The following is a 60,948-nucleotide window of genomic DNA, read 5'->3' on the forward strand; positions in this document are numbered from 1 at the left end:
GTAAACAATCTCCACACACATTCCACACATGAGCACAACACAGGAGAAACAAATGAGATAAAGATTGCTTTCCTTTTCTCTGAGGCTTCTCAGCTTCCCAGGAGAAAAATCCCGGGCAAAGGAATTTTTTCAGAGAATGTGAATGCCACAGTACAGAGAGGCCAAAAGAATAATTACATATGCTTTGCCTCTTTAGGAATTCAAGCTTTAAAAGTGCAATATAAATACACAATGATGATGATCATTACCTTTTGGATGTCCACAGCAGTACTTTATTGCATGTCAGAGACCTTTCAGTGTTGCTGGAAAAGACTTCTGCTTCCCCCAACATCTGTAGTGCTTGATTTCTGCCTGTTTGCTGCAGGGGCAACAAGTCTGCAAACTCCAGACTCTGCAGAGGATGTGCCAGGCCTCCATGGCACTTGTTAAGATGTCCAATGGCACTGCTTCACAGATTCTTTACAGGCTGAGATGAGGAATGCCATATCAACCCTAAATCACATGAGACAGGCTGAGAAAAGAAGGGAAAAAAGCATGATCTCCAGAACATTTCATACATTTTAAAACATGTACAGAATACACTGACATAACTATTTGTGTTGGGTTTGTGTGATGAGGTTTAGGGAGTGTGGGGGCTCACAATGACAGCAGTAACACCTCTGGGATAACAGACTTAAAAGGGGGGAAAAACGACAGCAGCCAGAAGAGACGAGTGAAAATATGAGAGAACAGTAACTCTGCAGACACCAAGGTCAGTGAGTGGCAGGAGGAGGTGCTCCAGGTGCTGGAGCAGTGATTCCCCTGCAGCCCATGGTGCAGCCCATGGTGAGGCAGCTGTGCCCCTGTAGTCTGTGCTTGACCCTTTGGCAAAGCAGAGATCCACCTGCAGCCCACACTGGATCTCCCAGCAGAGCAGGTGGATGCTCGAAGGAGTCACCCTTTGGGAAGACCAGACTGGAGCAGGCTCCTGACAGGACCTGTGGCCCTGTGAAGGCAGGAGCACACATAGGAGCAGGTTTCCTGGCAGGACTTTTGACCCCATTAGGGATCAACACAGCAGCAGCCTGTTCCTGAAGGACTGCACCTTGTGGAAGGAACCCACACTGGAGCAGTTGTTCTGGCAACAACTCACATTTTAGTATAGATTTTTGCATTTCACACATAACTGCTTCTCTAACACCTAGTAAGGAACTTGGGAAAATTAGATTTAATAAGCATTATATTTTACAGTGGACCTTATACTTTTTATCCATTTTTGCATTAGAAACATACACGATGCAAATATGTTAAGCTAATGTAGTGTAGCTTATTGTTTTCTCCAGCTTGAAAACAGATATTGGCATTTATTAACCACTTTAGGGTGATTATTTTTTTGGGGTCACTGATCTTTAAGCTTTTCCTTTTAGGCCTACCATAGCAATATAGCTTAGAGAAGATTTTAAACACGCTAAGTGGAGCTAAATATATACATTATTTTGGTTAAACTTCTCAGTTAGCTTTAGAAGTGAAATGAAACAGATCTCTCTTCCATTTTTCAACTGTTCATGATTCTGAAAAAGCATTTGTATTCAAAACCTCTACAGATGACAACAGCATTCAATACTGGGAATCCATACTGAGATACAGAGAATGGGATTTATATTTCAAAAGACCAAATGGACTTTCTATTACCTTCAGTGTTCCAGGTGAACGGCTGGAAAAGCATCTGGCAAATCTCTGCCAGACTCTTAAGCTGACACAAGGTTGAAGGTCTGGCACCAGCATTTGTGCCAAGTTTCATACTAACAGAAATATGGCCAGGTATTAAAGATGACTTTTATGATGCATTTGGTAACCAACATCAAAATATTTCCAACGTTATCCTAACCAAGATTTTTATATCATTTATTCTGAAAAAGGAAAGAGAGTGTAATCTAGAGAACTACTACCAGTATTTGTGGGATTGCTACAAAAAGTGGATATATAGGACCTAATTTTAAATAGCTTCCCCTATTCTGCTCTGCTTGGTTCTGGAAAGATGCTTTATAACACAGCTTTGTTGACGAGCCATAGGTCAGTACATAAAAATGGCAACACTTCCAAACAATTTGTTACAAATCCATCCAAATTTGGACCTCCTTGGACTTAAGATTCTGACCACATAAATTGGCATTACTGTATTTCCTTACCATACACAGTTATATATAAGAGGATTATATATAACAGGAATTAACAGGAGTTATATATAACTCAGACTTATATATAACAGGATGGTATAGTTTTCGTGCTTATGAAAGCCTCACTGGCAAAAGCTTTAGTAAGGTGTTTATTGAAAATATTTTTAAAATTTATATTCAGTTTTACTATAAAAAATGCTTCAAAAGCATACTGCAGGAGACACCTGACCTAACTTACAACAAGTCAATAACAAATTTTTGCACTGAATCCTAATTCCATTCAGTAATCTAAAATATTAACGTGACACACTAAAACTTAAGAGTCAAGAAGAGAAATCAAATACTGCAGACCATGCCTATTAAGAAGTTCAAAGACAGCAAAAGACCCAGCTCTAGCAGGATCTCTAGGCAAAAAGAAAGGTTGCTATAACACTTGGCAACATGGGAAACATTTGGTGCATTATTATTTCACCATCTTTAAATATACACACACAGTTTAAAGGAGTGCAGTGTAAAATTATGCTCTATAGTTTCCTATAAGGCCTGGTTGATATTACATAAAACAAACAGTGTGGAAACCAAACTAGATCCTATGATTTAAAATATTCTTTCCATGTTATTTATTACACTGAATCAGTTTATATATATATATACCATATATACATATTATTAATCTCTGGATTGTTTTGAGTTAGCACATTATTCCTTAAATTCTATTCCCTTTCTTTCATTTTGTTTATGGGCTGCAATAAATTCTTACTGTTTCTCTTTCTTCATTTTACAAGGTAAAAACTGTTCTTAATGCCTCATCTTATGGGTATAAAAATGGAAGTTGATGGAGCACACTGTTATGATTTATACAACTTCACCCAGAACTGCCTGTGTATTTAATCCCATAGTGAGACTATAACGTCTGTATAGCTACCATTTATTTCTGAATAATATTATTTAATACTCAAAATCCATAACTTGGCGGGGGAGGGGGGAGAAAGCATTACAAGAGAGAAAACCAAGAAAGGCTAGAAACAGATTAATTATCAATGTACAATAGCCAAGCTATCTGAAGTCTGACTTTAGATCTGAGCATACATTGCACAGTGGTTTTGTCTTGGTGCTTTTCCTCTCCAGAGAACAAAGCCTGAGAGAACAAAGATGATCCTGTAACTAGTCACTAGCTTGCATGCAAACATTTCTCCTTTAAGATTTCAAATACTGGATTGTCAGTGGGGGAAATCTCCATTTTCTGGTAAATTTTCTGGTTAGTAACATAGTGAGAAAGCACCAAGATACTTCAATTCAAGTAGGAAACTGCTAAGCTTTTAATCAAAGCACTCAGTATACAATTTATAGTAACTATGTTGTTGCTTCAATAAAATGACTTCACCTCTCCATTGAAGATGAGACTGCAAAATTACTAATAAACTTCTCTCAGCAGAAGGAATACACATCATCATCATCATCATCACGATTAGCCTGGGAATGAGAAATTACAGGAAAAAATAAAAGAGAAGCAAAAAGTCTAGGTTTCAGCTGGAACACAATTGGTGTAGGCAAACAATTGATGAATGCAATTACTATGATGTTCTTATGAGAGAAGTTATCAAATGAAATATCAAGATGACATAGAGAAAGTGAAATACATATAATACGGTCCATGCACTTCCAAGACTCAAGCAACACACTATACAAATGAAAATTCACAACACATTTCTTCTTTCGTTTTAGTTGCTTCATTTTCTATGCATTTCCCTGCAAAACAAAACTCCATTGACCTGTACCTGTCACTTCAAAAATATGAATGAAGAGAGAGAAATCTCTCTTACTGGCATCAGTCCACATGCATTCAATGACTACCTTAGACAGAAGCAGTTGGAAGACACCACTGGAAAACACACCAACACCCTACTCAGTGTAAGTCTATTCAGACCCAAATGCTGAAAGCAGTGGCTAGTTGAAGGTGGCTAGTCTCCTTGGGTGAAGATTTCACAACCTCTACAGGCAATCTGTTAGAGCATTTGACCACTCAGGGCAAAGGTTTTCCCCTTGCACCGGGATGGGCTTCCAATGTTCCACTGCTCTAACTTCTGGTCACAGGCTCCTGTCCTCCCACTGTGCTGCTCTGAGAAGAGCCTAGCTCTGTCTTCCCAACACTCTCCTGTTGAGGAGGCATATAGAGCATTAGCCTTCTCTACTCAGGACAGAAAAAACACATCTCCCCTTGCACATCATGTCCTGTAGCCCCTTAAATATCAAAATGGCTCTCTGATGCTCTTGCTCCACTATGTCAGTATCTCTTCTGTGCTGGGGAGCCCAAAACCAGACACAGCTAGAGATGTGGTCCCACAAGTGCTAGATAGAGGGAAAGAACCATCATTTCTCTTCTGCTGATGGCTACTTTCCTCCTAGCACAGCCCATGATGCGGCTGCCCTTCATTGCCAGAAGTGCAGATCACTGGTGACTGAGTGCAGCTCACTGCCCACAGGGACCTCGAGTTCTTTACTACCAGGCTGCTTCCCAGCCAGCCAGTGCTGCCCTGTGCTGTTCCATGGGTTTATTCCATCCTGGCACTTGGTATTCTCCTTTGGTAATTTTCCTGAGGTCCCTGACAGCCCATTTCTGGAGCCTGACAAAGGTCCTTTAAACAGCAGCCCTGCACCTCAATGTAGCGAACACCCTTCCCAATTCATATATCTGCAAACCAGCACTTGATCCAGTCATCCCAGCTGTTGCTAAGAACAAGCATGGTTGGAACCAATCCCTGAGGCAAGCAACTCATACCTCGCTGCCAGGTGAGCTTTTGTATTACAGTTCAATGGTTGAGCTAATTTTCTACCCATCATACTGTCTATTTATTCAGCTCACCAGTTTGCCTGTAGGAGCACTATTTACATTCTTAAAAGCCTTGTAATACAACATCCATTACTCTTAATGGCTTACCTGGTAATCTCATCACAGACTAGAAGGTAGATGATCCTCCTAGACCACATGGCATAGAGGAAATATAGGTAAAGAAAGCTCATCAGAGATGAGAGGTGGCCAGAGAACATAAGAAGCAGTTCCATAGCAACTGTTTCTGACTGGCGCAAACTCAAAAATCCAGAAATCTGGGAAGCCAGAACCAGTTAGTTGCCTGCTGGCCTTGCATTTTCTTCTGAAATTTTGTTGGGAAACTTTTCTTTCCCCAAGGTTTCTGTTCACTGTAAACATGATGCCCTCTAAAATTCAAAAGAAGGAGTTGGGATTTTCTTTTTCTCTGTCAGTTGTAGCAAGTTCTCATGCAAACGCATCAACACTGGAAGCTCAGAAGTCCAAGATTTTGAGTATATGTCCTTCTCACTCATTGCCTGAAATTAACAGATTTCTTCACTAAAATACACAAAGCTTGTTAAAAAATTTGCCATGCTAAGCCACACATGGATTTTTCTTTACAATGTCATATGAAAAGCGTTCCAAGCCAAAAATGTTTCTCTGTCATCATGTGAGTCATCATAGCACTGACTTACATTCACATCTCCTGATGAGCTTCCCAGTTTTGCTTTCAGTTGCACTGCTACAGAATGAAGTATTCATAAAAAGAGGAGAGGAAAGCTGCACTAGGATTTCACTGTACACAGGTGATGCTGCTGAAAATATACTAATGCTGACTGTTTATGAAGATTTTTAAAGCAAAAATAAATTAGTGAGGCAATAGGAGAGGCAAGTGGCTTTTGAAACCCATCCATATGCACTTCATGTAATGCTAAGTTTTGTAAAACACTATGCAAGGATGTACCATATGCCAAATTGCAGAACAGGCTCTGACACTACCAGTTTCATACATTTAATAACAAGTGTTTAAACTTCAACCATTTCTAGTGACTGTGACAAGATGCTTGAATATCAGACCGTCTCCTCTGTTTTCCACAGCCAGCCATCTTAAGATGAGAGTGGCCATAATACTTTAAATTTATGTGCTGATTATTTTTCTTTAAGCAGTGTTAGCAGCAGCAGTCCCAATATTGTGCTGAATAAGCAGTTTTCTTTTTAGCATTAATTTTCAGGTTTCTAAGAATATGTAATACCCAAAGCTACTTAGTATACTTCGAAGAGGCAGGAGGGAAGCAAAAACACCTCTTAATAAGCTCAGGACTTTCTGGAATTGTTAGTTTCACAAAAGCTAAAGAAAACTAAATTTGTACAAAACAAGGAAACTTGTTTATTTCCATCTAATGGCAAAATTAAAATAAAACATAACATTTCTAGTAGTTGCAGTTATGGTCCATAGGGACTATGAATCATTCCAATTATTTTATTTGAGGAATAAATTGTTTCAAGTAACAATCAAATGCAGCGTTGAGGAAATGCTCCTATTCATCTACACAGTTTTTAACTGAAAGAGGAATGTGGTATTGAGGATATATTCCTAATTATTCTAGACAGTTCTAGATCACAATCTCTTCTTGAAGCTTTGATGTCTATCAATTGCTGCTTAGAATGACAGGAGAGAGGTTATTAGATTTTACTAGTATTTATTCTTCTGTTGGTTTGTTTTTTTTCTTAATAAAAGAATGGGAAGAAAACAAAAATATAAGCATTATTTTGTTTGGGGAGAAATTTAAAAGGAAAAAAACCCCAACAACCCAAAGTCTAATGCGGTTTATATGTTCAAGAATAAAAGTTGTCAGTAAAAATGCCAACAGTATGTAAAATGGAGACAAGTCATGGTCGTTGTGGGAAACTGTAAATTTGAATCCTTCACTTTGTGTATTCCAAAGCAGATGTTCAGCCGCTATAAATCAGCAAAACTCCCTGACCCTTAATTTCTTAACCACATGAATGTGCTGAGGATTTTTTTTCACCGAATTTAGTTAAGGTAAGTAGCAGTACTCTAGCTATTCTAAGAACTACAACACCCTCTATTGGGCAAAGAATTTTCATTCAAATATGGAAAACCAGTTAATTTCAATGATCCAAAGCAACCACTGGTTGCATTCTTCCAAAGGTTGAGCTTGAGTGCAAGATGCACTCACACACAGTCTATACAAATAAGCTATATCTAAATATAATAATGTATAAAATCCTATGATTTATTTTAGTGTGATGATAACATTTTATAAAGAGAAAGTAGGAATTAATCTTTTGATGAAAGAAAAGACCATCTCAACTCAATAATGAGGTTACTCTTGAACCCCCTCTCCCTGAATTTTCTCATTTGATGGGTGCTTTTCTCAGTACTGCCCAACATCTCCTCTGGACAAATCAGTGTTCTCAATATGGGTGCTCCTTTTTAATTTGATCCTTGCATTCTTCCTTATGTATTCTTAAAATGTCCTAAGTATGTGATACTTTTTAAGGTTACACTGTCACAGGCCCAAAGAACATACAGATTCTTGCAGAGAGAATATCGGTATGAAAGCAGATGGGATTCTCAGCTGCCTCTGTGAAAAGAGATGAAATAATGAATTTTCATCACAAATCAGAAGGATACAACAGGAAGAAATAGATTGTTGCAAAAATAAAAAATCAGTAACATTAGATTAATACTCAAAGAGAGAAAACAATGGTTTGGGATGGAAAATGTATGAAAAAGGCAAGCATTACTAAACAGAAGTATTGTGGATGAAGGGGAGATGAGAACCAGTGTGTCAGGGTTTTAAAAAAGAGGAGTTTGAAACAGAAAACCTGTAAAAGTTAAGAAAAATAATTTAGAGAGCAAGACACTTAAATGGGCAAATGGTTTTGATTGCCACACATAGAGAAGGAGGTGCCTATCCCTTTAGTACAGAACACTTTCTGAGTATGTGTTTTCTCCTATCAGCCCTCTGAACCACCTCTTCCTTCTGCATTCTCCCAACACATCACCTGCTTGGAAACAAAACCGCCCCAGTCAAACCAACTTTCCAAGATAAAAAGAAAAGTTAGTCTAAACACATTGATGGCATCTTCTGCTGGAAACCAGTACTTTTAGAAGACTGGAACTTTCCTGTTTAATTTTGACTAAATAATGCATATTTAATTATTTTAACATTTCAGTGCAATTAATATATTTCAATTCAGCTTATTTTTAATCAAAAATTTGGTTCCTTGTATCAAATAACTTTTTAGTTTGAAATGCAGTTCACGTTACTAAATTTGATGAGTCTAAATGCCTTTTATCTTTCCTTTTGTGTATTGTCACTGCCAGGTAAACTCTGTAATTAACCAGAGGATACTGACTGCACAGCAAGTTATTAGCACACTGAATAATTTGGCTTTAAGCTTGCCTGAGCCACTTCTAACTAATAATGCCAGAGGTATAGTATTAGTATTTCTGTGTTGGAAGTTGTCATCCTTAATTTAATTATACTACTAATAGTCTTAATAATTACAGACTTTTTTCCTTGCCAATTACAATGTCCTTTTTTTTTTCTCATATAAAATTGAAGCCCATAATCCAAAGCATGTGCTGAGAGCTACACACTGAGTGCCCATGTAGGGATAATAGATGTTTAAATTTACCTGTCTTTGTAAGATCATTTTATCTGGAAATAATAGAGAAACCCAGGATGCTTTGGGAGGGCAAAGATGACTCTTGTCTTTAAACAACATGAAAATGCCATGGTAACTTGCAAAAAATGAATAAATGACTGTTTCTGACCATTTTCCTCTTCCATACACTTATGAATCCTAAATGAAATGCAACAGTGAGTAGAATGGTTAAGTTCTGATGCAGATTTTACTAGGAGTACAGGGATATTCACCTAATGGTGTTTCTGCAAATGATGGAGTTTCAGGTCCAGAAGTTTGAAACAGCTTACCTAAAACTAATCTACTGTCTATAGCATTAAGACACTATTTATATATATGTTATATATATAAGAAACAATATATGGTATGTAAGCAAGAAAAATCTCTTTTTTACCTTGCTATCAGAGAAAGCTGTGACTCTCCTGAAACTCCTTCTCATTCCAAAAAGATGTCAGTCCCAGGATTGTGCACAGGACAATCACTGGCTTGTTTAGTCTCATCAACAGATTCTGAGGGCAAATACCTACTATGAAACTGCCCTTTTGCTCTCTTCTGTAATTTCAGTAGGAGCCAGTAAACTAAGAAATTTTTCCACCTAACGCTAATTCATCATTTCAAAAGAGGAAATAAGAAACATGAGAGCTTTCTGTTTCTTAGACTTGGACTCATCTTCTCAGAGAATTTGGTCCTGATACATAGCTCAAAATAACAGTTTTACCCTCTTCTCAAAACAAGGAGGCCTAAGGAGAGACAAAAGGAACCATGAAAGTGTCAGGGCCATAGGATGTCTCTTGACACCTGAAGAACTTAAATTTTGGGTCCCAATTTTCCTCCCAGTCTTTATCCTGGCAGAAAGCACCTTAATCTGCTCTAGATTGGAGGACCTTTTCCTTTACCAGACAAAACCCCCTATTAGGCCACCCCAATTCAGGATGGGTACATTGAGCAGATAAGCATGACCATGTTCTCGCCTCTTCCATATAGTGTCCCCCTGCACAAAACAGGGATCAGCATCTCTTCCCACCGCCACTCTGCCATCACTGCTACTACAATTACCTTAACCTCTTCAGTGAGAAACAGTTGGAAGAAAGAATGTCAGCTGCAGTCCAAATCTTGCCTCTGCTACAAGGGACGGAGTCATCAGCGTTCTGTAAGCTGGTGACATTCATCCTTCCTCAAACACAGATGTGTACACAATGGAATTTTGAGCATGACTTCTGATATTAAAATTTCTCCTCAGTGATTACCCTGAGAGCAAATAGTCATCTAGTACTTCATGTTGCACTATAAACAAAGTTCACAGCTAGGAAGTAGGCATGCCTACCAAGAGGTAGACAGCCAAACATTTTCATGGTTTGGTTCAACAACATTTTCTAGCCTACCACAAGTTTCAACTTCTTAGTAACATTTTTTTAACAGATTTGATTGATAGACTGATTTTTGTTTTGCTGGGTTGAGAGGGCAGAAGGACAGTGTGAGGTAATAAAAAGAGGGGCATAAACAATAAAGGGAACTGTAGAAAACTTAAATACACATTTTTACCTCCTCAGAACAATTTAGTTTTCAATACAACACCATTGCAATTCCATATGGATCTGTATGAACTAAGTAGCCTGCCATTAATTAATATATTTGTTTTTCCTACCACCCAAGCCAGCTTTTTTAAAGACAAGTAAGGCAGAACTATCTCAGTGTAGATAAACTTTACTGAGATATGTCTGGCAAAAATCTACAATGTCTGTAACTTGTACTGCTGACTGTCAACAGTTCACAGAAGTAAACCCATAAATTCTCAATAAAAAGTTTCATGAAGAGATTTAATTCTTTTAAACTATATTAAGTAAACCAAATAGGACTGCACACTTAGAGGCTATATGCTTATGTTCTTTACCTACTCCTTCTGTCTAGCAGAGAACTGTTCTAAGATGTAACATACTGCAACCAACAGAATCAAGCTAATCTAAGTGAGTTTGGATTAGAGATTAGAAGTGAGAGAACAGTATCTGCTGTGTTCTCCTAAACCCCAAACCCACCACACTAGCCTGCAGAGAGAATCAGCTGCACAAAAAAAAAAGCTGCACCTTAAGTCACCAAGCCAACCACATGATGGCAGTCCAACATTAAAAAAGGGAAAAAAAACCTGCATTAAGAGAAACTATCTGAAAATGTAGTATAAAATCAATACATATTATTTATAATATAACCAAATAATGCTGTAGAGCAGTAATTTTCAGTCTTTCTCTATTTGCACACCTCTAAATACTTGAAGGACTTAAAGACCCAAAATGCAGATAAATATGCTGCTTATCTTCCATGAAGCCCTGACTTCATAGATGAGTTTTTACATCCCAGAGTCCACAGAAAAAGGATTTAAATACCAGTTTCATAATTTTAGGAAATACTATTTTGAAGTAGTAGTATGCAGATTTGCACTCTGTTAAGAGTTCTGACTTCAATTCACTTACATTTATTTCTGAAATCCAGCATAGCTGTCAATGTGCTATTGTACAACTGAGTTTGTAGTTTCTTCTAATCATGCTTTTTTGTTTCCTCCTCACTAACTGAAACTCAACTATCAACACAAACTCACACACAAACTTCCTGTCAAAATCTTTGATAGGCATATGCAACACATCATTATCTTATGAATGCCCAACACTTATAGGAAACTGATGACATCCAGAGTCTTATTTCTTTGGATTCAGTATTTGCTACAGTTGATATATAGTTTGATTTTTACAATTTTTATTAGTGAGGCTAATGATTTCAGTGATATTTCATGGTATTTCCAAAATAATTTCCCAATGCTTTTCCTAACCAACACGACAGATTGTTCCAGTTGGCACATATGCCCAGAATTGCTCCCTTGTTCCTAGATGAATTAATTTTTATTTGTCTATATTGAATTGCATGTTCTGTATGCCAACCAAATCAAGATGGGTGAAATCATTTAACATCTTGTGTCTCTCATTACCATCTTTGCTTTTGCCAGTATTGTGAGTAACTCTGAAAATGTGTTTTCTCATACAAAATTATATGGATCAAATTAGCAGTATCAGAGTTCACATCAGTTGCTGGTGAGAGCATTTTTACACAACACAAGGCATTACCTGCAAACCACTCACTGCTACATAAAAATACTGCTACTGCCCCAAAATGTGGCAATTTGTCATTCTAACTCAGGTTGGAAATACAGATTTAAATTTATATTGTGATGTTACAGGTGATAAGAGCTGCTAGGTCACCTGCAGGTCCGTAATCACAGATTTGAAGCTGATAAGCATTCTTCCACTCCATGGTGACAAAGTAAATTTGTTGCACTTTAATTTAGAACACATTAAACTGTGGAATCTCTTCTGGCTCACAACTCTCCAGGTTGTGAATCAGTTTTTCCTTACATGTGGAAAAGTTTCACTGTGAATACCTGTTTGTACCTATAAAATCAAAGGGCATGCTCATTAACTTCATTTCCACATTCACCGCAGAGTTATAGAATCATTTAGGCTGGAAAAGACCTACAAGATCAAATCCAACCTTTGATGACCACCTTGTGAACCAGACCACAGCCCTGAGTGACACATCCAGCCATTTCTTGAACACCTCTAGTGATGGTGACTCCACCACCTCTCTGAGCAGTCTACTCCAATGCTTGATGACCTTCTCAAAAAAAATTCTTTCTTATATCAAATCTGAACCTATCCAGGTGCAGCTTGAGACTATGTCCTCTCATCCTGTCACTGGTGGTCTGGGAGAAGAGCCCACTCCTCACCTGGCTACCATCTCCTTTCAGGTAGCTGTAGAGAGTGATAAGGCCCATCTTGAGCCTCCTCTTCTCCAGGCTAAACAACCACAGCTCCCTCAGCCACTCTTCATGACCCATTCTCTAAACACTTCCCTGACCTCATTGCCTTTCTGTGGAGACAATGTCTTTCTTTCAGTGATGAACCATGATACCAGTGATGGAAGAAGAGGAGGAGATTTTCCAGCCTTTTGGTGCTTCTGGGGGGTGCCATACAGCTCCTCTGCTGTACAGCAGAAGCCATCACCCCATGGCAGGTTCAGCATCCTTGTTTTACAGTGCCTTCTTCCCTCTCTCTACTGAATTGTTTTTCAGATTGCACCCTGAGCATCCATGACAATATAAATTTTCTTCCCTACAACAAGCCCAGGGACTTGAAAAGCTGGCCTAAAACTTGCACTTCTTCTGCCTTGCAAAGCCTTCCTATTAATGGATATAATCTGAAATTTGTTGAGCTGACAGACTTGCACCATTTTGATGATTTGTTTTCTGAAATACTTCACATGTATATACAACAACACACTTTAAAATAAATGTACTTTGGTATTTTCCTCCTGCTTATGGGATGTTTACAATTTCAAGTCTGGTATACCTCGTATTAAACTCAAAGTACTACAACAAAATTTGCTTTTTACTGCACTATTGATTTGAAAGACAAATTTCCTTTAATACTAATTAAATTCCTTCTCATTGTTTGAAGTTCTTTCTTTATGCTAAAAATCAAAAAGTATCAATTATAATTGCATTGTTTATTCACAGAATCCATTCTGATAATCAATATTGAAAGAAATTGATGAATTGCCAGTAATTATTCAGAAAATGCTTAACTGTACATATACTTGAAAACGTTTGAAAATCAGAAGTACAACCACTCCATCTTCTGATCAATTTGTGGTATGACATGTCAGAAAACTCAGAAACATGCTTTACATTGGTGATTTTCATATTTAATTCAGAATGATTGCACATGTAACAGCTTCAATAGGTGCTCAATCTTTATAAAAGCACCAAGTGTAAGATGAAAGACAAGGAACTACTGGAGAGAGTCCAGTGGAGGACCACACAAATGATTAATGGATTGGAGCATCTCTCGTGCAAGGAAGGGCTGCTAAACTGGGCCTATTCAGTCTAGAGAAGACTGAAAGGGAATTTAAACAATGTATATAAATGAGGTATAAATACCTCAAAGGTGGGTGCCAAGAGGGTGGTGCCAGGCTCTTTTCAGTGGTGCCCAGCAACAAGGAGCAATAGCCATAAACTGAAACACAAAAAGTTCCACCTCAACATGAAGTCGATTTTCTTTTTTACAATGGGGGTGGCAGAGCACTGGCACAGGCTGCCCAGGGAGGTCATGAAGTCTTTCACTGAAGACATTCAAAACCCACCGGGAATCTTTCCTGTCACAGGCCCCAGGTGACTCTGCCTTAGAAAGGGCTTGGGCAAGTTGATGTGGAGATTGTCAAAGGGGATTTTCAGATTAATTATTACGAAAATCTTTTTCACCGTTAGGGTGCTCAGGCATTACAACAGGTTGCCCAGGGCGGTGGTGGAGTCAGGGTGCCCCAAGTGTTTAACAGGGGTCTGGGTCTGGCGCTTTGTGATGTGGTTTAGGGGTTACAGTGGCACTGCTGGTGGTTGGACATGATGCTCGTAAAGGTCTCTTACAACGCCGATGATTCCATGCTTCTCTAATTCTATTTCCAGAGCTCCCTTCCAACCTTATCGATACAGTAATTGTTTAAGAAAGTGGGCACAACACCGCAACTCCATTTCGGCTGCACACCGCAGGAAGAATTCCAAGCACGAACACACAGCTGTTTCATCTCGAGAGCGTTCAAATCGAGAGGCTGCTCCCTAAGGCACCACCTCCGTCCCGGATTTGCCACAGCGATGCCCAGCCCCACACGGCCCCGGGCCCGCGGAAGCACCAGGGCCTGCTGGGGAAGCGGAAGGGCCGCCCCGCCCGGCCCCGCCCCGCCCGGCCCGGCCCCGCCCGGCCCGGCCCCGCCCCGCCCGCGCGGCCCCGCCCCCGCCTCTCCTGCGCAGGGGCCGCCGGAGCCGCCGGAGCCGCCGCGCCCGCCCGGCGCCGGGGCCGCCGCCGCCCCGCCATGTCCGAGGCGGGCCAGGAGCTCGTCCACCTGGTGTGGGGCAAGAAGGCCGGGCCCCGCGGGCTGGCCGACACCATCTTCTGCCGCTGGGCGCAAGGTACCTGCGTGCGCCGTGCCCCGCCGGCCCTTCCCGCCCCGCTGCCCGCCCGCCGGGCACACCGCAGCGCCCGCGCCGCCCCCCGCGCCGGGGCCCGGGTGCCTGAGGGGCGCCGTGCCCTGGGCGCTGCTCCTGTGCCTGTGTCCGCGCTGGCCCACGCGGGAAAATGATGCAGCAGCTTCCCTTGCTAGATAATTATTTTGGGTTTTTTGCAGCATCGTCTTTAGCCACACATCTCCACAGGCACTTAGAATTGTGTAGAAAAGGATCTGAATTTATTAAATGTAACAACAGGGTCTTATGTCGTGATTTTACATAGCTTGTGGAAACGAACATAAGTTGTGCTTTGGTTTTGGTTTTTTTGTGAAGAATATATGAGTCACAAATAGCAAAAGCGGGGCCAAACTTGGGACAGAGACCCACAGATTTGTTTTTTGAACTGGTTATTTGGCCGTGGAAGCAGGTGCCTGCCAGTACTATGACATGCCAAGAGATAAAGCACCAGTAACACTGGAACGTGTGGTATTTGTAAGGTGTTTTTTTCTGTGTTTAAGTTGCACAGCCAGTGCAGGGTTTGTTCTTGATGGAAGCTTGCTGGTGATCCTTAAAAGTGCAATTGCAATGCTTACCTATAAGAATTATATGCAAGGAATCAGTCTGTATACCTGTCCTGGCTGAAAGAAGGGAATAGTAGCCTTCTCTATAACTTACTGGGGGCTTTGAGGAATTCTAGTAGTGATTCATGTTCATGATAAAACTGTTGATTCCTGGAGAAAATTCATAAGTGATAGTGGAATTTACAGATCAAAAAAATGCGTCCAGGTCTCAGGTTCAAGTTGCTTGAAACTTAGTTTCTTAGTGTTCTCTATTGCTTTTTATTTTTTTAACAAGGGTGTTATCTACATAGTTTCAGTAGATTTGGGAGCTGCGTAGCTGCTCCCCACTGCTGGACACAGTGTATTACCAGGCTCATATTTTTTTCCCTATGTTTATCTGTCTTCAGGAAATTCATTGATAAATATTTAGGGAAAAAAGCCACATTCCCTCTAAGATCTAGAATTTAAGGAGGCAGAGCAAAGCCATTGCTTCTCCTAACAAAATTGCTTATTGAAATGTAATTACTTTCTGAAATATCTCTAAGTTTTGGTAATGTTGCGGTTTCAGTACAAGGTGTGTGCAAAGTCAGAAAAGAAGAATTGGTGTTAAAAAGCTTAATTATTTCTTTAACTGGTAATGTTGGATTGCCACAGTTGAAGTTTTAAAGATAGTTTGTATGAGAAATTTCATCAGTTTCAAAATTTATTGAAATATGTATTGTAATGCACTATACTTGTGATAGAGTGAGGGTTTAATGGGAAAAATCTCCGGACCTTTCTTGGTGGCTTCTGCAATGGAGCTATTTCCAATCTGTCTTTAGGGAAAGTCCTGTGATTGGAATGTGTAGTGCATCTGTTCCCTTTTCTATATCCCTCTCAGTATAATCAATTTTGTATAGGAAAACCCCGTGACATTAAGTTAGACTGTTTGGAGGTCTTGTGCTGAGAATCAAAACAGTCAATTCCAGTTCACTTACCTTGAGTAGCTGCATAATACTTTCACCCAGCTTTCAGTTTCTATTTTGTTGATAAAGTTCTGCAGCATTTACTTGCTGCAAAGAAGGCCCATCAACACTGACTCATCAAGATTTAAAAGAAAAAAGCAAACAAACAAATATATCAAGCTTTATTATTTCCAAAGACTTGAAAGTTTAAAAGATAGATCCTCTTCCACATTAAAAGTGCTGAAAGCATCAAACAACTAATTTGGTCTTGGGGTTTTTTATTTGTTTTTATTTCTTTTGATTGTAGTGCCAGCATGGCATTTATTTTGGATACTTGTTGAGCATTGGCTCATCCTTGCTCAAGCCCTTTGGAAGCTGAGAGCTGTGATTTTCATTTGGAAAGAGAAGTAGGCAGTTGGGAGGGTGTTGAGGAACATAAGACTGATAGCTGTCAGTTTCTGAGTGAAGACAGCACATTCCAGGAATCCTGTTTTGCACCAGACTCCTTGACCATCATACTCATTTGGAGATGGGCTGGTTTGCCAGCAGTTGGAGAACTGACCCAGCTCATGTGGATGTGCTGTTGGAAGTTAGTGGCAGTAATTCCCTCAGATTTCTGCATTGGCAACTTGAAGTATATTGGTTTTATTCCGATCTTAAAGGCATGGCTGTAAAGTTGGTGTGCGGAGTTCTTTACAGAATTTTTGTCTTCATGATTGCAGCAGAATTTGCTGTTTGAACCTTGTGGATTCTGTCTACCAGAATCCTCAAAGCAGACACAGGAATGTAGTGCACAGCTTCAGTCTGCTCTTCGGTGTTTCCTGGCATAGATGTGAGGACTTGGGAAGGAGCTGAGAAGATGACTGAACCCTAAAGGAGCATACCTATGTTAACAGTAAATTCCTCCATTGACCCAAGAGACCAATTTCATGCATAAAACTGTTCTTCAGATCATCCCCAAGGCATGAGACATCATGTCTATCCAATATAAGTGTCTGGCAGGCTGGCACACAGCATCCTTTCCGAATTACATAAGCTGTGTTCTCACTGGTCTTTGGAAAGAAAGATATGGAACGGTCTTCTCCAACAAGCATTGAACTGCAAAAGCGTAGTGGGAAGTACAGTTTTTGTATATGGATAACATACAGTGTAAAAAGGTCGATTTTGTCTGGATTCTCTTCTAGCTTCCAGTTGCCCAGTTTAGTGGCAGCCTACCAGGTAGTTTGTATGCATTCCTCAATCCTTTACAGGACTTCCTATCTCTTTATCCACAACCCATTCAGTGGAGTTTTGTTGTGATATTGCTGTAGTAAATTCTCCTTTGTTTATGTGGGCAGGAAAGTGTTTTTTGTTTGTTGGGGGGTTTTCTCCCCACATAAAATTTCAGAAGTTTCATTTTACTGCAAAGATACACTTGCAAAACCCAAAGCCACAAGCAAAATATGTATCATTCTATTTCCAGTGCTAGAGAAAGAGTGCAACATTAAGATGTGTTGTAAACCTCATGTTTGGGTGATAATGTGTTATTCCAGTGCTTCTGTCAGGCAGTTCTTGTAGCTCTAAAGAGAAAAAGAAATGCACTTCCATGGTGAGAGGTGGCTGAAATCACTTGGTTTGTTCAGCTTGGAGGAGAGGAGACTGAGGGGAGACTTCATTGTGGCCTTCAACATGCACACAAGGGGAAGTGAAGGGGAAGGTACTGATCTCTTCACTCTTGTGACCAGTGACAGGACTTGAGAAAATAGTGTGAAGCTGAGTCAGAGGAGGTTTAGGTTGGGTATCAGGAAAAGGTTTGAAAAACCAGAGGGTGGTTGAGCACTGGAATGGGCTCCCCAGGTAAGTGGTCACAGCACTAAGCTGGACAGAGTTAAGGAGCCTTTGGACAACACCATCAGGCACACGGTGTGACTCTTGAGCTGACATGTGCAGGAACAGGGGTTCGACTTCATAATCCTTGTGGTTCCCTTCCAACTCAACATATTCTGTGATTCTAGGACAAAAAGTGGATAGCTCAGTGTCTTTGTAGGTAGATTGGATCAGCAAGGGTTTTTCTGACCTGGTTAGTGTTGCATGCTCTTTGCTATTGTTGTCTCTTGCATTCCCTTGTCTCTTTCATTCAGGTAGAATTGGGTTTTGTACAGAGTGAAAATACTGAAGAGACAGAGCATCCTTTATGGAATGATAGTTATATCTATGGTGTCTTGGGTGGAAAAAAAGGTTTTTTAGAAATAGGCTGGTAATAACAAGATGCAGAAAAGTAGGGGAGTAGTCATAAGAGAAGAATGGATGGGGTTTGTAGTACTTTCAGCCATGATGTGGCATATTAGATGAAGGACAGCAGTGGTTAAGTAAGTCATGGACTAATTTTGGTAAACTGTACATAGAAAAGAATTAGATAAAAGAAAGAAATTAGGACCTTCATAAATGCCAAATGGGGAAATAAGGGGAGTAGAACTTTGTGTTATGTGATTATGATGGACAAAGGATATAAAGACAGATTTGTCAGTGTCATTACTCAAAATATTGGGCAATGCACTGGCTACCAACAGGAGTCTAGATCCACTTCATCTCCCTGGCACCCTGCCTTAAAAGGTTAAAGCAGCAGAGCAGTAGTAATGTTGAAAAAATTGGGTCAATGCAGCCTTTAATAGGGTTATAAATGACATGGAAGATATATGGTAATGACATTATTTTATATTTCTTGCAGGGAAATGATGCTAATTATACTAATGGATAAAAGCAGACTCTGATAATTTTAAAAAAATATTTTGGCTGCATTACATTTTTTTTCTTTTTGAAATTTTATCTTGAGTGAAAAGAGCTGTATGATAGATATGAAAAGTTGAGAGAAAGCAGAAGTTACTCTGGATTGGAGATGCTCATCTTGGTAGCTTAAAGGGTGGCCAGGCCATTCTTACAAATCATAAGGAAGAGTGTAGGGTTGATGAGTGTTTACAGAGATTGCCCAAAATGTGACTGTTGTAGAGGGTTAAAAAGGTAAGTGGGTGTGGTTTCAGGCTGAGGTAGACTTGAACCCAGCTGGAGTTTGGAATGTTGATTTCTGAAATTTTACCTGAGCTGACTTCCAATTCTGTAGAACTTTTTTAAAAGAGCAAGACCATACTGCCTGAAGCCCATTTTTTTTTTCTTTACAGCTTTTAGAATCTTAGTATTTATTAAGCATTAAGCAGCATTTAAGTAATAAGAAGTGTTTCCTTGGATATTTTATATGTGTTTTGCCTGTGGTTGTATTCTGTGAAATTCTGTGTGATATCGACTTTACATTGTCTGTCTCAAATTTGTATTCATTCTGGTGGATCACTTGATGTTCTTTGTTTTTAGGAGGCAGTTTTGAAAAACAGTGCAGGGTTAAGCTGAGACAGTTCATGCCTTCTATAGGAAGTCTGAAGAATGTGAAGCAAATTCAAGATTTCCTAAGTGTGGTTTAGTGGTACCACACCCAAGTATGTTGTTTTTCTGCAGAAACAAATCATTAAAACAACTAAAAAAGCTCTCTTGTTGAAGTGTGCTTAGATAGCATGCAGTAATGCTTCAAAGCAGAGGAGGACTCACCTTTTAATATTCTAAGCCTGCACAAACCAATTCAGAAAGTTGAAAGGACTGATAATATTTCTTGGTAGGGCATGTTAACAGGGCAGTGAAATGGCGTTACTGCAAGCTTTGCTTCAAGTAGGAGCTAATGGAGCTTCATTGCTACATCAGGTGATGCCAGATCTAAGTATGTAGGCTTGACATAGGCACCTGGGTTTTGGATATAACATACATCTTTGTAATGCACATGTTTGCACATGTGGTTAAAAATAACCTGGAACCTTTGGTCAAATGCAGCAGAAACCCCATGGGTACCCTGATCCTTTTTAAAACAAATAATCACATTGTTATGGAACCTCTAGTATTCTGTGATGAAGTATGGCATACAGAACATGCAATTGTCCTATCTCTTGCTGCTTGAGATGATGTACTTGCCATGCTGTAGTGTGGGGGGATGCGTTTCCTCAGTTCAAATTCACATCCAGGGCTTAGAGTGCTTTTGTTATGGCAGCATGTAATCCTACAGAATTGGGAAGAGGAGAAATTGTGGGGAAGTAGCATTGAACTTTCCTTCTGCTGAGACTGACACTGTCAGTCCATGACAAGATGCATGTGTATCCCCTTTCTGCCTGCCCCACTTGCTGGTGTTTGCAGGTTACTTGCTGACTGCAGCTGCATGGTTTCTAGATTGCAGTGAACTAGAATGACTTTGGCACAATCTTATCATTCCTTAAAAGGATAATGCAAAACACCTCTCGCTCTAAGTTGCTGTGTGTCAGCTTCATCAAGGTAATTGCATGTGCATTTATCAATGAGTAATGACAGATATGAATCACCTATCTTAAAGTCAAGTTTAAGGGCAAGGTGGTAGTGAAACAATTTTGCTCTAATTGCTCCAGTATTTTCTTTATTATGTGACTGTAAGATAATTCTGAAATACAAATTATTAATTAAAAAGCATTAAAGCTGGAGGGGGAAAATTGGTGATGTTGCATCTCAGTAAACGTAGTGTATCTTCTGTAAAAGAACAGTGTATCTTCTGTAAAAGAACACCATTAAGTGGTTTGATTCAGGGGTTGCAAGTGAATATTTAAGCTGCTCAGCATATTTCAGTCTTAATAGGATGTGCTGATAGGTCAAAAACGTGATCAGTGGGAGGCATACTGTACCATTCATCAGGAATAGAAGTGTATTATATATGTTCAGTGAAGGTTCCAAGATATATTTTCATTACATATGTAGACAAAATAGTACAAAAATTTTAATTTATTAATAAGAAATAAACTATCATAAAATAAAAACCATGGTTTAGGTTAGAAATTATTTTGTTTAAAATCCCAGCTGTTGGACCTTTGTAGTCATGATTTAATTGCAGATATAAATAATTAATGTCTGTCCTTTCATCTGTACTCATGACTTTTTTGCTTCAGATAGTTTAACCATATGCAGTTACATTATCAAGGAAACAAAAACCTGATTTTTAAAGGTGAATAAATCAGGCGTCATTTCTGTTAGGGAAGGAGTATACATACTTGTTTACATATTTCATTAAATAAAATCCTTTTTCATTTGACAGGATTTGTTTTTAGTGACTCTGAATCAACTGCATTAGAACAATTTGAAGGTGGCCCTTGTGCAGTGATAGCACCTGTACAGGTAAGATGCCTTTATTGGTTTAAAATCAGTGAGCCCAAAATTTGTTCTTTATATATTTGGAGCTAAAATAAATATGAAAAAGAAATTGCAGATCAGTTGTATTTTGATTTCATAATTAAAGTATGGAGGAGGCAAAATCTCTGTAAAAAGGTAGGGATGAGCATGGGCTGATTTTGAACTATAATTTTGTAGGACATTTGTTTGAGGAAATGTAGCAGGCTGATCCAAGCAGAAGTAACTTCAAAATCAGGAATGCATTGTAAAGGGGAGGAGGAAAAGATCAGATACAAATTTAACCCTAATCCTTTCACATCTCTTGAATTCCCTGCCTTTAAGGGGAATGTCTGTTTCACAGTGTCTGCTTTTTTTTTGTAATTCTGTATTAGAAATATTTGAAGTAGTTGATTTTCACATAGAACAAGGTTTGCTTAAAAAAAAAAACATCTGTTAAAAAAATCTGTAATGGGAGAAGAGGGTGAGCATGTCAGGAAAGCAGTGAAAGTTGAACCAGCTGTTTCTGAGGTGCTAAAAATACTTGAAATGGCAAGACTCTGCTTCATGAAGTTTCTTCTTTCATTGTTCCTTTTCTGTAACTTAGAGTTTGGTTTTTTTTTTATCATAGTATTACATTAGCATTGATGATAAAACAAAGCAGGGATATGGAGATGCATAGGATTTCTTTAACCTGATCTGGAGGTTATTATTTGCAGTGGTTAAAAGAGGTGGGCTTGTTAACTACTAAAGAGGTTTGTGTTAGTGACTAGAGATGTCTTGTATTACTAATCAGTTATACTGAAAAATATTTGTGCCTCCATTCTTGCAGTCCTTTGAGTCTGGAGGTGTCTATGCCAATATGTACTATGTGTATGTGAAGTGTACTTGAGGTTCAAACTCCATGGTGCTGAATGTAGTTATGAATTAGTGATGTTTACTGACTTCTCCCCATCAAACCTTTGTAGCTGGTTTGATGGGAAAAAGTCAGTAAACAGGGCAGGCTCAGAGTCTTGTTCTGAATGGTAAGCAGCTTGAAACTCTTTTAAAAACATGCAAAAATGCTTTGGTGCTTGTGACATAATGCAAAAGGCAATGTTGTCTTGTATTTTAATGGTATTTTATTCTTTGGTAACAAAGGCATTCCTTTTGAAGAGGCTTTTTACCAGTGAAAAGTCTACTTGGAGAGACTGTCCAGGTACAGAGACCCTTTTTTCCGTCCCTCATTATTTTTCAATTTTATTTATTTGTAAAGCATGTATTAGTTAAAAAAAACTTTAAATATTTCACACTTTGTTGTTTGTTTGTGTTCTTCCATATTGTATGTATGCTACGTGCTTCAGAACTCCAATTTTGATATCTATGCTGGTGGTTAATACTTCCGTGTTTTAGAAATATTCAATTGAAATCTGTTATTAAGAAAGGGAATGGGATACAAATCCTATAAAACCACATTTTTTTAAAGCCTTATAATCTTTGGTCCAGTATAGTCAAACAGCAATTAACATTAGTAATTAATGAGATAAAAGTAATAATTATTTAGATAGCATTGATGTATAAAAAAGATACTAGTTGCTTATATATGACAATGGTTCTCAGCAATCAGACTCATGTAGGTTTCTGATCTTTCAGAAGAGGAGCAGAAGAACCTTCTCTGCCATACATTATGTGATATTTTGGAAATGGCTTGCTCTGATAATTCTGAGTCATACTGTCTGGCAACATGGATAAGAGGAAAAGCAACGGAAGAAACTGCTAGTATTTCTGAAAGTCCTGCAGAATCTAGTCATCAAGAGGAGCAACCTTGTAAGATGTATTTCTATGCTAAATTACCCATCACTTAGTGAAGTATTACATGGTTTTTGAGGGACCACTGCTATTTTATTAATTCACAGATGGAGGGTTTGCCTTTGTGATTCCATTAGCAAAAGACAAGATTTTTGTCTGTTGTAATTACAGGCATTCATCCTTTTTGTTGAAAGCAATGTGATGTCTTATCACTGCAGTTCTAACATACATGTTTCTTTAGAATTTCAGCAATTTCCATAACGTTCAATTTTATTTTGTAATTTACTGGGACCTGATACATCTTTAATTTTGAAACATCTACATGCTTCTTAACACTGGAAGAATACTTGTCACTTGTTGCTTTAGAAGAATTTTGTAGAAAATTCTCCAATGCTTTATTTATTCTAAATTATTCTGAGTCCTCTGTTATGGAGAAGTAGCCTTTTTCCATTTGTCTGTGCAGTACCAAACAACTTAAATCACCTTCTGGTAAATTGCCTTAATTTTTTTGCAGTTTGGAATTTTTCAGTTACCTGCTTTTTGCAATTGTCTTAATTCCTTCATGAGTTACAGACATCAAGGGTCCAGGAGACATCATGTGTTGCACTAAGATGAGGCATCCAGTCATATCTAACTACTGCAGAGTTAGTGTCATGGAAAGTTTGTCTGTGCACATATGATCAGAGAGTTGTATTTATTAATCTTTAAACAGGAAAGATCTAATGTGTTAAAAGATAAGGTGCTTTTTCTTTGCTTTTGTTCACAATTTGTGCCTTAAGAAGTATGAAAATCTCTTCACATGAGAACATATTGCTTATAGAGGTGCTGTCTTTTGATGGAAGGAATATGTTACTCAGCAGTTTGTGGCATAACTACAAAGTAAGAGCACACAAATAGATTTATGTGTGCACAGCTAGTTATAGCAATTTGTAGTGCTGGAGCTCTTTGTTACGAGTCATCTTCATCTGCTTCTAGCAAGTGCTCCCTGTGCCTTAGAAGGCTCAAGCAATAATAATTAAAATGATATTTAATTGAAAAAACAAATGGTCAGTGCATAAGAGCTCCAAGGTGGGCTTTTTTTTTTAAGTAAGAAAAGTATTATACGGAAGGTTTTATCTGCAACTTTTCTGTTATCTTTGCAAGATAAGGCAATTGTAAGTCTGAAATTCCAGGGGTGTTTTCCTTTTTTTTGGTTGTCTCTGAAGCTCTTGCCAGTGATAGGAAGTTTGTTTTCTACATAAAGTGAAACAGAGACTAGTTATCTACAGGATCTTACTGTCCTGTTTTTTAATGTATTGCTTGAGTCCAAAGAACTTTTAACTGTAGAAAATGTTCAACAGTGAACAGTGTTTTTAAACACACACTCAAGTTAATAATTACTCTCCATACTGACACTTATGAACTAATCCATTCTATTACATAACTATATTTTTCATGTTTCTGTGCAAGTCTTCAAGTTCTGCCTGACTTGTCCTTAATAATGTGCTCAAGGAAGACCAGGATACATTTCCCATGTACAGCCTGCTTATGTTATGGGCCGTGTTGGTCTCTTTCATTGTTTCTATTCTACATTCCCTGGTAGACACTGAATGCACCTCTCCTATGTACAGCATTTTGCCTTCTATGTGTAATGCTGTATGCTTACCAATTTAAGATATGTTAGTTAGGTTTGGGCTTTTTTCCCTTCCTCTGTCCTGCTATTTACCTGTAAACCATTTTCTTAACCTGATTAAGGGTGGGACAGAGATGTTGAGGAGAGGATATTGTGAGTAATGCAAAGTTGTGTAACTGCTAGTGCAAAGGAATGCATTTATTTCTTGCTTGGTTGCTGTACTCAATAAAAATAGAAACTGGTATTGTCATAGTTGATTGGAGTTAAGAGATGAGTTGGGTGAGCAGGGAGTATTACAGACACAGCTCCATATGGCAGGCAGTTTGAGAATTGGATATGGGCATATGTTTATAATAAAGCCATGAAATATGCTTAGACACAGCATGATAGAGTATAATTTTAAAGAATTTCTAAGCAATTGTATTTCTCATACATCTCATGTTCTCTTGCTGTTTGTTCTTTTTCATTCCACTAAGCACTGTCTTTATTTAGCATTGTTTGGGTTATGTATAGCTCTACTTCTCTTTAGAATTTCTACTTATTTCCCTTTATTTCAAATAGTAATTATCTTAGCATTTCACTCTGTTCTTTAGTAACAGAATGAAACTGCCTGTCATCCTGCTCTGTGAACAAAAGGTGGATTCGAGCACACTTAGTGAATGCAATAGCATTTTTCATCTGCTTTTGTGGTGTATAGCAGTCACTTGTTGGCCATGTGCTGGCTTTAGTAGTGCAAGTTCCCAGGTTCAAAGATTGCTTTATATGAGTTATTCCCTCTAACCTTCTGCTTACAAAAACATGTGTTCTTCAAGCAAGGTTAGTTTTTGCAGCATTTTCTGCAATTTAGATTAATAGTTTCAAATTTTATAAAAATGTCTTAAAAATACATTCTTTTAAGTCCAGTTTTACTCTTGGTAATCTAAGCAATTCCTTGTAGTTATTCAAATGACAAAAACTAAAATTCTTAAGACTGCTGCTGCTCTATTTCTTAAGTAGAAAATGAAAGAATTCTGTTGCTTGAGAATCAATTGTATTTGCATGTAGGGCAAATTAAATACATCTTTCAAAATGCAGTCAGAATAGGCATAAAATGCCTTTTGGGGAATTCTGGTGGGGAGAATTGATCAGTGGTACTAACCTTAATGGCTTCAGATATTAACTGAATTGTATGCAGCCACATTCTGTAGCTCGGTGATCAGACATTGTTTAAATACTCAGCATCAAGTGGTATCTATCAGAAAGCAGATCTGTCTGTTTTGTGTATTGCTCTACTAGCAGAAAGAGAAAGAAAAGAATAAGGAAAGATATAAAGCCTGTGTTGAACTTGGGAAGACACTAATGCTGTATTTTTTTATGTCCTGAATGCACACTAATTTGAAAGGCTGTTTATCAGTTAATGAAAGAAAACAAGAACTGACTTAAAAACAGAATGTGTAAAACTGTTTAGAATAATTCTACTTTTTTGTTTGTATTAAATAAGGATTAAAGGTGAAAAAACAAACTAAATTACAGTAACAGAAGTGTATATTCAAAGAAAAAATACAGCTTACCTACACTGATAAAATGATCCAAATAATCATGCTTGCTTTTCTAGGAATTAGTACTTCTTGTTGACCTGCAAAATTATATCTATAGTATGCATATGCTTGGTGACTTTGTGGCAGCCACATTTTGTACAAAATCAACAGCTCAGTATATGACAAATATTTCCAGCATGCTAGTGGCTTTGTGCTTTTAATAAATTGATTAGTCCAAATAGAAATGTTCTCACTAATTTGTATGGCGGAATCTTAATGTTGCAGTAAATTAGTTTATACTAATCAGTTAAATTTAAATGTCAGGAGAGGATTAAAAATATAATTAGAGCTTGAAAGTATTCTAGCTTGCTGTGTGTATCTTGTGTCATTTTTTTGCCATGTGTAGTGCTCAAAAGTGTCTCTTGTGTATAGCTGCCTTGGCTGTCGAAGAGCTTGGCTTTGAGCGATTTCATGCATTAATTCAGTAAGTAATATGTTGGAACATTTAAAATGCAATATTTTGAAGTTACACTAATATTCACAGGCCTGAAAGGGGTATGCTGAGGAACTTTTTGTGTGTTACTCATCAGGTTAAACTTGGATTTCAAGTTTTGGTTTGGGGGGTTTTGTGTTTTTTCTTTGCATTTTATGTGGAATATTTTAAATGGACATTTAAATGGAACATTTTAAATGGTATATAATTTTGAGCATAAGTATTATGCTTTAAAATAAAATTGAAGCAATGTAATGTGATAAACTGGCTAGATAGTTTATGCATTTCAACTTTATGAACACAAGGTTCTGGGAATCTAATCAAGATTACTATTTAAGTTAAAGATGTTAATCCTCAATAATTATATGATGTCATCAGCACTTTTTCCTGATTTGAGATATCATAAGAAACATTTTTTAAAAATTAAACGTAGTTCTTTTTTGGGGGTCTAAACCCAGAGCTCACAGTTCTAGTGAGTTTATATTTAAAGGTAACAGCCTTTTATTTTCATAGTGAACAGTTGGGTAAATATTATACAAATCAATCCCCAAAGAGTAAATAAAAAGCAGTAGAATTCCAAAAAACACCTGAGATGGAAAGTGTTGCTAATTAGAACTGAAATAACCACAGCTCATTTTATCAGTAGTAATTATAGTTTATTTTTAAAATCCATTGTCATATAAGGAAATAAGAAAGAGGAGAATATAAAATTTTTATAACCTTAGCTATTCAAAACACTAATTTCCTGCCCTTCCTCCTCCCCTCCTGCTCACCCCTTCAATCTTTGTACTTGTGGTTCCAAATTAATTTTTTTCTGTCATTCTCACTGGGAATCAGTGCTCTGGCATTTGCCTTTAGACATCAGGTGGATTTCAGAACTGGCTTTGCCTTGCATACCTTGTATGCCATGTGTACTCTAGTGATGAAGAAAGAATGTTTAGAAATCAAGTATTAGCCAGAGTAAACCCATCTGTGGATATATTTTTGTAGATCTTGTTTGTTTTCTAAACAAAGCTTACTAAAATTGTGCAAGAAATCAGAAAAAAAGTAATGTACTGTTTGTAAGCTAAAAGAAGACTATGATCTAGTTTGAATTACTCAAACTAATGTTTGTGTTCTGGAATGTAATATTTAGCTCTAACTACCCAAGGAATTGCGAGTGTGTTGCTTCACTGGGATATTGGTGAATTTCTTCCTTTCCTCGGTTTTTATTTCAGTTTTTTTCCTTTTTAAACATATGATCACATGGTGTTACCTTATCATCCAGGCAGTCACCATATTATGCAATAAGATAGTATCCCAAATGTCAGTGTACCACTGTTCAATGTTTTGAACAATTTACTTTTTCCAGAGCTAGTGTCTAACAAAGTCAAATTCTTATGGGAAATAAAATAATTGCTTCAAAAGCCTGGAAGATAGTCTTACCTGTTAAGTGGAAGGTTTTTCTCCATTTTTTCTGGGCTGAATGATGTTCAGAACACTATATAATGCAAATGTTTTTTTGGTGACATAGTCTATTTGCAATTTCAGTAACATTGTTCTATAGAATTACAGTAGTTGTGCAAGCCACTCAGCTTTATCACACGCATATGTAACTTTATGGTTAGTGTTTGCATATAAAAATCACTCATTTTTGCATTTTGCTCCAGAATTATTTATCATCTGCAGATGGCAGTTACTGTAACTCCAGAGGAGCTGCTGTGTCATTCTGTATATAACACCAGATCTGTTCTACTTTTACTTTGACATTTTCACGTTAGATGTTAGTAATTCTTGGTAGTGCTTTGTGACACTATTCTAATGCTTCATCTCAAAACATACTTCTTTTCTGTTGTTTGTTTGTTATTGTTTTTTGTCTTTAGCAAACGAGCATTCAAAAGCTTCCCTGAACTGAAGGCTGCAGTTTGGGATCAATATTCAGCATGGACAAACAGATTTGGAGTATTGCTCTTTCTGTATTCTGTAATACTGACAAAGGTTTGTGGGTTGCTTGATGTATTTTTTGGGTGGGTTTTATTTCCTTGTTAAGAGAAAGTTTGATCATGTAATCCTTTTTCTGTAAAAGGTGAACAAATAAACTGATGAACTAAGTCAAGTCCAGATAAATTGATGAAATGGTATCTTCACTGATGTTGCAGTACAGTTCCAGCCTAAAAATTTGAAAGGCTCAGGCCTTTGTTTTTTTTGGTTTTGGTTTGTCTTTTTCTCTTTTGATCTGGGAGACTTAGACTTACAGATTTTGAGAACATCCTTCCTTGCAACATGTTTGAAAACAGCTTCCTTTGAAGAGAAAGCAGACTTTTTCAGTTCATGTAAAAACATCAGCCTCCCAGTGTTTCACTGTTGCATTCTGTTGTATAAATGTTGCAGCTCATTCCTTAAGATGGCAAAAATGTTTGTAATTTTTCTACAGGGTATAGAAAACATAAAAAATGAAATTGAAGATGCAACTGAGCCATTGATAGATCCTGTTTATGGTCATGGAAGGTAAGCTGCAAAAAAAGTTTGCTACCACTTAAAATAGGTTTTTGAGCTAATTTTTTGTCTTATGTAACTGATCATTCTTTTAGGAAGTTACTGACATTAAAAGAGAGACTCAATTGTAACTTAAAAATAACTAAAAGCAACACTGAAAAGTGTGTCTATTTCACTTCTAACTCCTTTTAGTACATCAGTTCTGAGGAATTGCTTCTGTTCTCATTGAATTTTCAGATGGATAATTTTCAAATTCAGGGCTGCATTCTGTATCAAGTTCATATTTGAAAGAGTGGAAATGATCGTTAGGGTTCCTGAATTAAAATACATACTAGTTAATGGAAAATAGTTACAAAATATCTGCTTGAGTAATTCAATAATTTTTAAATTTGTTACAGATAATCACATTTTTCGAAATAAATTTCATGTCCCTTTTAATTTCTTATGTCTTACATAATTTCTTTCTGTTGTGTAGCCAAAGTTTGATTAATCTGCTGTTGACTGGACATGCTGTTTCTAACGTGTGGGATGGAGACAGAGAATGTTCAGGAATGAGTAAGTTGGTTCTAGTTTATGCTTGTTATTTTTTACATACTCTGAAATGCTGACCTATAGATTTGGAATATATTCCATTTCTGTTTTGATAGTCTCCTTGTTTACTGCCCTTTGAATTAAGTAGCTTTCAAATGGAAGTAAAACATATTTGCACAAAATTGCTGATGTGAATACAGTGGATGTCAGTGAATACAGGATTGCCAGCTACAAGTTGAGTGTAGATGTTACGTGGATGATGGAAGGGAGTGCAGTCTCTGCAATTTGGAAAGTTTGAAGACAAGGTCACTGTTCAAAACAGCCACATCAAACTGGAGGAATGGACTGACAGTAATGTCCTGAGGTGCACCCAAGTCCTACATCCAGGGTGGAATAAACCCGTGGAACAGCACAGGGCAGCACTGGCTGGCTGGGAAGCAGCCTAGCAGGGAAGGACCTGAGGCCCCTGTGGGCAGTGAGCTGCACTCACTCACTGGTGTGTCCTTCTGGCCAAGGAGGACTGTGCAGGAGGCTGGCCAGCAGCTGAAGAGAAATGGTTCTTTCCCTCTCTCTGGCACTTCTGGGACCACCTCTGGGGTGGGGTGTCCAGCTTTGGGCTCCCCAGTGCAGGAAAGACATTGACATAGTGGAGTGATTCAATGAAGGCTCATGATTAGAGGGTTTTTGTGGTTTTTGGGCTTTATTTTACAAATAGAGATTATATGAAAACAGGAACAGTTTGAATTGTTCACATCTTCTCTTTAACTGCTGCAAAGTCCATCTCAGGTTCATCAGCATGTTTCTTACAATAATTTTCCATCATCCAAGTCAGCGCAGAAAATACTTACTTGAAATGAGGTTCAGGACAGATCCATGCAAGACCTGAATCCAAATGCTCTGGTTTGATGATGAACAAGTAATATAATCTCCCTTGAGACATTTTAGACTTGTACTTGGTTATGATTTCATGCAGCCTATACTTTCAGACTTAGAGAATGTCATTTGGATATTCTATCTAACTTTCCTCTATTTGACATTGTTGTCATTTATCCCCCCTATTTCTAATAGAAATTTGTTTCAATTAGCCTTCTGTGTTTTATCTGTATGTTTTCTTCAGTACTCTTAATTTTCCCTTTTTGATTATGATCTATCTTTCTGAATTTTTAGGTTATGATCAATCAATCTGAGTTTTCTATGAGCTTTCCTTTACATTAGGCTAAGTTGCTCTTCTGCAATTCAGTATATTGGTTTCAAAAACTGTGAGTTCATTCCCTCATTTGCATTTCAGATTATCTTTCTGGTAGGCTTTTTCTTAGTTATCCAGATTGGAATTTTTTTCTTTTCTGAGAATGCTGAACTTGCTTTGGACACAGTAATAGTCAGCATATAGGTTCTCAGTCAGTTCTGCCCTAAAAGCCTAGAATGAGAGCTCCCATAGAGTCTGTCTTTTTGTGGAGAGCGGAGGAACAGAAAATGATCTTTAATACTTCTTAAGGATCTGGTATTATGTGTCCTGTTAGTTTTTCTGACCAGTCAAGAAACTGGACTTTATATTGGGAGCCCTCAATTTTCTTGAAGCTGTTGGATAATTACAGCCAGAACCTGCATATACGCAGTCTGAAGTCTATAATCATATTTGTTACCAAGTGATTTGTTATAATCTATCAAAAAGAAAGATAAAGAGCAGTTGGTACTGCTCACAACTTCTTAGGCTAGGCTGAATTTTGGATACATTGTCACATTTCCTTTACATAGAAATCCTTTTTATCACCTTTTCTTGTTTGAGCATTTCTCTTGGATTTTGTTTCTCTTTTGTGTGTAAAATCTTCAGCTTCTTTCATGTCAATGCTTATGAGCTTTTCATGTAGAAGGGTTGAAGGCATCAAAATAACAACGACTGAATACTGTTTTATATAGAAGTTATCTGAAGTCACTTTACCTCTTTTTCAACTATTTAGATAAGCAGTTTTTAATTAATAAATAATTAAAATAATTTATAAGCCATTGTAAAGGTACTGCCATTACTTTTAGCAGTGATGGAAGAACAGACTGAGTTGCAAACTTGAGGAATTTACCATGTCTTTGCAGACTGTGCTCAGAGCACTGGCTCTCACAGTATTGCATATTTTCCAAACAGAGTAGGAGTCACTAACTGGGGTTGTTCTTGGCCACTGGTGGTAAAAATGCCAGTGAAATGATATCTCTTCTTTGACTATCTGCATGTTCTCCTTTAAACCTTTCTTCTTATTCTGATCTCTTCTCTTGCCACAGCTATCCCCGATGGGAAGATATGGGGAGGTAATTGGTATTTTTTACTGCTCTTTTAGGGCTGTTGTTTCTCCATGCACTGTAGCAGTTCCCTATGAATGCAGCCAGGGCTGGAGCTGCTTTTCCCGGGCGATGCCCGGGATTTGTGGGGTTGGTGTGGCCGCTGGGTGGCGCCGTGCTGATGCGGATGGAAACAAATGGGTTCAGAAATTGGGAGTCCTTTGCAAAAGTGCTTTTCCAAGCAAGAGAAACTAACTTTGTGACAAGAGGCATAAATATTCATTTTCTTAGTTGATCTTTGGTGTTATCAGATGTCTTCCAGTCAACTTCTCTCTTTGTGGGGTAAGGATATTCACAGAATAAACTTTGATTTAGTGCAGCTAGTCTCCTTTTGTTTCTTTGTGAATCATCTGAGAGTAGTTTTTGCTTTTGTGTCTCTCCTCTCTGTTGGCTCATTCTGAAGGTGGCATAGGTAGATCAGTGACTACAAGCTGAAGTTAACCTAGGAGCTTCCTACACAGATACACAGTCTGTGTAGCTTGACTACTAACTATTCAGAATATTCACACTGGGTGGCTACTGTTGTAGCCAGAATCACAGCACTCTACAGTTATCAGTGAGAGTTCTCATCTAGTTATCTTTCAGGGGAGCAAAATACCTAAGCATAGAATTATTTTGGATAATTTTCTGAATAGTAAATATTATTTACACGTGACTTAGTTGTTCTGTGCCCAGGTATTGGCTCCTACATCTGAATCCCTTGTTTAGCAGACTGGACTTCTCATTGATTTTTGTTACTGGTTTTTAAGAAATATATGTGATGCATAAAATTACTTCCCTAATGCACTGTTGCTTACTTCTGCCACTGGTTTCCTTCATTGCACGTATAAATGTGCTATTTCTGTTTGTTAGCTGTTCCCTGGTTTGCAGAATTCTTCACTAGTTTTTTTTTAATTGGGCTATAGCTGTCTTTCACCCAGCTCAAAGAAAGGATGAATTGTCTCAGCATATGGCAATTTATAGCCACTCAGCTATTTGCCAGGGAGATAATGGGGTTTTGCAAAGGATAATCTATGCACCCTGAACATTTTAATTCCAAGCAAGTTTGAAGGTAATCTGTAAAAGCACAACTTTCAGATCAAAGAATTCTACACTGCAAAGATCATTTTAATATGTATAGCTCACACTCTAAGGAAGGAGTTGTACTTCCAGACACAAAGGCAGTGAATAAGCTCATGTTTGTAAGATTTTTGGGTTTTGATTTTCAGAATTGGATGTATGGGGACTTTTGCTTAACAGTAGATGGAAAAATTAAACCACTACTATAATAACTGTTCTGCACTGTTGCAAAATTAAGTGAGGTAAACTTGAAGTTGGTGAAGGGGAGTATAGCATGCCTGGTGCTGCAGAATTCACTTCAGCAAATCTAGGAATCATTTAAATTCAGAATGGTTTCTTTCACTTGCTATGGTCCTCATGCTTTAGCCCATTGGTAAAGATGTCAGTTTTATGCTGTTGTACATAGAAGACTGGTGTTAAAAATTATGGTTGAGGCTTAGTGTTTTAGAGGGAACTTTCAAATATGGAAGTCAGTGTTCAACAAAACAAAGGAAATCCAGATATTCTTAAAATTGATCATAGTATATGCTTCCAGTATGTGCTGCTGTTGTTAGACAGTGTTTGGGGATCCAGCAGAGCTGCTCTAAGCAGACAGTACTTGGAGCTCCTTAGATGATGTATATGAAAGCCCAGAGCTTCTTCCAAATCTGCATAATTAGGTTTGAAGCTTGAATTTTGAAGTACTTTATTTATATTAGAGGACCTCAAGTAAGGCTCTGTAAGTGCTCTTCCAATCAGTAGTACATAAATATTTCAGCTATTCCTGGCAGCTGTGTGTGTTTGAGAGCTTTAAATGGAAGTCAGTATTGAAAATCAAATTAGTTTTTCTACTTAAAAAATTATTTTTTCAAAAATTGTGTTTTATTATTCAAAATGTGAAATGTGTAAGATAAATATGACCAAGGAACTTTAAGAAAAAAGAGGGAGAGAGGAAAAAGCATTCATTTATGCATGTATATGGGATTTTCTTTTCTTGAAGATAGCTATTCTTCTTAGATTTTTCTAAGAATAATTGTGATGTAAATTGTAAATATTCCCCTCCTACAAAGTTCAACAGGTTTTTTAAAGAGACTATCAACAGGAAGCTCTTAAAACCTTGAGTCTGGATCTTATTTTATAGAGAGATCTTATTTATAGAGATCTTGTTTTGTAGAGAAAGAAATTACCATTTTTGACTATATTTTGATGATTTGCTATTGTTTCTAAATTGTTATTATTTGACCAAATTTGAAAGTAAGAAAAAAATGGCTTAGAACAGAATTTGCAGATTTTTCTTGAATAAATTTTGTGTTTTCTTTTGAACAGAACTTCTTGGCATACATAAACAGGCAACAGTAGGCTTTTTGACATTGATGGAATCGCTGAGATATTGTAAGGTAAGCTGTGTTCTACATAACTTAAAATTTTTCTTTCATTAAGGTGTTGTGGGCTTTTTTAACAGTATTACTGAAAGCTTTACTGTGTATTATTGGAGATCTTAAAGAACTTTCAAATAATGTTGAAATTTATATATTGAGACATATATTAAGACAAATATATTATAAAATGCTTTCTTTATAGTCTGTATTAAATTCCTTTAGCTTATCTCAGAGTTCAAGAGAATAATGTAGTTGGCAGAATGTTGGTGTATTGACTGAAACTGGCTGCCCTTTAATTTATTAAATAAATATTGATTCTAAATTGATTAATCCAAAGCCAGTTAATAAATCAAGTGGACTTCTACCTTTCATTAGCATCGGATTATAGTATTGTTAAGCATAGTACTTGTCTGCAACCTAAACACATAATTTTATTAAATATTTTATATCATTGGAGTCCTAACCATTCTGAAAACTAACTAAATTTTCATTAATTTGGTCACTAACTAGATGACATGTCTGGGTTTGCTTTGTATTTCTGATTTTGCTGTACCTTTTTAGGTTGGCTCCTATTTGAAATCTCCAAAATTTCCCATTTGGGTACTTGGCAGTGAAACACACCTCACAGTCTTCTTTGCCAAGGTATGTTAGATGTGGTTTTGGTAACCTCAGACAGATAAACACCACATTAATTCAAAGTACAGATCTTGCTACATGGTGACTTTTATGTGGCTTTAATGTAAAAACATAGTCACTAAAGCTGTTAAATAAGCCTTTCCTTGAAGGCAGAGTTGTTCCCATACTTAAGCAATATTTCATAACTTGCAGTGTGAAGTCTTCTGGTTTTAGCTTAATTTATTGGGCTGGGGGTAGTTTATGCTTTGGAACACCATGCTTGGGATAAGTACTGTCTCAGATTTCTATAGCGTAAGAGAGATTTATATAGTAGTTTCATCTCCCTGACAGTATTTCACAATTTTTAATCTGTAGTTGGTTGTTCTAGATTTAAAATAGATATCAGGACTGTTACAATAATTCTTTATATATATTCTGTCAGATATCTACTGTAACCTGTAAAACATAAAATGCTTTTGGGAGGACTCTCAGTTTAAAATCTTAGACCAGATTTTCCAAGGAGACAGTTTCTGTTTCTTTAGTTGAAGACTGTAAGTTGCTTACCTTAAATTTTATTTTTATAGAACATTTGTTTCTGATTAAAAATTTTATTGAAACTTTGAATGGTACCTACTAGTATGTTTATTGGTACTTATTAGAAGTTAACTTCCCTATACCTTATATCTTAAAAAGTTAATTAAAACTTTAACTATAAATCTTGAAAATAAATACTGGAACATACAACAAAGATAAAACTGTAAATTCTCAAACAGTTGAATTTCCTTAAGTAAAACTTTTGCCTAATCTTTAGAAAGACAGCACAAATACCTAGATTTTTCTTGCTAAGAAACAAACCTCCACAATATATTGAAAGTTTGTGTAGTAGTATTTTTTAATCTTTAAAGTTAAAATTTTAAAAATCCTTGAAAATAATTAGCCAGTTTTACACATTGAAATTTTTTTTGCAAATTTTTAATCCCTGATGTCAGATAAATATTCTTTCTTCCTTACTCCGTGGAATAGAAAAGTCCTTCTTCACCTTTGGATATTTGTTTTCTGCTTTACTGTCTCCCCAGTCTTTCCTAGTAAAGCTTTTTTTTTCAATTTTATCCCCAGTTTTTCTGAATCTCATCAAAGTCAGCACCATGTAGACAGCAGTGTGATGCAAATAGGTATAAATGCTCTGTTAATGCCAGTCCAGTGTTCCTCTCACAATTATCACAGCTAATGCTCATGTCTACAGAGGCCATTTCCTGACAGAAATCCACTTCTAATGCTCTTTCTTTTAGGATGCTGAAGGCTGTTTCCTGGGTTTAGAGTAACTGGGTATCAATATCTGATGTCTCCAATTGGTTCTCCTTTCTTCACTGAACTCCACTTAGGCTGTGTAGAACTTCAGCTTGTGATTATTAAAAAGCAGAATAAAGAATTGACATGGTCTTGGCAAAGAATTTCTTAAAGTAGCGTGTGTAGTTGTGTAGATGGTGTTTGATACTAAGGATGTAGCTTCTAGTTTGATGGTGAGTTTGATTACATAAGAAAGAAATGTTCAGAACAGAAAGAGAAAAATGAACTGTGGAGCCAAAATCAGTGCAGATTAAATTTTTAAAAAACACAAGTTTTAATTCTTTCAAGCTGCATATATTTTACAGGAGCATAAAGCCTTATTTTTAAATAGAATAATGTTAGGCTATTATTAATTATTCTGTTAAGCACAAAAGTAGTCAGTTTTGTCATTAGCTGAATAATTTGGTCTAGAAATCTAGAAACAGCAATCTTCCTAGGCTACTGTTGCTATAGACAACTAGCATGGGAAAATTAGGGAAGAGAACAGAATCTTAATTTCCTTGGTTTAACAAGCAAAAGGTTTTACTCAAATTCTGCATACTGCTGTACTTAAAGAAAGAAAGCTGGCTGCTGTTCTGTAGTATTTAGATGTTTGACTCAGATTTTATACATTAGATGAATGATAAACATTTTTCTCCTATCAGTGGAATGAACGATAAACCACAACACTCTTCCATCTCAGAACATTTTGATTTACACATTGTAGACTTCTATTGTTGTCTGCCACAATACGTTTGCACTACTCTGAATGTGGACCATTCTTTTAGCTGTGACTGTAGAAATGTTTCATTTTGTAAAATAAATGATTCTGTTCATAGCTGCCATTCTAAAACTCTGTATTTTCAATGGATTTTAATGTGCAAAATGCAGCGCAGTATTTTTGGCTGAAGGTCACACATATAGCTTAAAGTGAAAATTCATTAACCAAAGTGTGGAATTGGGCTTAAGCTCTTTTGTAACTGCTGCTGCATGAAATAACTGTAAACAGAGACAGCTGTCAATTCCTAGTTTTAAGACAAGTCTACAGTGGGTCAGCAGTTTGTCCTGTTACTAAAATAGTAAGTTTTCTTCTACCTGCATGGTCTTCATCTCCACATCTTGACTGTCATAGCATTTCTGTGCATACCCAGTGAGTTATTAACATTGTTTTAGTACAGAGACTTGGAGATAGAAAGAAATAACAAATAATTTCTTTATTGTTTTGATTGAAGCACATTTTATTAAAGACAATATCAGTAGTTTCATTGTCTGGGACTTAACCAACCTGTCATCAGCCAAATAATTATTTGTACTTAGATCTTTTGGAAAGAAAATAGAATCTGGAAATATGTGAAATGAGACCTCACATCTTCATTTCTAGAGTCTTGAGCAAAAATACTACAGCTTGTTCTGCAGATGGGTAAATGTTGAAGTCAGGAAGCACATGCAAACATCTATATTATCTAAATAGTTCTTCAAAACTCTGATAGTTATGTGTGTCATAGTAGAGTTGGAAAAACTTTGTGAATCATTGCAGCGGGGGTCCCTAGCAAAGAACCATAAGTAGTACCATCATATTATTTTTCTTCACAACTGTTGTGTGTATAAAGTCAGAGAGCTGCTTAATGCTCGGCAGTCCAAATTTAACATTTTCTGAAAAAATAAGTGTGGCTCTTACTCCTAGTGGTCATGGACTGTGCATTTGCAGCAAGGTAGATTATCTATAGGTTACTAAATCTAAGCAGCCATAATTTCTGCCTCTCCCTGCCCACTCTTCCTTTCAGTGAATAGAAAAACTTTCAAATGGCTTCAGTCCAACAAAAGCAAACAAGGAATATGTCATCTGACACAATGAACTTCCCTGCATGCTCTGTCAGACAGTGTGAAGGCAAATATGTGATATTGTAAATGTTCTCCAAAAATCAGCTTTATTACTACAGTCTTTTTGCATTGTTTTTTCTCTTTCATTGTCAGGATAAGAGAGAGTAGGAAGTGGGGCAGCTCTAAATAAGGCTGTGATGTTCTGGATGAAATGCTGTACAGGCATTTTGTAATTATTTTTATGATACTCATAGGAAGTTATGACAAGCTGAGACAACTCAGAACTTCTAGGAATGCCAAAATGTGGTCAGACACTGTATAAAAGAGTACCAACAAGTTGAAATGTTATGCAGAATATAACAAGAAAATGTTCCAGTGCAAACAAACAATAGGAAGAACAGCAGGAGGTTAATAGGTGCTTTCTAAATTGTGTTGTGACATGCAAATCCACGTTGTACTGAAGTTTGAATTCAGACTCATTGAAAGTGAAAAGACAGCATGGAATAAATGTATGTCTGCTGACTTTAGGTGATTGAAATTGTGGGGACACTTCAGCTGTGTAGGTTTTTAAGAAATTTCCTTTGTTTCTATGTCTTTGAGCACAGAGACCACAACAGAATTGGCTATCCATTTTCAGTTACAGCATTGTGGCATTTCTAGACTTGAGGAGTCAGATAAGCAGAAAAAACGCCTGTCTGAGAAATCAGAATAAGTTACAAATTACTGTTTTTGAAGGAAAATGTCCTGTCCTGGACTCCTGGAACCACATTGGTTTCAGATTACATTTTTTTATTTCTCTGACTTTGATCACTGTAACCTGTTCTACACATTCTCAGGGCCTTTCTTCTGCATCCTTGATAGCATTGTCTCTCAAAAGAAAGAACATTGACTTCTCTTCCTAAACAATCTCTTTCATCAGAGTTCAGCTGAGGGGCACCTCACCAAACACTGACACTGCTATAGGAGAGCCTAAATGTGGGTCAGTGGTGTTTACCAGAGCAGGGCCGAGGGGGAGTGTGAGTTGGTGCAGCATTAGGCTCAGAACACCAACAGAGATTGTCAGTGGTGTGAAAGGAATCAAAATGCATGTGTAAAAAATCAGTCATTATTACTATGTGTTAACAAACAGCTCTAGTTTCTACAAAAATAACCCATGTGTATCCTTTAACTTAAGAACTCTTCTGCTTAGGGAAGGGAGTGAAAAATGTCTATGCACCCATGACCAGTAAATGCAGGTAACCAAATTTTAAAAAATATGTTTTCATCAAAGAAGAAATTAAGATCATATTTTGGAGATTCCACTTCAGAAAATGGTTACGGAGCACATGGCTATAGAGTCTGTAGTTTTAGGAGTAAGAGGAATTGATTCTGTTGGAGCAGTCTGGACACCTAAATGGAAAAGAGATAGATGTGTGAGACAACAGCAGAAATAATTTCTAGACTAAAGCAGGGTTCCCATTTTCCCTGTGCAGCTTAAGAGCAGGGAGGCAAATGCGGTTCTGTTTTTGACAATAGTCCTCACCTGACTAAATCAGCATTGACTCTTCAAATATTCCTGTTGTTAATTTAAGAGCTCCTTTCTGCAGGAGGAGAGCCATTTTTAAAATTAATGTTGGTGGAGGGTGTTTCCTGTGGGAACTGTGGGCTCCCAAAAAGAATTGAAGTTACTCTACTGGTTGGTTTAAGATTTGTAGTGTAAATGCTATTGCTAAATGAATTTAAGTTTTTCTGAATAACACAACATTTCATAAGTTCATAAGTAATCCTAAATGAGTTTTATATTAGAAAGGCCAGCCTGAGGGTTCCCTCTCTATTTACTATTTTCTTGAGCAGAAATTGTTCTGTACATTTGATTATCTGTGCTTTTATGTACCTTCTCTAGTTCACCCAAGTGTTTAATTTTTGACCTTATATGTTAAGTTTATTGGGAAGTATATCCTAACAGTTCACTCACTTGTAGGTTTAAATTTTTTCCATCTTGAACCACCTTTTTTCTGATACATATTTCACATCATAGTATGGTTTGGGCTGGAAGGGACCTTAAAGATTCATGCCATGGCTAGGGACACCTACTAGACGAGGTTGCTCAGAGCCCCATCTAGCCTAGAGCCCCATCTAGCCTACTCTTGAGCACCTCCAGGGATGGTGCATCCACAGCTTGTCTGGGCAACCTGTTCTGGTGCCTCACCACCCTCACAGTAAAGAATTTCTTTCTAATATCTAATCAAACGTACTGTCTTTCAGTTTGAATCCATCTCTCCTTGTCCTGTCACTGCATGCTCTTGTTAAAAATCCCTCTCCACCTTTCTTATAGGCTCCCTTCAGGTTCTGGAAGGCCCCAGTTAGGTTACAGCTAATAGTATATTCCTTATCAGAGGTTATCTTTGTGGAATCATTCCAGAAATTGAATTTTGAATGAGAAATTTGGAGTTATTTCCACACAGAATTTTAAGAGCCCTAAAAGTTAAACCACTGTCTTCCAAAATATGGAATTTAATACACTTATGGTAATACAATGAAGAGAGGGCAAATAAAATGAATAACTTCTCCACATGCCCCATGTACCTTTAGATGAGGTAAGAGGTAGAAATCGTAAACCTTGATAGTGCCAGGCTCACACCATCCATTCTTTGCTTTACAAAGCACCTTCCCTTTTACTTTATCTTTTAATTGTAGCCTAGTAACTGCATATTTTTTATACCAGATAATGATACTGGGAATACTAAAAATTGGGAATGTAGTATTCACCATGTGACAGAGTAGTCGCTCAGCTTATGAACTGATTATCTGCCTGTCATGTGTCCTGTTTGAGGAAATGGATCTCTATGAATGACTGTTAATCCTTGCTCCCTTGTTGTAAATACATGCTCTGGATGGAATCCGAGGAATCATTCTTCCCCTTACAGTTTTTCTTCCTGAGAAAATGTCCTGAAGTGATTAATGTATTACAGAACTTAGGAAACAGAGTTTTAAATATAGTTAGTGAAAGCCTATTAAAGATATTTTTAAGTGAAATGTTCTTGGGCAAAACAACATGGAAATTATTTTGTGGCCATTTGTCTCTTTGCATGTTCTTTCTCCAAAATGTCTGAAGACCAGATGTTCTTTCTGAGCAGGGCACCATGTATCCTTGGAAGTGGAGGCTTACATATTCTTTTATTCTCTGTTCAGCCTGCCTTATTCCCATGTTCCCAGACCCTACTGGGATAGATGCAGGAACTAGAAACAGTAAATGATACTCCCAGCATGCCAACATATGCTTCAGTAATAAGAATAGGCTTTAAAATAGTAACTGTTGTAGTCCTGTTCTGAAACTTTGTGCCAAGTTCTGCTTTTTTGCAAAACTCACACACTGTCTAATAAACTGTGACATGACAGGCTGAACTTGTGTAGAGAATTTCTATCAGGAGACTTCGTGTCATTTTATAAATGGCAGGAACCTGGTTGAAATCTGTGTTGTAGCTGTTGTTTGATCCACAAAACCTTAATGCATGTGGCAGCTGTGGAATCCCCAGGAAGGTAGGGTGAATCCATGTGCAGCATCAGATTTAATCCAAGTACAATCACAAAGATCTTTAGCAACCAATTTCTAACCACTTTTTTTAAAAGCATGGAAAAATAAGTTTTTTATCCCTTTATTTTCTTGTTTCGTAGCAATAACAGCTTTGTTGCATGCAAAATAAAAATAACATCTTTGACCTCTTTTGATAAGGCAGCTTTACTTTCAGGTTAGGATATGTAGATGAATGAATTGAAAGTCTAAATGTGGAAGGATACAGAGAAAAGGCAGAGACAGGGATTGTCTGTGGAGGAGAGACCTTTCAAATCCTAGCAAAGGTGAAGCACATTTAGTGATACTTTAGCTGTTGCCTTCATTTTCTGTTTTTCTCCTCTTACATAGGAAGTTACATGTGATTAGCTATGTGAATAACATATTGTCTTGTTTCTAAAACTCAACCTCATAGCTACCTCATGTAGCAACCTCATTTAGATATTTAAGTACATTTTTCCCAGTGTTGGTTTGTTTTACATAAGAAGTTTATGAAATCTATTTTCTTTGTATGTTACAGGGAGTCCAATGCCATTTTCTTCTACCAGTTGACAGTTTATGGTATCTTATATGTGTACTTTAAAAATAACTGTTACAGAGGGGTGCTGAAGTTGTCAGAGACTATGGTATGAAAATACTGAAGCATTTCAGGTGTATTTAGGGAAGAAATTCAGTCACTGCCCATGTGCAGTTAAGAAAGCTCATGCAGTTGGAGTGAAGTGAGATGGGCTTTACTGTATAATACAGCTGTAATGAAAAAAATCATGTGTTCTGTATTAATAAAAGAATAAAATAATTGGTTTTATAGAAGCTAATGTATTCTGCTACTGTTAGTGTCAGCTAGCTGACATAATATACTTCAAATATGAACATAAATGGCAATACTGCTTTTATAATATATGAAACTGTGATGTTTTTGAATAACAGTGGATCACATGCCATTATTAATATACTTTTTTCCTTCATTGCTTCACAAAGCTTGTACATTTCACTTGAAAAGATATAAAATGTTTCTGTTAGATTAATGAACCAGGTGATGAATTGTCCTTTAGAAACACTCGGCATATTTGAGTTATAAAATAATTAATCCTGTCTGTTTTCAAAAAGCATTTCATCGTTCTGGATTGAAGCAAGTCAGAGGGTTTTCGTCATCCCAAGAGAGAATTATATGGTTTAAGTGGGAAACTGAATACTGTAGGCTGGTTTCCAAGATTAAGTGCAGCTTTCAGTATTGTTAGAACTGTAGTTAGAAAGATTTAAATTTCTGCAGTCCATCTTCACTGTTTTAAACTTCACTAACAAGTGTTCCTGTCATACATGTTCATTTCCCACCTCCTTATTGTAATTCCCAAACAGAATTAGTAATATGTTAATACTACCACTGTGTTGTGTAGCAATCATCTCATGTCTATAGGCTGAAATAGTACTAGATGTAGAAATAGTATTTTATACTAGATATTAATTTTTTTTACGTAGAAAATGATGGCATAATAATAGAAGCTGAAGTTCATCTTGAATGAATTATATTATGGAGGTTTTGGAAGTCATAGTACATGGAATTTGTCCACTTCCAGCTTGATTCCTCTTAAGAACAAATTTTCATGTTTGTATAGCATTGTATTCCGTCTTCCAACAAAAAAAAAAGCTATGTGAATATAATTTGAAAAGCTGCCCTTGCAGATTAAGCTTTTGACTGGAGAGTAGTATGTAATTTAGTTATTAGAGAAGAATTCCAGTAAACTCAAATTTGCTGACTCTTGATCTGTAATTCCAGTAATGTATTTTTACTTTCAAAACAAAGACATTTTGTGTTGATGAGCAAAACAAGCTAGTAACTGAATAAGAAAAATACTATATACCTAATCCTTATTGGTTCACAGTAATCTCTTATAATCTGTGTGTGGAAGCAAGGAGCATGTTGAAGAAGCTCTTATTTTTTAACGAGTAACCACGTGAATTGTTGCCTTCTTGGGATGTTTTAAACTAAACTACCAACATCTGTGGCAATGTAACTGTAAATAGGTATTTGCTGTACTTTTGAGTTTCTCTAATTTTTAAAAACTGCAACGCTGTGGCTTTTTTGTTGGCTGTCTTATTAAACCACCCTCTCTCAAAGGAATGGAGGATATATTGTGGTTTCTATAACTTATTTGAGTGTATGTTAGAAGCCCCACTTTTCAGACAAATAGGCTGACAAGCTCCTCAGATTTCTGTTACTAATTCTTTTTCTTTGGTTTGTGTTCGCTTTTCTTCCACAGCCTCACCCCACCCTTGGATCAAGTAGGCTCTCTTCTCTGTCTGGTATTATGGGTGAAGGTGAAAAAGAGTTTGAAGTAGTCCATATGTAGCTTTTCTTTCTTCCCTGTTGAGAACTCATTTCTGTCCTCAGCGAGGTACTGCAGGTACTGTAGAGTAAATGCAGTCGTTTCACTTTTGCAAGGCAGTGTACAGCTAGAGCCAATTTGCTTCCTTTTAACCACCTTGTTGCAGCAAATTGCTTGTCATGAATGTTCCTCCTCCAGCACCACCTCTATCCCTTGATGAATACTTTTAGATTAACTGTGGTCTTTTCCTGGTCTAAACTACAAGGCCTGTATTTTATTTTCTGACCCCAATAAGAGTTCCATTGCTTTGGGGGTCGCATTCTTCCTTTTGTATTTTCTCTTCTCTTTATTTCCTCTTTTCTTATTCAAGGAAAGTATTTTCTTTTGGCATTTTCTGAATCCCAGATAGACTCATAGCCCCTCTTCAAGGCTTAGGAGGATACAGTATATGGTCTTTGGCACCTGCCATTCTGAAGTGGAAATAGTTGTGGCCACAGAGCTCTTATATAGTGACAGAAAAGTCTAGGACCTTTCCTTCAGGTTTTCCATACACATCTCTGAAGTGGAAAAAACCTTGTACTCCTTCAAGTATTGTTTGGGTATGTTCCAGTTGTTGGGCATTTCTTGATGCCTTCTCTCATGGAAGATACTGTACTGCAGAGCAATGGCACTTTCTGTTGGCTGCAACAACTAAGGGCAGTGCCCCCTGCAAACTGCTGGTGTGGGTGATGTTCCTGAACACAAATGGGAGTCTTGAACTAGTCCTCATTGGCCATCTCTCTGTAAAAGACTCATAGTCTTTTAAATGAAATTTATGCCAAATAACATCAAATGCTTTAGAACTGACTTCACAGGTAAGTGTTCTAGGATTTGACTTGCTTTGTTACCATGGCATAATTCTCTTAACTGTCCCTTTCCAGACAGACCCTTCACAATAGTCTGCTAGATTGACAGTAGATGATATGTTGGTATTTTTAGAACCAGTAACTTCATACCTCAGTGGTCTCAGTGCTTCCTCAGTGATGCCTAAGAGGAGAAAAGATCTATGACCTTTCCATAACTGTTGAGTTCTTTGTATGATGGTAATAAAGGCCTCCCATTTTAGATCTTAAGGACTCTCTTTTCCTTGGTTTCATAAATAGCTCCTAGGAGAACCTACAAAAAAAGCTGCTATTTAATTTCAAGCAATGCCCAAATTCTATTGAGCCTTCATCTTAATGAGAGTCAGCAACTGGGTTTTTGTATCATTCTAAGTCTTTGAACCTTTTTTTGCTACTGTAGTGATGATGCATTTCCTGGTTTTTAACTGATACCAGTCTGTGTTAAATTCTAATTTTTAGTTCACTTCCTAGCCAGTCCCTACAAGTAAAACTATCTGATACCTTTAGGACACAAACTCATTTGTATGCGTGGTGATACATTGGGCACTTCTGCTCTGTGTGCCCAAATAAAGCTGCATTCAATTAATTCTGTTCTCTCTTAGTTAAGTGAGTTGTTATATCTCAGGCTATAAAGAGCATTTCAGTTCTGGCTTTGGTAGCAGGATCCCTTCACCTTTCGAAGAAGAACATTCTCTGTGTGCTCCAGGGTACATAGAGTGGATGTGGAGATTGATGGCAAATGAATGATTACAGCCACGGGAGGTTCTGAAGTTGTACATTGTAATTTCAGAGCACTATGCAATTTGAAATGCATTCCAGTCATGTGTGAAAGACCTGTGTGTCCAGATTATAATGATGCAGTTACACAGTACATCAGTAGGATTGTGTGAAGTGTCTTTTCTCTTTCAAAATACAATCTCCAAAGGAACCTTGCTGACACATAAAATCAAATTTCTTTTTGAACCAACTCCTCACTGAGATGCTCTGCCTGGCATCCAGTTTCAACAATCAGTTGTGAGATTCCTGTAAAATTGAAATTGGGCAATGGATTCAGAAGTCAGCTAGAGAGATGGGAATAACTTTCAGAGATCCCATCAACCTTGTTTTCTTAGGAAGCCGTTTTGGAAAAGCTGATGCCTTGAAAGCCACTGATTATAGCATTGAAAAATACACACTTCTCTCTGTAATACAAGACTGAATTGAATAAACTTCAGTTCTCCAGATGTGATTAAGTTACAGCAAGTTAAGTACTTGATAAACAATCAGTGTTTCTGTATTGTTTTTAGGTAAACTTTTAAGAAGAAAGTTAGTATTACAATATATAATTCTTCTGCATATCACTCAGTAGTGGTAGTGTAGAACCATAAAGCACTTCATATGCAAGCAGATTTCATTTTTCAGGGCAATGGGTCTTTCAGGGTGTGATTTTTGTAAAAATTCATAGCCTGGATTTTGGTGTGGCTTAGCCATTATGTTCTGCTTTGGATTTGCAGAATGAAAAGTTTGGGAATGTTTTCATTATAACTTATGAAGAATATTTTTTGCCTCTGAGGCTAAGCATTGGATCTTAAAATAACTGGTACTACTGATGAGAATAACTTTTCAAAGTAATATAAAATGACTTGTTTGTGTATCACAAGAGCCAATGAGTGAAACATGATTTTTGGGACATGTTGTTCTTAGTATTGGAAATAATTATTATAATTAACTGTTTATGAGATTCCCTTATATGGAACTTTCACTGCATGGGTTACATCAAAATGCAATTCATAAGGCTGGGGAATCTATTTTGGCACATATGGTGAAATATCAGCTTGGGCAGCTGAAATATGTTTTTGTTAGATGTTTATCACATTTTCAGCTTTATTGCGTGAGGGACCTATGGTATTTTTTCCTCCAGTACAAATATATGGACTAATTGGAGTTTTTAAAGTTATCTCCATAGTGGAAATGAATGACATGATAAGTTAAGAGGTTGTGTGAGATTTGTATGGAAAGGAGATTCCACTGAGATTGCTTTTTATACTACAGCAATCTCAGTGAAAAGTTGGAATTATTTTACAGGTAAGAAAGGTTGGGGTTTTGGTCATCTGACTCTGAGACAGACTTTTCTAAGTTTTCATCTGAAGTTACTTGCTTAGAGCATCAGTACATGACATTTAGTGAATAAAAAATGTTAATATGTAACAATATGGAGGCTTTACCATATTTGAAAGTTCCTTTAAAAGAGAGAGAATTTTCGGTATGACTAATGCACTTAGTGACTTCATCTCTAAGTTCTTCCCATGTATACATACATGAACTGAAAAACTAAGGACCTGGAAAATTAAATGCTAACACAAATACACACTATTTGCAATTGGACTGTGAAAAAAATTGTTGGCAGTTGCGGAAGACTTCCTTTAAAGAATCTGGTTTTTGTCACATGAAACTGGAAAGTGCTACATGAACAAGATAATGTGGGTAGGGAGGACAGTGCAAATGATGCTCTTTATTCTTGGATTACATTAAGATTGTATAGAAGGAACTGCATACTTGTAAACCAAGGTAGAACTATGTAGTTTACATTTGAAATTCTGTGTCTATGCCACTGGAAGTTACTTTGGGTTATATCCTTCCATACCATTGGAAATTCTAAGTGTTCAACTTTGGTATGTGGGCTTTGTGAGCTGCTGATTTTTTTTAATAAGAAACTACCACTAAAATATCCCTTCTTCGAAGTTAAATCCTGAATATTGAAATCACTAATCATCTTGTTGTTAATAAGCTTTGAGTGCTCTGGCATCATTGGTTTTAAACTGAGCAATATTTACATTAGTTTATTATAATACACTGTGATAATGAAGTCTATTCCTACTTAGTATGTTTTGTATTCCAGATTATTTAAGAATTGTTCAAATAGTACAAAATTTCATAGTGTATGTATGTGCCTTATATAATAACAAGAGTGCTACCCATTATGACAGGGTATGTGCTCAACAACTGCACAACTTCATACTTTATTTGGCATCCTGAAACCAACTGTGTTGAGCTAATACAGTCTTTTTATCTGAAAGTACTTTAAAGGATTTTAGAACATGTTTAAACATGAAGATACATTGTTAAAATATGGGTTTTCTTTAAATGTTCTAGTTATCATTAATTTTTAAAATCAGTGGAAAATTTTTCATTAAACAGTGGAATTGTTTCTATTAAGTCATATTTATGGATCTTTAAAATTACATTATTGTGATACTGAATTAATATAAAAATCTAGCATTTCTATTTCCAGTGCGTAAAGCAAGCAATTTTCAAGTTGTTGTCATCGACCTCGGAGAGATGAGCAGGACAAAGGGACTCCTTCCAAATTATTTTCTCCTATTCACTTTCCCACTTGGAGCTCTTGAGTACAAATGATTGGAATTGTAGTTTCCAATTAGCTTTTGTGCCACAACATCAGCGTGATAAGACTTGCATAAAATTTTTCTAGAAGTTTGTGGAATAATCTTTAGCATACTTCTTGATTGTTTTGTCACTATCAGCAAAATTGCCAAATTAACTTTTCTTCTGTTGTATTGAAATTTTCATTAATTTAGGTTCCAACTGGGTGTAGTATGGCTAAACATTTTCTCAGTAATCTGTATCTGAAGAATGTTTTGTAAGTTTTCTTTGTGGGTTTTTTCTTCATCCCCATAGGACATGGCCCTTGTTGCTCCTGAGGCACCTTCAGAACAAGCAAGAAGAGTTTTCCAGACATATGACCCTGAGGGTAAGGGTTGTAATTTGTGCTGAAATAAGATTTTTTAATAGAAATGTACTCATTTAGAGAGGAATGAAATGCCTAGTCCTTAAGAAATGTTCAGTACAGGAGTCAATCTACACGTGACATTGGGCACCCTGGTCTGCTGGAAGGTCACCCTGCCCATGACAGGCAGGTTGGAACGAGGTGATCTTTAAGATCCCTTCTAACCCCAAACATTCCATAATTCTATGAAGAAATTACTGGAGAATTCTGCAGTAAGGGAATTTGTGCAATAGGAAATAGTTTTTAAAAAAGACGTTTTTTTAACCTTGTTATGTTCTTTGTAGTTAACATAAAGCTTAAATAAAATTTATTTCTCCTATATTAAATTTTCGTTAAAGAACTGATCTGATATGATTCATTCTTCATGAGATTTTGTTCTTGAATGTATGCAGCATACACGGAAAATTTTCTTATGTTTTGGAAAACAGAGGATGTCTAGCATTCAGGTACTATTTTAACTGATCAAAAGGGAAAAATGGTGCAGTTATTACCCCAAGGTACGTCTTGGAGAACTCTAGACAAAGATTGAATTCTTAGCAAGTATTAAGCATCTAAATGTATGAGTGATAAATCCAGTTGCTGTATTGCGCTTTTCTTTTTTTTTTTTTAAGCACCAGAAAAACATTTGAAAACTCCTTTCCTTCTAGAATCCCAATGTTTGCTTGCAAATTTTACAGATAAAGACATGTTGTATTTGTATTTTTAAGTGAAATCTGGAAAGGATTTTCTTTCTTTTCCTCACAAGAAACTTTGCTACTTCTTCAGATAATGGGTTTATACCTGACACACTGCTAGAAGATGTAATGAAGGCTCTGGACCTTGTTTCAGATCCTGAATAGTAAGTATAATAAAATTTAAATACCGCAGAAGTATCAATTAATGACATTAATTATCATTTAAGGCTTTTCCCTTGATTCTGTTTACCACATATCTATTATAATTTTGGGTTGGTTTTGGGTTTTTTCCTAGTTTGGATTTTTTTCATTCTGGGCACAGAGTGTTATTTTCAAATGTTAAGCTTTAAATTTAAGGGGAGGAATTAAAATTAAGATGTCTCTAACTTTGGTAGTAATAACAAGAAGCAAAAAAAAACCCCTCAAACCTACTGCATTGCTATATATTCAGGAGATAGTCAGGATTATATTTTTATATATTAATGTAGGTGAAATGGTGTGTCAGAAAAGCTAAACAGTCAAGGTATTCAGAGGAAGTCTGGATTATCACTGGATTGTTCTGCTGAGTTGGAAGCTGAAACTGCTTCAGTTACAGTTTTGTTTCAACCAGCACTCAGGACCTAGTAGTGTTTATAATTGCCATTTATTTTCAGAAATAATACATTGATTCCCAGGGTTGGAGTTAAAACTCAAATGTTTTAGCTCTAATATGGACAGATAAGACTAATATTTAATAACAGCAGTTAACCCTCTATGTCAAAATCTGCCATGTTTTGTGACTAAATGCTTAAGCCAGAAAGGAGAGCCAAGCACTTTTACTTTTTTACTGCTCCAGAAGTTGTTTCTGCTCTCTTGTAAACATTTGGTCTAGTTCAGTTGGGTCAAAACTGGAATGACTGTGGAGACTGTGAGTTTACTTACCAGAGCCATCTGAAACGTGGTTGAGCCTATTTTCTGTCCTTTCAAATGTTTATAGTGTAATTTATGCTGAAGTGTACTGAGTTGTTCTCTGGAGGAGAGGAGTAAAAATTGAGATAAAGAGATACCCAAAGCAAAAGAAAGTACAAGACAAAAGAGTCATGTTCCTATTATAACAATAAGTGGTGAAATTTGCAAAAGACTTTTTTTTAAAGGAGGGGAAAGAAAAAAAGCCGTTGTTTAATAGGTCTGAGAAGATGAGTTTCACCTTTTTGTTCTACTTTCTCAATTTTTTGTTCTGTTGTCTCTGCAGAAAAATTCTCTCTTCATTCAGTGGTTTTTCCATTTGGTTGTTTGTCTTTCAGGGCATTTGTGGCATAGCCCTGTCATACTTTATTTGCATAGCATATAAAATATAAATTGATGTACAAAGAACCAGTCAAAAGACCTGCTGTATTGAAAGGCCATGATCAAAACATGGAATATGCAGTCTTAAATCATCTCCTCTTAATATATTGCCTATTACTATTATCTTGAGAACCTACTGTATTTGGGCTCTGGATGTTCTGTTTTTTTAGTGTGGAACGCAAGTATAAATAATGTATTTCAAACTCCATACAGGCTTTTTTGCTTGTTTTTTGTTTGTTTGTTCTTAAGTAAAATTAAAGGTCTTGCCTCCAAATGTAGTATTTAAATTTTTGATTATCTAATCCAAGGCTTTAAGTTTCTCAGAATCTCAGAATGTATAAACATCAGACCTGATTAGAATTTTAGAACTGTAGAGAGAAAAACTCTGTAGAGCAGATGTGAATTAGCAAGGTGACTTAGCCAGTACTGAATGCCATTACATGTGTTTTTTGTAAAATTTTTAGTGTTTTAGTAATTGTATCTGAGAACCCACCTGTCTCATTTGTTTTGCCTGTTTCTAAAAACCATTTGATGCCCTTTAGGGCACCAATTTGAGCACATCTGTCAATGTAGGTTTAGCTTGCTTAAAACATTTTATGCTCTCTATTTGACCAGTAGTGGAGGCTTTTGTTCCCACACACTTCTCAGCAATAACAGTACAAAGGCCATCACCCCAACACTTGTAACCTCTTGAGTTCAGGTGCCAAGCTTTGCACTGAGCAGATTGAAACACAATCACGTGTTCAGTAGCTCTGCTGTGGTACCAGTAACAGTGAAAGGTGTTAATGATCTGCTGAAGGAAAAAACCTCAATTGAAACACAGTACAATCCAAGTTTATTAAATCTACTCCCCTGCTTAACTGATGGAATTTTGTACAATGGCCATATTTAAAAACTTACATAGTGCTGTATTTTTAAGCAGTTCTTGTATTTCTTTACTGAGTATATACTTTGCTTTAATTTTATTACATAATTTTAAGTACATTTTTAAAATAATCTGTTTTGGTTCTGTTTGCAAACACAATGTTTTTGCAACTCTGCTGCAGCATTTCAAGAATTTGGGCAGGTTTCAAACAGCCACTGACATAGCCAAAATTTTGTACTTTGAGAGCAGTGAGAACGAGGAATAGAAGGATTGAAGTCCAGTATCTTGCAAGCTCTCGGTTGTGGTTTCACTTGAGTAGTGATTTTTTTAAAAAAAAGTAAATTAGCATTGTTTATAGGATACCACATTCAGTGTTAGGAATTTTGAAATTCTTCTCCCAAGGACCTTAACAGAGTCACTCTCTTCAGATTTGCATAATACATCCTCTGTGTGTTGAGGGAGAAACAAAAAGAATTCAAATAACTTACTACTAGTTCTATGTTAGGACCAAGAAAGGAACAAAGATGAAGAATGCAGGTGGTAGCCAAAAGGACAAAATGTTTTTGTGCAACAATCAAAAAGACCTTGGAAACTACACCTTCAGCTCACAGCCCCCAACAAAAGAGACCTGGGGGGTGTTTAAAGGCCTAAGTAGTAAAAGAGACATCTATGAGAAACTGAGTTGGTCTTCTGAAAGGAAAATGCAGTGTGTACACTAAAAAAAAAGGGAAGAATCTGGATTTATGGAATGTTAAATGTAAATACAATATAAAGCAGAGTTAAAATCTGTAGACTAATAAGTAAAGTTATAAACCAAAACTAATAGTATTCTTCTGAGACTATCAGTGCCAAGGGGCCTGCGAGTGGTTTGTAGTTCTGATAGATGATTCCCAATGTTTTAAAAGTACTCAAAGTCAATTAGAGAAGTGCAATGAGTTCTTCATATTCACCAGAGAAGATGGTAGGGAGCAGTTCTCATCACTGGAGGAGATCAAAGAGTAGTTCCATACGTAAGCCTTTTGATGGGTGGGCAGAGTAACTAATATTCTGAAGTGTCAAAATAAGTAAAAAAATGCAAAGTCCTGAAGAAACATCAGAATGGCACTGCTGAACTCTTTTAGGTTACCTACCACTGTGAACTGTGCTGGTACCAAAGAGTATAGGAATGAGAAAGGTGACAAATGAACAATAGGACTTACAAAAGGATTTGAAGGCCAGTCTAGGGAAAATTTACATGTAAATGTTTCATGTGTAAACATGGAATAGGAAGGAACATTTTTCATAGATAGAGAATTGATCAAGGAATTAAAATGTCACTTTTTCTTAATAGAGGGAGATAGAGGGATTTTACAGGAATTTGTATTAAGTCTGTGAATTTTGTTATTTTACCAGCAAGGATTTAACAGTAGGGATTTGTATGACTGTTGCTGATACAAATGTATTTGAGATATTAAAAAAAAGAATGTGTTAGAGCAACAGAAGTTACTAGAGGATACAGGAACAGAAAAGTGTCAATAAAGTAAATGTAGATTGGTTGCTCAGGGGATAAAGCAATGCTGATTTCACATACACGTTGTGGGTCTGTGAACTAGATATTACTGGTCAGGAAACAGATCTTGAGATTTAAACTCATAGTGATAGCCAGACATATGGAGAGGGATTCATAGGAGTTATGTCATTGTATAAATTCCTGATGTTTCACTCCTTCTTGGAAAAAGAATATTATACAAAGCTGGTAACAAGGCTAATTAAAGATACAGAATGCCATTAGTGCAAGGAAAAACTAGGTTAGAACTGTTTGACCTGAAAAAGATAGACAACCATTGACACAGTAAATAGGGAATGACTATTAATTGCTTCACACAATACAAAAATGAGGCGTCATCAAACTGATTCAGGTGACAGGTTCAAAACAGGGAAGACACTTATTCCCAGAACCCATAGTTTAATTTGTATTTTTGAGTGGAGTTTAAGAGCCAGAAAAGTAGATGGATTCAAAGCCATTTAGGCACATGCATGGAAAGAAAAATATGTATCTTTGTGTTTTAGATACTGCCTGTCACTGAAGATGTCTTTGTGCAGCAGACTGCTGGAAATGGGGAGGGTAAACTAAAGATGTGTGTTTGCCCTGTTTTTCTCTGTCCTAAGCACCCACTACTGAGCAGTGTCAGGAGCAGGATACTGGGCCAGGCGCTCTGTTGGTTTGACCCAATGAGGACATTCCTGTGGACGGTACAGCTTGTAACTCAAGCACAGGGCTAGGTAGATGCAAATAGATACAGTCTGCTGCCTGTAGAAATATATTGCTTAAATAGATATATAGTCTTACAGTTGACCTTTGTTTGCAGTGACCTGAAATTAGACTGTAGTCCTGCAGTAAGGCTTCCAGATTAGTATTGTTAGTATTTCCATTGTTTGTTGGTTCTGGCTTCTTTGATACCGAGTACGTGATGTAAATAAGAAATGTATGTGTTAAATTTAATTTCATTTCAGCGCACTTAGAAAATCTTGGAAGGTTTTCAAATCTCTGTTTAAAAACAGGTTGTTTGGCAGTGACAGAGCTGTATTTCAAAGATGGCTGGTTTTTGTATCTTTAAAGAATGCTTACAAGACAGCAAAATGCCTTTTGGGCTGTAAACCTGGTTTTAGATTATACGGGTTTCAAATTATTTTACCAAATATGGTCATCCTTCAGAATTATCACTTATTTAATTTAAAATAGCAGATTACTTTTACTTAAAAATAACCATGTTTTGGCAACTTGCATGCCATTCTGGTGCAGTTGTCACTTACGATTAAAAATAGAATATTATTGCTATACTTGGCAGTCAGTACTGTGGTAGCACAGCATAACTTAGTCATGCAAGAATAAAAGTGTCTTACTCATACTTTATATTCAATGTTTTTATCTTAGTGTAAACCTCATGAAGACCAAATTAGACCCAGAAGGACTGGGCATCATACTACTGGGTCCCTTTCTGCAAGAATTTTTCCCTGAGCAGGTAATCAATATATATTCATTGCTGCAGAGCATTGTCTATTCTGTCTGTTTGGCTTTCAGATTCATTGAAAACTTCCATGAATATCACAAGAGTAAATTTTAGTAAGTCTTGCATTCATTCAACTCAGCTGATCGGCAGATAACTTCTGTATTCCATCACAAATGGTGGACTTCTGTTTTTTGTAACATGTTCATGATTTTGTCAGCTTTACACTGGAAGGAAACTCCATTGTTCTAAATTTAACTTCAGGAAATATATAATCATTTTGAGTATGACATTGAATTGTTTCCGTACTCAGAAAGTTCATGAGAGTTTGATTTTTGTGAGAATAAATGACCATACTGGTTTTATCAGTATTAAAAAGTTTGCTTGCAAATGGGAAAAGGTTGCAAATATATTTAAAACTATTTTTATGTACATTTCTTGATAATGTAAAATTTTTGACAGTTTAACAAAAAATTCATTATAGACTTATATTTAACATATGTGGTAGGGTATTGGAAAATTATTTTCAAACTTTCCGTCTGTTCCATATATTCTTTAAGACTGCACCACTACTGAGAGGCAGGTGTTAACTTAGCACTGCTGTCCTCTTTCCCCTTTGCCTTGGATCATATTTTCCTGCTCTCACACTGCCTCCCTGCCACCAGGAGCCTCTTTAAACAGATTTGTGGTAAACCAGAACAGGAAGCTGGTCTGGGTAAGAGCTCTATTTGCAGGTGTGTAGGGCTTGTTCCATGGCCATGCACATGCTTGTATTGGCAAAAAAGAGCAGGTTTACCTGAGGCAGAAGAAAAGGCTGGTGAAAGAAGGAGAAGGACTGAGAGGAGTACTTCTTCAAAGGCTTTTTAGCTTAATGTGTCACCGAAACTATGTGGCTTAGTTTTTACAATCAAGAAAAAGTGAAACTGATGGGTTTAAGTCCCTTCAGCAAGATTCTTTTTGTTAGGATTGTGCAGCACTGGGTATAACATTCTGTACTATGAAACATTGTGGTCAGTCAGAAGACACTGGAAATGCAGTGCCAAAGATTGTAGGGACTGAATATATCATATCATTCAGAGGCTTTCATCATCTGGAGGAAAGAGAAGGAGGAGTTAGTGCTCATTTTCTCTGGCCTTTTAGAATTACATCCACATTGTATTTTTGCCAACTGTTTCTTCTTCCTTTCATTTGTTTATACAGAAGTGGAAATATATCTACAATTGAATATAATTTATTTCTTACAATTATATTACATTTGCAAGTCTAGAAGACTCCACTGCTTCATTTTAGGCCCCAGATGCTTAGAATGTAATTCAGAATGCCAAAGAACATCCTCCATAATTGGCTGTTTCTAAACTGTCAAGTACCATGGGCCATAGGGAGGTGGAGGAGAAAAGAGCCATTGTATGGGACTGCTGCCTCTTGTGCCTGTCATAAGGGCATCATTGACTGAAGAAGGGAAGCTGGAGAACAAAGCACAGTGCAATCATGGGCAGAACACTGCCTTGGTCACCTTGGTGGAGGAACTCTGCCTCCTGTTAAAGATGGAGCCCCTGAGTCAATGCCTGTCTGTCAAGTCCTAACTCACTACTATATGTGATTCCCCACCACTCAGTTTTTCCTGTCCTGTTAAACCTTCACTGGCTCCAGTAAAAAACATGGGAATTGTTACTGCCTTATGGGTGATGTTTGAGCAATCAGCATGTTATGGACTGGAACCTGCCAGTATCCATTTTTTCAATCTGTCTGTACTCTGTGCATCAGGTAGCAGTAGCCCTTACCCATACTGACACCGTGCTCAGAATTCTTTCTGAAAGTGAAATTCTGCAGAAATGATGATGAATATCTTTGAAAGTCTTTCTTTCAAATACTGTGAGGAAATAGCAGATACCAGTGATGGTTGGAATTGCTGATGTTAATATTTGAACATCTAGCTAGGGCTCGAGATATTGAGATTAGATTCCTTTGCTGAGAATATTCAAACCCTATTCTTACTCTCCTAAAAAGTACTCAACTCCATCTAAAAAGCAGAAAGATATCTCAGCTTTTCTTCTGAAAGCTGTTGGCTTAGGAAAAATTATTCAGAGCTATCCAGCCTGACTCCTTACTACTTAGGGCAGCCACCTGGAGAGGGGGATTCCCGAATTCCATGCTAGCCCTTTTTTTTTGGGAAACAATAACTGCACAAAATTCTTAACTTCCCTGGCACAGGAACTGGGAAACAGCATTTTTTTCCCTTCTGGGTGAGCATTACTTCCTCAGGGAAATCAGTGTGTCCTCTTTCTATCCCAGGAAGGTTTAATTTTATTTATCTCTGTGAAGCAACTTCTGTAAGGAGAGTTACCTCTTACCTTCCTTTTCACCACCCTCCCTCCACTGAATAGCCTGGATGGCTGTGAGAGACCCGTAGAAAGATAGAGTTTGTGAATCATTCAAAAGCAGAAAAATGAATGAGGGTTTTGTAATCTGATGGATGTACTGTAACCTGAGCAGATTTATTCTCATTCCAGCCTTTACTTCCATGTGCTCAAAAGAGGGATAAGCTTTTGTTTGGAGCCTGGTCCAGTAGGCATGACAGAACTGATACTACACCTTATTTGTGTTTCCTGGTTCAGTGACTCCAAAGCTTTCAGTCCTCTTAGGAATACAGCATTTACACACCTGGAATGGTAAAGATCACCAGAGCCAGTAGCTTTGCTGTTGGACCTTGGCAGAACTGGTGTCTTCAAAATTAGTGTGGTTAGGCAGGCATAGGAGCATATTAGCTTTTTAGCTCTCAGATGGAGGGCCAGATATTGGATCTGGTCCTTAGTAAAAAACTTTGTGGTGTCCAAACCGTCATAAATAAACATTCATGTTACTACTGCATAAGGTTTCTGACATTAAAAATTAGGATGGCTTCTTCATAGTCAGTGCTCAAGTTGTACTTCAGATTGTCCAGGTGAACCCAGAAAATCATGGCTTGCTCTTGGGGGCATTAGTCATTAATTTACTGAGAACTGTGTTTTTGTTTCTGATAAGAAAGGTGAAATGAAGATTTTGTCACCTAAAAGAAATGGCACTTTTAAGTTTTTTCACATCTTACTGGTTGAACGCATCTGTCTAGTTGTAAAGAGAAGAGAATCAAGGCACAATGGATGCCACATGAAATTAACTGTCTTCTTTCTATTAGGACTCCAGGGTTTCAGAGTCATTCACTGTTTACCATTACAATGGACTGAAGCAATCTAATTATAATGAAAAGGTAAGATTTACAATTAAGCCCTAAAAAAGTCACAAAGCAAAACTGAATATAGTTAAAGGCAAAATACTCTACCTTGAATCAGACTTTTTTACAAAACTATTACTTTGGTAATTTTCTTACAAAATTATATATTTGGAATTGGAAACTTCTTTGTGCTCCTAATCGTATTTGAGCTACTATACTGGATTGCTTGGCCAGACCACATCTCTGAAACTCTGCATTTTGGAAAGAGCACTTCTCATACCTACCTGTCATAAGAGGAGGTCTGAACTGCAAGGGACAGTGGAGATGTAGCACACACAAAGTGCAACTTCTAGAAGTAACTCAACCTCTAAATTAGGTTGTTTAGAATTTTTTGTGGATTTTTTTAGTAGTACACGCTCACTCAATGAGTATTTTTTTTTGGAGCCATTTACTGAGGGAACAAAGATGACCTGTTTCATTTTCAGCATTCTTGAAAAAGTGGTATACCAGACACAATATGACTGCTTCTAAGTTCCTGAAGGAGAATTTAGAGTAAAAGATTGTAAGGTGTTAAGAGACATAAGGAGCAAGAAAGACTTAAGTAAGACTTCTTCCAGAAAATATATCTACTCAGTCTTTGGAATAGCTTGTAATTAAGTCCGTAAAATTAGCCCTGTGAGATCTCCAGTGGTTCCATACCCCAAAATGTAAGCAGAAGCATTCAAAGATGAGGGGTTTTTGATTTCGTACTTCCATTTCATTAAAAAAGGAAGTATGTAAAACTTCACAGATTTGATGTGTGTGGGATTCACATTCTCTGAACCTGAGAGAAGCAGAGAAAAGAATAACCAAAACAATTCTTATCTCATTTGCTGCTCCTCTTGTTTACAAGTGGAATGCATTGTGGAAGATTGTTTACCTGAAGGGAATTGGTAATTGGATTCTAGTGGGAGTGTTTTGATTCATTGACAAATTGAATCCGTGTGTTGGGACTGTCAGCTTCAGGGGGTGCTTGTGCAGATTCAGTTTAGATGTGGTATAATATAGTATAGAATAATATAGTATAATAAAGCAATTAGTTAGCCTTCTGATATCCATGGAGTCTTCCTCATCATTTCTCCCGGACGATGGGCAAAAATATCACCGATAAATGTGTATCATAACCAATCCTCTCCGGGCCTGGTGAAAATAATCATCTCATCTCCCAGTTCTTGAGCAGGCTGACAGAGTTGGGTTTACTTTGCCAGGTCATGTATGTGGAAGGCACAGCAGTTGTCATGGGCTTTGAGGAGCCGATGCTGCAGACGGACGACACCCCGGTGAAGCGCTGCTTGCAGACCAAGTGGCCGTACATAGAGCTGCTCTGGAGCACGGACCGATCCCCTTCCCTGAACTGACCTGGCCAGGAGCAACACCCAACTGGAGCTGACTGTGTGGAGTTATACACTGGTATCACTGAGGAATTGTAAATAATGATTACAAACACTTTTTCAGTGTTAATTGGAATATTTAATTTTTTAATCAGATTGATTTCTATTATAATAGTTTGTCTTTTTTGGCCACTGTAGTACTGTTAATGTGAGTTATCCTAAAAAAAAAAGCCTACTTACAAAGTCTTACCATTATTTTGCCATCTCATGAAGATTTGAAAAATTCTGATATTGCAGAATCTGCATATTAGATGTCAGATCTTTAAACATAAAACATATTCAGCTTTCTCAGAATCATATAGGCATGTTTTATTATTTAAATTATATTAGCTTACATTACAGTACCATAACGTGTGGACTAGACTGGCCTTTGCACTGGATATGTTTTAATGAGTTTAAATTTTCTGCAGGTTTTCCCTAAAATCTAATTTTACCTAAAGAGCTTGCACAATGTGACATAAATAAGATACATTTTTAGGAATAAGTATAATTCTTAAATACTCTTTCTTGGCAGTTGTATATTACTGTGGCTTAGTTATTGGGCATGTTAAAAGTGAACAGAAAATCTGAGAAAAAAATAGATATATTAATATTTATTTGAATTTGTATAAAAGAAATGTAAAAACAGCAGAATTTCTTGTTCTATAATCTTTAAACTATTCGAAACTTACAATATTGCCAAATACCTCTTCTTAATTTGTCCAAACAGCAGTGTAAGCCAGCATTACTGTATGTGTTAAGTGCATGAGAACATCTGTTATTACATTATTATATTCCTTTATTTATTATCAACTTCTTAGCCCTAAAATAAAATCTTTTCCTTGAATCATATATTATTTAAAGTTTGGTTTACTTGGACTTGTTTGCTACTTCTCTGAGATGATGAAAAGGAACCACAGGTTTAGAAATGTCAACTTTCAAGTTGAATGCATCTTGGGGGAGAAAAAGCCCACACCAAAAGGTAATTTCCTTACTTCTGGAATTACCATGATCATTCCTTATTGCAGACTGACAGCAGAGTATTTTAGTATTAAGAGAGTATTTTTGTTAGATTTCTTTTTCTGAAAAAAAATTCCTTTTCAGATTACAATTATTTGAAAAGATTCCTTAATTGGACTCACTTTATTTAGAACACAAGTAGTCTGTCTTGCAGTGTGGGCTTGACATTAAAAACTTGTGCAATGGTGGTATTATTGCTGAAAAATATAGATAAATAAGGAGAATTTGCTTGTCAAGTAAGGAATTTTATTTTTCAAAAAATGCTCAGGCTTGATAGGTACTTGTTTCAGCTAGTTTTACACATTTAAGATAAACGTCATTAGACTTCCACTGACACCTTGGAAGGGGAAAATTCACTTATCCTGCTTTTTCTCTTCAATTCTGCTGTCTGTCCTTGGCTTGTACTAGAGTATCTCACACCAGATTTTGTACTGAATCATAGCTTGAACCTGTTAGAATATGCATCTTTTTTTCTAGCCCACTCTCATAAAAATGATGTTCTACCTCACAAGAAAAAAAAATTAGAAGCCCAGCTGATGTGAGATCTGTCTTTAAGCATTAGTCTGGATTAAAACTTCTGCTATACTCTAAAGACATTTAGCTGATGATGA

The 60,948-nt window shown here is 36.9% G+C and overlaps 1 protein-coding gene across 1 annotated transcript; it reads left to right on the forward strand.

Annotated features, from left to right (window-relative positions):
* The first annotated feature begins 14,479 nt into the window (after window positions 1-14,479).
* On the forward strand, window positions 14,480-60,169 carry MINDY3 (MINDY lysine 48 deubiquitinase 3). The gene is made up of 15 exons (XM_030971361.1): window positions 14,480-14,647; window positions 21,316-21,395; window positions 22,527-22,584; window positions 23,019-23,192; window positions 26,736-26,787; window positions 28,659-28,773; window positions 29,210-29,283; window positions 29,747-29,826; window positions 34,495-34,565; window positions 35,109-35,189; window positions 48,740-48,812; window positions 49,614-49,686; window positions 54,628-54,715; window positions 57,873-57,944; window positions 59,156-60,169. Exons 1-15 carry the CDS (start codon window positions 14,551-14,553, stop codon window positions 59,303-59,305), a joined length of 1,338 nt encoding a protein of 445 aa, XP_030827221.1. The 5' UTR covers window positions 14,480-14,550; the 3' UTR covers window positions 59,306-60,169.
* Window positions 60,170-60,948: the final 779 nt, after the last annotated feature.

Source organism: Camarhynchus parvulus, chromosome 2 (genome assembly GCF_901933205.1).
Source record: "Camarhynchus parvulus chromosome 2, STF_HiC, whole genome shotgun sequence".
In the NCBI taxonomy this organism is placed as follows: domain Eukaryota; kingdom Metazoa; phylum Chordata; class Aves; order Passeriformes; family Thraupidae; genus Camarhynchus; species Camarhynchus parvulus.

Bases quoted from the DNA above. Each gene is read 5' to 3' on its own strand.
- MINDY3 (XM_030971361.1), top strand. From the start codon at position 14,551: ATGTCCGAGGCGGGCCAGGAGCTCGTCCACCTGGTGTGGGGCAAGAAG. The intron at 14,648-21,315 runs GTACCTGCGTGC...TTCATTTGACAG, and splicing joins CTTCTGCCGCTGGGCGCAAG to GATTTGTTTTTAGTGACTCT. The intron at 28,774-29,209 runs GTTTGTGGGTTG...ATTTTTCTACAG, and splicing joins ATTCTGTAATACTGACAAAG to GGTATAGAAAACATAAAAAA.